Raw genomic sequence first — 72,089 nt, 5'->3', positions numbered from 1 at the left:
ATTCATACATTACAAACAATATATTTATCCCAAAGTTGCACAAAAATATGTCACAAATAAATATAAACATACAATACATACAAGCAAAAAGTAGGATAAACCCACTAGGAAAGATGGTCCCCAGCAGAGTCGCCACTTTTCTGTAGCGGGGTTTTCGTTACCTTTAGGTTTATTGACTAAACCAAAAGTCAACATACAATTCGAGTCGCCACCACACTTTTATTTGTCCAAAGGAAAGGCTAAAAAGCGAACAAAAGCCAAGTAAGAAGTTTTTCAAATCAAAAACTAATAAAAATGTCAGAGATCTAGGTAAGGGGGTTGGTTATGGAATGGGAAAGTTTTACGCACCCAAAACATCCTTAGTACTCTAAGGGAACCCTTTTTGCAAATATGTGTTGTAGGTTGGTATTTGTGAAAATATTTGTACAAAAGATTGGGGGGATGAGAAGAGAATATATTATATTTACAAATATTGTTGTTTGAATGGATGAACCCATTGCCTACGTACCATCACAAAGGAGGATCAAAACCTCGTAGTTCGGGGTAAAAATCTCAAAGATTGGTGAATTGATTTGACCAAAAGCCTTAAGGTCTTTTGTTATCAAAGGGAGAAAACTCAACCTAAACCAACAATCCACCATGTGAGGAAGGCTTCAACATGATAGTGAGGGGTTAACCCTGTAATAAGCATGGAAGACTTATAATCCAACCACTAAGGATGAGGTGAGATATACATCAACCACTATGATAACTCAAACCTATGACTAATGTTTTGAAAAAGTTTTAACAAGTGGCCATTGGAACCACAAAACAACTTGAAATGAGTTATATTTACAAGTTAGATTTATTTACAAAATGAAGTCAAAGTGGGATTAAAGTTTATTCACGATGAGTATTTATGAAAAGAGTTTTGAAAAGTCAAAGGCATAAGGCCTAGGTTTCTAATTTGAAATAAAGTCAAAGTTTTGAAAATGATTTTTGGCTTGGTTAGAGTGGGGAGAAGAAGAGAAGGGCTAGTCCTAAGGCATACAAAGATAAGAGGGGAAAGATAAACCCTTGGAGTTCCTTTTCGTGGAATGATAGAGATGATTCAAGACGCTCCTTTCCTTTGGACTTAGTACACAAGCAAGCAATCAAACAATTTGAATTCAAGCTCCTAGGATCTCCATTTGGCTTGGCTCTTAACTTGGCTATTCATGACAATGGTCCTCTTTTCACAATCTCAAGGTGGAATCCCTATCGCACAAAAGCAAACATCAAAAAGTTCACAACACAATAAAGGGAATGGACAAAGAATAAGTTTGGATGAGAAGTCCTTTGAGGTCAACTTTGAAATTTAGCATTCTAAAGGCATGAGGCCTAGTTGCTCTTCAACAAGTTTTTGCATTCTAAAGGCATAAGGCCTAGTTGCTCTTGAACTCCTTTAAACATAGGTAAGTCCTAATTCTAAGTCCTTTCTCCTTTTGCATTTGGTTCACACAAAACAAACATGATATAGCAATATATTTATATACAATAATGGGCTCAAAATGAGCAAAAGAAAAATGACATAAACATAAAGTATGTGCTCAAGTGAGCAAAGTGAAAATCAATATGAATAATGAGCAAGAAATAAATGGCATTAAAAGTAAATAGCAAGAAATTAAATGCTCAAATTAAAGTTAGTAATTAGTGAGGTTATGTTAGCTTGTCATAAGACAATGTAGCGCTATGTTAAGCAATCGTAAGTGGACTAATATAGTAGTCACGCCTATCTGAGGCCGGTCAATAAAAATATAGGCAAAGAACACAAGTTAGAGATCATGACTAGTAAGCCAAGCTCCATAAACTTGCCATGCCAAAACAAAAGGGGAAGGGCCTTGTATTGACTTTAGGTTATTTTCTTGACCAAGAAGCAACCTATCTTGGACACAAAACAACTCACTTGATCATGGATCAAGTTGAGTTTGGTTTGGATCAAAGAAGGTTAAACTTCTCATTTGTCAATACCAACCATAAGACTTTAACTCATTGGCCATTGATGGAAAGAAAAGGATGAAGATGAAAGGGAGGGGAAAAGAAGACCATAATCAAATCCAATTGATCAAATGTGAATCAAATCATCATCAATCAACACCAAACAGAAAAGAAATGAAGATAACAAGTCAACAAGTCAACAATATTTTTTTGGTATTTTTTGAATTAAAATAAAATGCAAATAAAAAATAAACAAATAAGATTAAACCTTAAATTCAATTGAAATCAACTTCAACAAGTCCAATTAAATTCTCATAGGTCCAACATGGTCAAACAAGCTTTGACTAATTTTCTCACCAATTTTTGAAATCAGAAAGTAAGTAAAAACAATTAAAAACAATTAAAAATAGCACAATATGAATTAAAATCTCAAATAAATCCCAAATCAAATAATAAATTGATGAGACTATTTTTCATTGACTTATCATGATCCATAGATGCTATGAAAATATTTTTGGATTTTTCAAAAGTCAGAAAGTATTTTAAAATGAATTAAAACTATTAAAAATCAAATAATCCATGAAAAATATCAAATGAAGTCACAAAAATAATTAAAACTCAAAATATGAATTTTTGAAAATCAAATGAATTAACTGAAAATAAAAGAAAATAGAATAAATGGAAAAAACCAACGCCACATGATGAAGCTCATTAATTGACGTGCCATGGATAGATGGTTAAGATCGTGAGGAACACGATGCAACCAAGTCAAACGCATAGCAACGTGTATTAAATGAAGTAAACACAATGGAGAATCAAGATTAAAACGTGGTATCCAGATCCAATGGCCAGGAGACAAGACACGTAGTGGTGGTGGTGGAAACCACCGTCTTCTCCGGCGAGTCAACAGAATCCGGCCACCAGTTGTAGAGAAAAAAAGTTTAATAAAAATTAAAAACGAGGCCATGGAAATGAAGCTCGTGTGATGGAGATCATCACTGTATCCATGGATCTTCCTCACTCTTCCTATATTGAGAGAAATGTGAAGGAGAAGATCATGGTGTTCAAACTGAAAGTTCATGAAATGGAAATTTGAAAGCATCACAAGCTTTCCTCAAGTGTGAGGACTTCATAAAACCACACAAACACAAGAATGCTACATTGAAATGAGAGTTCTAGATTCAAAAAGTTTGAATGTATACTGTCGTACCTCATGTAAAAAATGAGAACACGACCTAGCAAAGCGCAATCGCGCGCTCGCAATGATGGACTGAACAGAGTCGCCACCGAACTTTATTTATTCCTAAAAGGAAAGGGGAAATATCGATAAAACCCAAGAAAGAACGACAATGATTATGGTCGTCGCAACCAAATCAGGGTTCGGGAGTCGATTACGCAAGGGGAAGGTATTAGCACCCCTCACGTCCGTTGTACTCAACGGGAACCATTAGGTCGGTTGTGCGCGTTAATGTTAGTTTGAAATGTTAGGTTTTTCAAGTTATTAGGTGGGAAAGAAAGAATAGAAGAGAGGAGAAATGTTTTTGGATTTTTGATGAAGGACTAAACCTAAGTTTTTTATTAGTGGGCCTGACAAGATTTACAAATCCTGCTCATACGTATCTCAATAGAGAAATCAAGGCTTACGTAGTTCTGGGTAGAAAAATGTTTGTTTGTTGGTCGATTTTAGCGAAAACTACTTTATGTCAAATCAACGAAAACATTGTTGGACTACCCAAAACAGGTGGAAAAATATTGCCTTGCATTGTTTTGAAACAAAGTACCTTTCGTTTGAGAAAAGGTTTAAGAGTACATCGCACGGCGGCGAGAAAAAGAAATTGATTGGTTTGATGTGTTTTGAATAATGGCGAGAACTTGGATGAGCGAGATATCCATCTTGAATCCTAGTCTTAGGAGTTCGTGGTATCCACCACGTTCCATTTCCATCTTATTTGCAAAAAGTGTTTAATAAGGATTAGGTGTTTTGAATTTGATTGAGAAAGTGTTTGAAGAAACCGCATTGACAATTTTAAATGACAGCGAGAGCTAAGATAGGCGAGGCATCCACCTCGAATCTTAATCTCAGGAGTGCACGGTATCCACCATGTTCCATTTCCATCTTTATTGAAAGGTGTTTAGATAGGAATTAAGTATTTTGAGTTTTGTTTTGAAAATGACTTGACATTGGATCAAGCATTGATGGACGTTTAAGAGAAATTTTTGAATGAATGTTTGAGAGAAACAGAGTAGATAGATTTGGATGATGGCGAGAGCTAAGATAGGCGAGGCATCCATCTCGAACCCTAGTCTCAGGAGTGTGTGGTATCCACCACGTTCCATTTCTATCTTTATTGAAAAGGTCTTAAATATGAATTAATATTTTTTGAGTTTTTATTATGAAAAATGACTTGACGTTGAATCAAGCGTTTGATGAAAGTTTGAAAGAAATGGAATAGAATGGGAGGGAGAAATGAATTGATTTGTTTATTGAGAAAATACTCGACGTTGGATCGAGTCATTATTTTTTATCTTTTGGAAATGGTTGATTTTATTCTTGTGTTAGTAGCTAACTAAACAGTCAAGCAACCAAAGAAATAAAAAGCGATAAAATTATTACATGCCATGGGAGTGGGGGTACATTTTGTCGAATGGGGATTCAAAGTAATGAAATAATTAAATCGGGCCCAAACAACAAACAATGCGATGTATGAGTGTAAGTGCAAGAGAACTGTGTCATTGTAAGAAGGCCCAAGAGTAAGCCATGTGAAGAAAATATCAATCATAAATTATATTTACAACACATTCAAAAATTAAATTGAAAGAAATAAAATCGGGACGTGCACGGATTAAAAATCGGAATGCGAAGATGCGAATCAAAGTCGCATAACGCAATGACGTGCAAGGCAAATGGAAATTAAAAAAAAGCAATCAAGAAATCTAGATAATGTGCTCAAAGCCGGTTTGCACATATTAACAATAATCGAAATGTCATATGTGATTAATCAAAACGCGGCAAAATACCATCAATGTATCGATAAAAATAATCGTGGATAAACAACATGGGAATTGTTGAATCCATAAATTAAAATCGATGTTAACAAATAAAAATAAAATAACGGCGAAAGAATAAAAGCTAAAGTCGAAAAATGAGAATAAAATAAAACAAAATGATTAATAATAAAATAAACCCTAAATCAATCAAAGATTAAAAGTTGAATAAAGTGAAAAAACTAAGACCAAAGTGCAGCACAGGGGTATCGAACCCACCACCCATGGCTTGTCAAGATTGATGCTTAACCAATTCTCCCACCGGTCTACTGATGACATAGTTAGCATGGGAAAGTAACAAAAGCCATTGGAATCGCGTAAATGCAAGCAAAAATAAAATAAATAAACATACACCAGAACAGTAGGGAGCTTTTTTTTAAAATATACTGTTCATCGTTCCCATCTTTTTTAGAAAGAACATATGCAGGTAAACATTCAAACAAAATCCCACATGAATGGAAATGACAAATAAAAATAGACGAAAAAAAATCAACACGGATCTGAATCGAAACCGTTACCGAAATGCGAAAACAAACTTCAAACAAACAGTTGTCTTGTTGTTGATCTTGCTGTCTTCGAAGCTTTGCAACCTTATTTCCTCAACCGTTCATGAATATGTGCTGAATGGTGTGATGGTTGTTGGGAAAGATGAAGTTTGGAATGGGTGATGATGGATGAAGAACCGGGTAAGGTTCTGTGTGCGTGTTTTGTGTAGAAGAGAGAGATTTCGAAAATGTGTCTTTCTCCTCTCTTTTCTTTTTCTTTTTGAATGGTAGCCGCCTCTCCATGAAGAGAGTGTTCTTGCTTTTATATTCACTTGCTAGGGTTTGGAATTGGTCACTAAGATCAAAAGAGTATTGGAATTGGAAGTGCTTTCTTGTGCTGCTCTAGTGTCTACCCCATTTTGGTGCTTGCTCTGAAAAAGGTAACTTGTACCTTGTACCTCTTCCTGGAAATATTTTGATTCCCTTTTGTTGCTTGTGAATTTTTACCGCCGGTAAAAAGCTATTCACTGCTGCGAATTCACTTGAATATGATATGTATTGTTTGATGCTTGCAGGGAGGAGGTGTGAATTGAGGTGCTGATGACGATAAATCGTGCTGACCAGATGGAAATGAAAGGTGTTGAGCACTTCTAGGACAATATTCAGATGAATTTTGCTGGAACTGATTCTGCATCTCAGACATATGGAACTGTTCAGGAACATGAGAATTGAGCACTTCTTTATGGTGTTCAATTCCAGGCTCCATCTTCACTTGGTTTTCTAGATTGGAAGACAACTGAGACTGATTGAATCCATCGTCATTGACCAAATGCTGAGGCTGCTGACTATGTAGTTTCAACTGAAATTGTTGTTGTGATTGTGAATACTGTTCTAGCTGTTGGAATTGCTGGGGCCTTTGCTGATACTGTTGTTGAGAATGAAGAAAGGCATTTCTTGAAGCCAATGAAGACTGAAACTTTTCCAATTGATTGACTGCTTGGGATTTCATATGAGTAGCCTGCTGCATACCATGCAAATTTGAGTGACTGCTAATCAATGAATTAGTCTTGGGTATCGATGGCAGTTTTACTGAATTTGTGTTTTGAGTGTTCATTATAGACCCAAAAGATGCCATAGATCCATAAAAGTTTCCAGAAGCAAAAAGGGTCAACATTATTCATTCCATATCTATCACCTTGCACTATTGGTTTCTGATTTTGGTCAAAGTGTTGATGTATGTGTTTAGGGGAATTAGCATAAGTTGAGGCATAACCATCAGAAATGCCTGGTTCATTAGCAAGTTGGACATTGTTACCAATAAAGCCCAGCCCACTATTTATAGCACCATTTGAGTTTGTAACTTGTTTTTGCAGCAAACCGGATCTCATTCCACTACTCATTTGGCTGCCAAGGTTCGACAATACATGACTTTGGTCACCAACATGCTGTTTCTGCTGCAGTAGCTGTGACTGTGATACCGTAGTAGACTCTGCACTAGAAAAGATATTACCGTTAGAAGATGAATCTACATTCATATGTGAGTGATTGTTGTTAGCTTGCGTTTCAGAACCATTCTTCTGAGGTGACCCAGATTATGGTTTTTCAGCAGATAGTTCAGAAGTACCATCTATAATGTGCATTGAAATTGCACTTGACTTTACTTTTGGGTATATTGACCTATTACAAACCATATTCCCTGTTTCAGCATCCACGGCAACAAAGTGTGCATCCCTTGTCATAACAAAGACTAGCCCCTTTCCGGAGTTGCCAGAAATATCAAATACAGATTCCTGTGGAATGTTTAAGCTAGAAGTGTCTGAAAATTTTACTTTCAGAGAAACTACTGTTGAAGATGTGTCAGATGCAACACTTGTAAGAAACAGAATTGATGATGTAATGTGTCAAGCATGGCCACCTGCCCATGTTCATATCCAACTGCAAGATTCCCTCCAAGATTTGCAAAATGTAACCCACATACAACCGAGTTTTGAAGGGAAAACACTGCTTTGCAATAAAGTCTGTCTCCTTGATTCACATTATGAACATTAGTTCCATTTTCTGTCACAAACAGGCAGAAATCCAATGCTGACACTGGTGAACTTACACTGCCCATTTTAACATCATTCACCTCCAGTTTTATGTTGTAAACAAGTGAAAGAGCAGAATATGAAGTATCCCATATCCGAACAGATCCATCTTGGTAACTTGCTACGTATATTTGAATGATAAGATGGTTTTTTTAAAAAAGCTGACCTGGAACGACACCAGTCAAAGGCCACTTTATCTTCATGCTTGTCTGATTTGGTAACGAATGCTGCTTTGCGGCTACAAGAATCTCAGACAGGGCCGTAAATGACTTCATATCCTGGCATACAACATCAAGCCTTGTTGTTGTCATTTGCGGTTCAAGAGTGGGAATGATGACGGTATATTGCATTGTTGGAGACAAAACATGCAGGTTGGCGCTACTGCAAGGTTCGCTTGCAGATCAGTTCAGGTTAAAGACTTTTCTTGGCCCATCCCAATATTGAAGTCAACGTCGAACTCAAAATTTTGGAATACTCGGAATCTTTTGTTGTCTTTGCATCTTTTGCAACTTCAGCTAGATGGCCATGAGCATCAGACAGAAACTCCAAATCCATCTGGCCAGTAGCAACGAATCGATGAAATAACACCCAAGTAAAACAAAGATTATGATACGTCTGGTTTAATCCAAGTATTCCTTAGGTCTTCTTAATTTGTTCCATTAGCTCATCAAAATCATCAAAGCAGGACTGTAGAAGCATTTCATAAAGCCTGAGATTCAATGGAATGCCATCTGCCCATGGCATGAATCAGTGAGTGATCCATCATAAGACCTATATGCAAGAGTCGTAACAGCACTACAAAGAACCTGGATGGGCTCATCGTTCTTCCCAGTTTCAGTTTTCCATAGACCAGCCATAGCTCTAAAGAAAGAAGTTTTTCCACTTCCACTCGGTCCTGTTATCAGTAAATTATCCTTTTGCTTGATTGCCAATGATAAGTCTCTAATAAGTGTAGATTCACTTGGTGTCTTGAGAATCAAATTTTCTATCTCCAATAATGTTTCATGTTTCTCTTGTGGAGGATGTATTCCATATAATATGTTACTGAATGAGATTAAGTCTACGGCATCGTTGAAGAGTGTCAAAGAGAAAGAAAGGGTTGTTCCGGTGAAAGAACTTAGATCATCAACAATTCGCCGATCTTGATTATCGATAATTGACTGTGACTGAAGTTTATAGAAAGTATGATTTTTAAAATAGCGATCCATGTAATACCTCGTCATCCAAGACCTCCATCTCAATGAAAGAGTTTCTCTTGTATAATCTCTCAATACAAAAAACTAAGAAAGTGCAGCAATGTGCTCATCGGGATTCCTCCAGCAAAGCCACCCAAGCAGTAAAGTAGTTGCTTCATAAATTGCTCTTGATCTGGCAAGTGCATTATAGAAATCTCTCCCTAGAAAACTGAATCCAACACTAATTCCAGTGGTAGCCAAAGTGAGACTAAAAACACTAGCCAGCTGCAATCTTGCTTGGACCTTATCATCAGAACTCCAATAAGGAGCAGCCACTTTCCAGAACCTTCTAAACAGCGTCTGAAGATCAGGATTCTCCCCCTTTGATTTCTGATTCTGTGATTGTAGAACAGTGGGCAATAACCAAAGCATCCATGATGTTGTTCTTGTTGGAGGTTCGTGCCATCAAATTAGAGAGAGCATCCCAACACATATGAGTCCATAATTGCAACTCTTTGTGAGAGCTTAGACACCTTGGATGATCCCGAAGCCAAAGCATCAATGATTCGGATAATTGATGAATATGCAGAAAGAATTGACAATGCAGTGGGCCCTCAGTTGGCTTCTTAAGGAAAAGTTTGACAGTAGCAGTCAACAATTATAGTTGGACAAGTGCAGGTTCTTCAGGGAAACTTTTCAAGAAACTTTCGAGAAGCTCGTCAGCATAACACATTATTAGAAAAATTGGTAAAAGCTGTTATATTTTATTCATCAGCCTTAGCTGGTTTATATAGTGAAAATACAATAATTACAATTTATTTTATCCTTAATTGAGAATAAAGAAAAATAAAGGTAGTATTAAAGACAATAATAAAATCGGAAATAATATATTTTCCAACACCCCCCCTCAAGTTGGTGCATAGATATCTATCATGCCCAACTTGTCTATCAAATACTCAAAAGTAGGCCTTGCCAAGCTTTTGGTCAGGATATCCGCAGTTTGTTGACTTGAAGTCACGAAGGGTAGACATATGATTCCCGCATCTAACTTCTCCTTTATGAAGTGTCGATCAATCTCGATATGCTTGGTTCTGTCATGTTGAACTGGATTATGAGCTATGCTAATAGCAGCTTTACTGTCAGAGTACAATTTCAATGGAAGCTCAATTTTCATCTTAAGTTCTTCTAGGACTCTAAGGATCCATAATCCTTCACAAATACCTTGAGACATAGCTCTAAACTCGGCCTCTGCACTACTCCTTGCTACAACTCCTTGTTTCTTGCTCCTCCATGTCACAAGATTACCCCAAACATAGGTACAATATCCAGATGTTGATCTTCTATCTGTGACTGAACCTGCCCAATCGGCATCGGTGAAGATAGACACATTTTTTTCACTAGTCTTCTTAAAAAATAATCCTTTTCCAGGATTTCCCTTCAAATATCTCAGTATCCTATATACTGCCTCAAGATGTTCCTCGAAAGGAGAATGCATAAACTGACTCACTACACTAACTGAGAAAGCAATATCAGGTCGGGTGTGTGACAAATAAATCAATTTCCCAACCAATCTCTGATATCTCCCAGTATCAACAGAAACATTACCTTCTCCCCAAAGTTTAGCATTCGGATCCATAGGGGTATCTGCAGGACGACATCCACTCATTCCTGTTTCTTTCAACAAGTCTATAATGTATTTCTGCTGTGAAACCACAATACCATTTTTTGATCGAGCAACCTCCATACCTAGAAAATATCTCATGAATCCCAGATCCTTGATTTCAAAGTCTACTGCCAATTTCTCTTTTACTCTTGCCATTTCCACTGTATCGTCTCCAGTAAGGACAATATCATCAACATAAACAATCAGGACAGCAACTTTCCCATCGTGGGAGAATTTTGTGAACAAGGTGTGGTCAGCCTGTCCTTGGATGTACCCTTGTTTCTTCATGGACTGAGTGAATTTTTCAAACCAAGCTCTAGGGGACTGCTTTAATCCATACAAAGACTTATTTAGTTTGCAGACATTTGATCCAAATTTGTTTTCAAAGCCAGAAGGAATGTCCATATATATTTCTTCTTCAAGATCGCCATTAAGAAAGACATTCTTAACATCTAACTGGTGCAAAGGCCAATCCAGGTTAGCAGCAAGAGACAAAAGAATTCTGACAGTGTTCAATTTTGCAACAGGAGCAAATGTCTCTGAGTAATCTATACCATAGGTCTGAGTAAAGCCTTTAGCCACCAAGCGAGCCTTGTACCTTTCAATTGACCCATCTGAATTATACTTCACAGTAAACACCCATTTGCATCCAACTGTCTTCTTGCTTTCTGGTAGTGGCGTAACACTCCAAGTTTTGTTCTTTTCTAGAGCTTTCATCTCCTCAAGTACAGCTTCCCTCCACTTTGGAATTTCTAGAGCAACCTGTACACTTTTTGGAATTTCTACACTAGACAATTTTGAAGTGAAGGCAGACATAGATGAAGACAAATTTGAATATGATATAAAATTGGACATGGGATGTTTAGTGCAAGATCTGACAGGTTTTCTAATGGCAACAGGATCATCTATATCAGGATACAAAATACGACTCTCAGAAACAGAGATAGACTTACCTTTTCTTTTGTTAGGAAATTGATCATTCCCCGGTTCAGATTCCTGGCAGTGTTGAGATGTGGACTTGTCCTTTCCTTTATGGTGCTTTTTCACAAAAACCTTTCCTTTCCAAGTCCCGTTTCCTAATTCAAATTTGTTTTGTTGAAGTGACTCATTATTTTGTGGCATTTCAATTAGATCATCATTATCATCGTTTTCAGGATTCTCATTATTTTCTACAAGAGAAAATGTAGGCTCGGATTCACAAGGTTCCTTACTCATGACAGGAGTAGGATCAGATAAAGAATCGCGGCCATTTTCTGTTGGTGCAGGTGTAAAAAACTTAGAATTTTGTGATATTGGTAAAGATAAGTTATTTAAAAAACTCATGTCCTCAATTTGAAACGAGTCTTCGTTTATCTCCCCCCCTTGAAGATGAGTGTCATCAAAAAAAGGTTTATTTTCAAAGAATGTAACATCCATAGTGACAAACATTTTCTTATTTTTTGGATCAAAACATTTATATCCTTTTTGGGTTGGGGAGTATCCAACAAAGACACATTTTATAGCACGTGGCTCAAGTTTTCCAACATTTTTATGTTCATGAACAAAGGCTGTGCAACCAAAGATTTTTAAAGTCAAATCAGTTAAAACACGAGTACTAGGAAAACATTCTTTGAAGACGTTAATAGGAGTTTGAAAATTGAGAATTTTGGAGGGCATTCTGTTAATTAAATACGCAGCTGTTAAAACAGCTTCGCCCCACAAATAATTTGGTACTTTATTTGAAAAAAGTAGAGCTCTAGCAACCTCTAGTAAATGTCTATTTTTCCTTTCGGCCACTCCATTTTGTTGAGGAGTATTAGGACATGAACTTTGATGAACAATCCCATTTTTTAGAAAAAAATCACCCAGGATAGTGTTAAAATATTCTTTGCCATTATCACTTCTAAAGATTTGGATATTTGTTTGAAATTGGTTCTGCACCATTAAAACAAAATTCTTTACAGCCTGACAAACATCTGATTTTCCCTTTAACAAGTACACCCAACATACTCTTGTATGGTCGTCTATAAATGTGATAAACCATTTTTTGAGAGAGAGTGTACTTGTACGGTTAGGGCCCCAAACATCACTGTGTATAATAGAAAAAGGCTTTGATGGTTTATAAGGTTGTATTGAAAACTGGGAACGATGATGCTTTGCAAATTCACATGCTTCACATTTAAACGAAGAAAAGTTTTTATTGTGAAATATCTTAGGAAACAAGTGTTTTAAGTAACGAAAACTAGGATGACCTAATCTTAAATGCCATACCATAATGTTGTCATCTTTATTATTCAAAACGGAAAAAGACTCAAAGCAGGAACTTATTGTTTTTGAAGGTAGTTGTGATGCAGATCCAGTTTCAAGGTAGTAGAGTCCTCCACTCTCCTTAGCACTGCCAATCATCTTCCCCGAGTTCAAATCCTGAAAGACACAGTGAGATCGGAAAAAATTAGTTTGACAATTTATATCTTGGGCTAATTTACTCACGGATATTAAATTACAAGATAAATTTGGAACATGAAGGACATTTTTAAGAGTTAACATTTGAGACAACACAACTGACCCTTTACCTGCAATGGCTGAAAAAGAGCCATCTGCAATTTTTATTTTTTGATTACCTGCACATGGACTATATGAAGAGAACAAAGTAGATTCACCTGTCATGTGATCGGAGGCTCCTGAATCTACTATCCAAGTATGACTGGGACTGACACTAAGAAATGCAGAATTACCTTTTGTTGCTATAGAGCAAGAAGGGGTTGGAGACTCAAGGAGTTTGTACAGTCTGTCTAGTTGCTCCGTAGTGAATGGGAACTGAGATGGAAGAGATTGCTGCCCTTGATCAGAATTACTAGCCTGAAATGCACGACCACTTTTCTTCTTCCAGTTAGGAGGTTTGCCTTTGAGCTTCCAACAAGTTTCACGTGTATGCCATTCGCGCTTGCAGTGATCACACCAAGGAACTTTGTCTGACCTTCTTCCTTCGTCAAGGTTTCTAGTAGCCAGAGCTGAGCCTTCAGATTCAGAATTTCGTTGTGTCTTACCCATCATAATTCCTTGTCGTGCCTCTTCCCTTCTTATTTCTGCAAAAATTTCACGAAGAGTTGGCAATGGTACTTTTCCTAAAACTCTACCTCTTACCTCATCAAGGTCTTTATTGAGCCCAGCGAGAAACATGAATACACGGTCATTTTCTTGCCTCTTGAGAAACAAAACACTGTCTTCTGTACACCTCCACTTGTCATCATAACAGAGATCTAACTCTTGCCACAGTGTTAACAGTTCATTGTAATAAGCAGTTACACTCCTGTCACCTTGTTTCGCATGCCATAACTTTGATTTTAAACCAAAAATTTGAGAGGAGTTTTGAATATCAGAGTATGTTTCCTTAACAGCTTCCCAAACATCCTTTGCAGACGGTAAAAACATGTAAGGCTTACCTATTCCAGTTTCCATAGAGCTTACCAGCCACGCAATAATCAAGGAGTTTTCCGACTTCCATTGTTTGTAACGAGGGTCTCCTGTTGCCGGTTCAGCTACTGCTCCTGTTAAGAAATCAATTTTTCCTTTGCTATCCAATACCAATCGAACGGTTTGAGCCCATTCATTGTAGTTATTCCCATTCATTTTAGGGATATTGACCTTGAGGGAGTATGAGGAACCCTCTCGATCATTACCGCCTATGTTGGAATCACCGTCACCAAAAACAATGTTGTTCCTGTTTCCATTGTTGCCGTCATTACTGCCACTGTTTATGACCACCGACGGTTCCTCATGTACACCGTTTCCGCGGCCACCGCCGTTTCCATGGCCACCGTCCGAATCAGATTGTGGTTGGTCGCCATGGTTGGATCCAGTGTAGGCTTGTGATAGGGGAGGCCACATGTTGTTGTCATTCGCCATAGGAGGTTAATAGAGTATGTGAATTGGGTCAAAAAATACGTACAGGGAAATTTTATGGTAACCCCTAACCCAACAAAAATAGGTTGAGGAAAGCTTTTACGGTAACCCCTAACCCAGTGCTCTTGATACCATATTAGAAAAATTGGTAAAAGCTGTTATATTTTATTCATCAGCCTTAGCTGGTTTATATAGTGAAAATACAATAATTACAATTTATTTTATCCTTAATTGAGAATAAAGAAAAATAAAGGTAGTATTAAAGACAATAATAAAATCGGAAATAATATATTTTCCAACACACATGTTTCTTCCTCAAGCTTCAGATCAAGCTTCATATATTCTTGCATGATTCTATGACTCTGATCATTACAAGAAGAACTCGTATCAATCTGTTTCTCTCCACCTGAAGCTGGCTTTGAAACAGGAGCAATATGATTTTGATCCTCATTTGAAATCTCACAACATTGTGATGGAATGCCTGTATCTGTATCTGTTGTTCCCGCCGAAGTGATTTCATTGAATACCTTGGTTACAAACATATAGAAAACAACCACAAAAACTACCAAGTCGTTTGCACTTCCTTTTGCAACTCTCTTTCGTATAACATTTGGCGGTTTGGCGCGGTATACGATTACCAACGATAGCATGGATGAAGCACTTTGGCATTCATGGACTTATGTATCCGACGTAGGAAATCATGCCGAAACGGAAGGAATGGGCCAGAGAATCGTCTTTGTCTCAGTTAGCGCAGATGGCATGCTGCTATCAGCAGGTACAGGCAGTGTGTCACTAACGTCTCAGGTGTGAAGTCAATATTCATTGCCATCTCCCACTGAGTCCACTTCAATTGGAATTGCTGTCATAGGATGATCTCTAGAGTGTGGTGGAGGAAGTCGGTTTGTATCTAGTACTTCAAAGCAAGCCTCGCACAAATCAAAATCAGGACAAATAGTGCAAGGCCACCTTCGCCTAAGTATAGGTACAGTAGAACAACCATCACAACAATATTGAACAGATGACGTGATAATGTCTTCTTCAACCATGACTTGGTTATTTCTAGCACTTGTGTCAGCTGAGCCAGGAACTGGAACTACACCCTCAACACCATCATCTGCAGCTAACAATGTCTGCTTTGGAAAAGGGACCTGAAGCAATCTCGAAGATATGGCCAAACTGCTAGCAGTCTGAACAGCTTCATCGGACGAAAAAAAAGCTTCTTGAGTAATTCAACAGCAGGTGCTACACTATGAACTCCTGAATCTTTTCCCTGCAGAGCCAAGCATTCAGCATAACAATAAATAAGTTCAACTGCAGACATAACAATGTTGTTCATGGTTCAGGTCCACCAACAAGTAATAAGTCTAAATTTGTCCTAGGGGCAAGATATAGCTCCTCCAAGTTATGCCATTGCTTATTATTTTCGGCCTGAGCCAAATCAAGCCAGTAACCACCAAAGTGGTTTCCATCACCTGCCTGGCTTACGATAAAGGGTAGATATGCCGCAATACATAGATAAGCTTTTAAGACAGTAGGACCATTACTGAATTGGTGATATTCCTTAGAAAGTATGGAATGGATTAAAGCTTGACCAGTATTAAAAAGTCACTACTGTGGGAAGTGCAATACAAGATCCCAATGCCAAAACAATATCAGATTTCCCCCCTTGCAAATCAGAGCTTTGAAATAGGGAATTCATGTATGGAAGCCATGATATTATCAATTTTTTTATCTGGATAACAGTCTCTATTTCTCCAGCTCAGTATAATGCACTTATAGAGGTAGCCAAACCAAGAACAAGTCCAGCAACACCCCATATATCCTCTTCCAAGTCTTCATTGTCCTCGGAGGACGATTGAAATATGTCAGCATTCACATCATAACCAAGTGGAAAGGTTGAACATAAACTATCCAAAGCATCTAAGGAGCATTTGGTTCTCTGTTGTATCATTGTAGCTAGGGCCCCGACAATTCTTCCTAGTAACTTGGATTATGGTACGTTTTCTGTTTCCTTTTTTACAGTAGAGTCATTAGCAGCTTCAACTCTGGTAACAAGATCTTGGCACCAAAACTCCAATCCAACACCACATGCACCTTTAACAAGGGAACTTTGCTAACAAAAAGTACCTCGAGAAGTCCTGTGATGTTATGATATATTTCTTTATGATCGGTTACATGGAGGCAACTTGAGATCAATCCCAGAAAAATTGCAGCAGACCATTGACGATGTTCATGTTCATGTTGGAGCAAACAGTCCAAAAGAAAATTTGAAGCAGCGGATTTAACAGTGTGAACAGATGGAGGCAAAACCGCACAAAGTGCACCAATGGCCAGTGAAGGGAATATTGCATAAGTAGTGACATTCTAGGTTATCTTCCTCAGTTCGACTAATATTGACTATGAAGCAATCAACCCCTCTGGTATGTCCCATGAAAAAAAACAAGTTGCTTATCAAGGAATGAAAGTGCCCATGTCAAGCTTGTACACATGGAGCATGAATGTTGAGTTGCAAGTTTTCCACAGAGTTACCAAGTAGGAACCAACGTTGGACATCCCAAGAGGTCGTTTGATATATTAGAAAGTGACCAGAAAAGAAGAAATCCATTGGAATCAAAAGAAGCAACAACTTGAACTTTGCAAACATAAGGATAAATTGAAACCTTTAATATTTTCCCACTGTGTCCATCTAAGTTTAAAGACCCACCAATCAAATGAGAAGAGATTTCATCTGTGTTACCATTGTCAGGGGAATTCTCAGTAGCATCGCATATTTCTTGAATATGAAATAGAATTTTGAATGTGATATGGATAATTGGAACGCGGATGAAAAAAATATGTAGGGAATTTCTTTGAATCATGCATGAATGGGAAAATGAATATGAATGACGACCAAAAACAAAACCTCTTTGCACTTGACACATAATTTCTTTGAAAGAAATTGAGAACTAGTAATGTGATAAGACGAGATGAATAATCACTTCGATGAAACTGGAACGAAAGATGAGACATGAGGTTCACTTGATTCCGACAAATGAAAGAGGTTTCGAATCTCGCATGGCTAAAGAGACTAGTCATTTTAAAAATAAAAAGCAAGGCCTAAAAGACAAACATGGACTGGTCGTGAAAAGGAAAGAATGCAAACGAATGATTGACGGGAAAAATTTTCAGGGCCAAAATCAGGGTATGACAGTTGCCCCTATATAAACATCCTCCACCAGAGGAAAATGAAACGGTACTTTTCATCGGATCGTAGTGGGGGATGGTTAAATACCATGGAGACCCAGATTTTGAACCTGAAAAAAAAAATGAAAATGCTATGATATGATATGCATGGATGCATGATTCTTTATTTTTTTGAATTTATCTGTTAGGGACACAGGGAATCCTTAACAAGAGATGCTACTGGACAGACCGATCTGTGGGGAATGTTGATGGTCCACAGGGAGACAGACGAATGGTAAAAACCAAACCGCCGGGGAAAACCATCCTGCTGGAGAATCAGACACACATTAGAGAGTACTCAAAGTGAAATTCGATGAACGACACTTAGAATACAAGAGATTTCGACAGTAAGTTCACACATGACTTACTCAATCCGAATAAGAAAAATTTCTACAACAGATTCATACATGACCTGATAACACTGAAACAATCATAGAGAAAAATTCTTCAAAAGAGGTTCATACATGACCTGGTAATACTGGAATGAAAGTTCAACAGCAGGTTCATACATGACCTGACAATGCTGGGGAATATCAAGAAGTTCTGACAGCAGGCTCAGACATGACCTAACAAACTCAAAAAAAATTCAAAAAGAGTATATCAACAGGTTCATACATGACCTGATGACAAACTTGAACATTTTGAGAAAATTTCCACAACAAGTTCATACATGACTTGATGACACTGGAATAATCAAAGAGAATAATTCTCAAAACAGGTTCATACATGACCTGGTAATACTGGAATGAAAGCTCAACAGCAGGTTCATACATGACTTGACAATGCTGGCGAATACCAAGAAGTTCCGACAGCAGGTTCAAACATGACCTAACAAACTCAGAAAAATTCAAAAAGAGTATATCAACAGGTTCATACATGACCTGATGACGAACTTGAACATTTTGAGAAAATTTCCACAACAAGTTCATACATGACTTGATGACACTGGAACAAAAGGTTCAACAACAGGTTCATACATGACCTGACAATACTGGAATAATCAAAGAAAAAGGTTCTTCAAAACAGGTTCAGACATGACCTGGTAATATTGGAATAAAAGCTCAACAACAGGTTCATACATGACCTGACAAAATAGGAACATTCAGAGAATTTTCAATAACAGGTTCATACATGACCTGACAACACTTGACCATTCAAAGAGTGCTCAATTAACAGGTTCATACATGACCTGACGTTACTTGGGAAAAATCAAAGGGAGTTTTATCAATAGATTCATACATGACCTGAGAATATTGGAAAACATACAAAGCAAGTTTCATCAATAGGTTCATACATGACCTGACACTTTAGAATACATCTGATAGTTCTGGAGATTTCTCACAAGAAATTCATCCAATCACAGATTTTGGAGATTCCTAACAGGGAATTTATGCAAAACAAAGATAAACGAGAGTCTTCTTATAAGTAGATCATCCACGCAACAGGCTACGATGATTCTTTACAGAGAAATCAAACAAAACCAACATCATTGGAGTTTTATAACACGAAAAACCTCCAAGCTTCTAGGAACTCCTCAAGATGATGAGTCATACATGACTTTCACGGAACCATCAGGTAAGGCAGGGTACTCAAACTCCCTGTACGTGCCAACAACAATTGGACTTGATGAAAGTCATTAGTAAACAATTACCGGCTACAATGGAGTTTGCCAGCAACAACTGGACTTGAAATGATGTTGGCGACAACCAAACTTCAGCTATCAATCACAAATGTATTTACAAACAGACTGACAGTGATGCCAACGACAATTGGGTTTAAAATAAATGTTACCAGACCTTAAAGGATACCAGTTACGACTGGATTTGGTCAAAGACACTGGTGACAACCAGACTTAACAGACGATGCCAGTAATAACTGGTCTCAGAGGTCAAGGGATACAATCAACAACGAGACCTGAGATTATGCAAATGAGCGTGAAGCACTTCGGGCTATGCATGATTTGGATTTTGCTTATATGCATGATGTATGAATGATCATGAAATGCAAATGCTGATAATATACAGACTGGAAATTAGGGAAAGCTTTATGGAGGTACTGAATCCTCAACACCAATAACTCAACCGAAGGAGTGAACAAATGCATCAAAGGAGGATCTATCAAACGGAATAGTTACAACTGGCCCAATAATCCTTCCAGAGAATGATAAATTTGTGCTCTCTGGAGATAGATGTTGATCATCCAAGGGAAGTCTTGCAACTTGAGACTTGCGGGGAAAGACGAAAGATTTCCTTTCAATATTTCCACATGTCAAAGCAAAATTGTGTTTCTCAACATGTTGAAAAATTCTTTTTGAGTTCAAAATTCATTATTAACAAATAAATGACATTTTGTATAACAAAGAAAACCAGAGAAAAATAGCAAATGATAGAATTTGATAGGCAAACTTGTATTTATTCAAGAATGGTAGCACACAAATGCCGTAGCTCCATGGAATGTTACAAATTTGAAAATGGCAATAGGGAAAGGTTTACATTGAATCACAATGACTACTACTATCCCTAATAACAATGACTCCACGAGACCTCGCTTCTGAAGGGAGTAACTAGATTGATCTTCCATTTTTAGCTCTTCTGTGTTGATCAGTGACGAACCGATGCAGTCTATGCCTTTTGTCCCTAATTTTTGCCTGGATCGCCATTTCGGGTTTTCAATCCACCGGGACGCTCCTTTTTGCCTAAGTCGCCATTTCAGGTTTTCAACTTAGTGAGCTACCATTTTTTTTATCCCTAACTTTTTTCTGGACCGCCCTTTCGGGTTTTCAGTCCACCGGGATTTGTTAGGCATAGTATCTTTTGACTGCATCAGAGTTCACAGGGTGAATGAGCTCTTCGCCATCCATAGTTGTGAGAAATAGAGCACCTCCAAAGTATGATCTCTTTACAACGTATCGGCCTTCATAGTTGGGAGTCCACTTCCCACGTGAATCTTTGTGTACTGGCCAGATCTTCTTGAGCACGAGATCTCCTTCCTTGAACTCTCGAGGACGGACCTTTTTGTCAAACACCTTCTTGATTCGTTGATGGTACAATTGTCCATAGCAGAGTGCGGTCATCCGTTTCTCATCAATGAGATTAAGTTGATCATAGTTGTTTTGGATCCATTCAGCTTCGTCCAGCTTGGCTTCCATCAATATTCTCGTTGAAGGTATCTCTACTTCGACTGGGAGAACTGCGTCCATCCCATACACTAAGGAGAATGGGGTTGCCCCTGTTGAAGTGCGGACTGAGGTCCGGTATCCATGCAAAGCAAAGGGTAGCATCTCGTGACAATCCTTATAAGTTTTCACCATCTTTTGCAGGATCTTCTTGATATTTTTGTTGGCAGCTTCAACAACACCGTTCATCTTTGGACGATATGGAGAAGAATTATGGTGGTCAATCTTGAAACTCTCACATAATTCTGTCATTGTCTTGTTGTTCAAGTTTGAACCGTTGTCGGTGATGATCTTGCTTGGGATTCCATAGCGGCAGATAATCTCCTTCTTGATAAAGCGAGCAACCACATGTCTCGTCACATTGGTGTAGGAAGCAACCTCTACCCATTTAGTAAAGTAATCAATGGCAACCAGGATGAAGCGGTGACCATTGGAAGCCTTAGGCTCTATAGCACCAATCATGTCGATGCCCCACATTGAGAAAGGCCAAGGTGACGTTTATACATTCAAAAGTGTTGGCGGTACATGCACCTTATCAGCATAAATTTGGCATTTATGACATTTTCTAGCATAGCTGAAACAATCGGATTCCATGGTCAACTAGTAATAGCCAGCTCTCAAAATCTTTTTGGCCATGGCATGTCCATTGGCATGGGTCCCAAAGGATCCTTCATGAATCTCCTTGATTAACATGTCTGCTTCGTTTCTATCCACGCATCTGAGCAGAACCATGTCATGGTTTCTCTTGTAAAGCACATCATTACTCAAAAAGAATTTGGACGATAACCTCCTCAGAGTTTTCTTATCCAACAATGTAGCGTCTTCTGGATACTCTTGACTTAAAAGATATCGCTTGATGTCATGAAACCATGGTTTACCATCAGTTTCTTCTTCAATCAGCTGACAGTAGGCAGGCTCATCTCTTCGCTCGATTCGAATAAGTGGAGCTTCATTATGGAATCTGACTTGGTAGATTGATGCTAATGTTGCCAAAGCGCCAGCCACTTGATTTTCTATTCTTGGGATGTGATGGAAAGTGATATTGTCGAAGTATTATATCATCTTTACAACATGAGCGCGATACGGGATCAACTTCGCATCGCGAGTTTCCCATTCACCTTTGACTTGATAGATCACCAAGGCTGAATCTCCATACACCTCAAGGATCTTGATTCGGAGATCAATTGCAGCTTCAAGACCAAGGATACAAGCTTCATATTCAGCAACATTATTCGTACAATCAAAGCACAACCTTGCTGTGAAAGGGGTAAAGCCACCATTTGGATTCATCAGAACAGCTCCCACACCATGACCACTGTAATTGGAGGAACCATCGAACGCGAGCTTCCATCGAGATCCTAGTTCTGGTCCTTCATCTGGGCCTAGGATCTCACAATCCTTTAAAACCATTATATCCTCATCGGGGAAATCAAACTTCAATGGTTGATAGTCTTCAACTGGTTGATGAGCCAGATACTCTGCTAACACACTTCCCTTGATTGCCTTCTGGGTTACGTATTGGATGTCGTACTCTGACAGAAGCATCTGCCAACGGGCAAGTCTTCTAGTCAAGGCAGGTTTCTCAAAGATATACTTTATTGGATCCATTTTTGAGATCAACAAAGTAGTATGGAAAATCACGTACTGCCTCAAACGACGAGCGGCCCATGCTAGCGCGCAACACGTTTTCTCCAAAAGCGAATATCGACTTTCACAATCGGTAAACTTTTTACTCAGATAGTAAATAACATGTTCTTTCCGACCAGTTTCTTCGTGTTACCCCAACACGCATCCCATTGACCCTTCAAGCACAGTCATATACATGATTAATGGCTTTCCTGGGACAGGTGGAATTAAAATAGGAGGCTCTTGCAAGTATTGATGAATCTTCTCGAAAGCACTTTGACAATCAGGATTCCATTCAACAGCTTGATCCTTTCGAAGCAATTTGAAGATAGGTTCACACGTGGCCGTCATATGTGAGATAAACCTTGAGATATAATTCAAACGTCCCAGGAAGCCTCTAACCTCTCGCTCGGTGCGTGGAGCAGGCATTTCTTGTATAACTCGGACCTTGTCAGGGTCTACCTCAATTCCTCGTTGACTAACAATGAAACCAAGCAACTTTCCTGAATGGACACCAAATGTGCATTTTGTAGGGTTTAATCGTAATCTAAACTTTCTGAGGCGTTCAAACAGCTTCTTCAAATGGTTCATATGATCTTCTTCATTCTGAGACTTAGCGATCATGTCGTCAACATAGACCTCTATCTCCTTGTGCATCATATCATGGAAAAGAGTGACCATAGCTCTTTGGTAAGTTGCCCCAGCGTTTTTGAGACCGAAAGGCATTACCTTATAGCAAAAAGTGCCCTAAGGGGTAATAAAAATGGTCTTCTCCATGTCATCTGGAGCCATCTTGATTTGATTGTATCCCGAAAAACCATCCATAAAGGAGAAGACAGCAAATCTTGCAGTATTGTCTACCAGAGTATCAATGTGTGGTAGAGGGAAATCGTCCTTTGGACTAGCTCTGTTCAGATTCCTATAGTCAACGCACATCCTCACCTTGCCATCCTTTTTAGGTACAGGTACAATATTAGCTACCCATTGTGGGTACTTCGCCACTACGAGAAAACCAACGTCAAATTGTCGTTTGACTTCTTCACGAATCTTCAGAGCCATATCTGGTCTTGTTCTTCGGAGTTTCTGCTTTATTGGAGGGCAGTCTGGCTGAAGCGGCAGCTTGTGCTCAACGATGTCCGTATCTAGACCTGGCATATCCTGGTATGACCATGCAAATACATCCACATACTCTTGTAACAGCTTAACTAATCTCTCTTTGACGCTTGCTTCAAGTGTGGTGCCGATTTTGACTTCTTTCTTCTCTTCCTATGTGCCAAGGTTGATTATTTCCACTGGTTCTTCATGTGGCTGAAGGGCTTTGGACTCGTGCTCGAGCAGCCTTGCCAATTCGTCGGGGATGTAACAATCTTCTTCACCCTCTTCTTTGGCTTGGTAGATAGGGGAGTCAAAGTTATGAGAGGTAGTAAACTCATTGGATTCAACAGGGTTATCATTTATTCTGCATGTTTGAATGATTGATTTCTTTTAGAAAAGTGTAAATAAAAGATGCATAAATGAAAAGTTTATTTTTTTGTTTTTGACAAGATTGCCATTTTCTTAAGAGAAAGCAAAATAAATGAATAAGAAGAATTTAACAAAATGCCTTTCATTCATTGATAATGATTATTTGAAAATGAAAAGGGTCCCTACAACATGATCCATTAGCCTTGGGCAGAGCTAAGGATTTGAAAGGAAAAATACAACAATTATTACTTTGACAAAGGAAAAATTTCGGGGATCTCAACCGCCTTCCAGTTGTTCAAAGCTGTCTCACACCGGTAAACCAAACATGGCTCATCTTCACTTTCGCTGCTATCTTCGATTGCATTGACCTGATCTCCATGGATGAATCCTGTGCTAAGGAACACTTCTTGGATGCTTCGGGTGTTGTCCTTTGTAGGGACTCAGGCTCTTTTCGCAGCGGAAGACACATATCCCAGACCAAAGCTATCATGCTTCTCACGAATATCAATAAGTTGACCCCAACCTTCAGGGTTTCCTCCTTCGATGCTAGACTTTGCGCTTTTCAGAGACGCGAAAGATGAACAAGCTTTCCCAACAGGGTCCTTCATCTCCACAAAAGTGGCGTTGGCTATTTCAAGAGCTTGGAAAGAAGTTTCCAAAGCGTCCTCATCAGCCTCAATATACCTGAAGGATGAAAGGTGACTAACCACAAAGTCCTCTTCCCCAGAAATAATAATCAGTTGGTTGTCCACCACAAACTTCATCTTTTGGTGTAAAGTGGAGGTGACTTCCCCTGCAGCATGAATCCAGGGACGCCCCAATAAGCAGCTATATGCTGGATTAATATCCATGACTTGGAAATTAATCGGGAATACATGAGGGCCAATCAATATGGGCAACTCAACCTCTCCAATCACGGTTCTCCTGGAACCATCAAAAGCTTTCACTACCAAGGCACTAGGCTTCATAGCTGGTCCTTGATAAGATAACTTAACGAGTGTTCTCTTTGGCATAACATTCAGAGAAGATCCGGTATCAACCAACACTCTTGCCAAAGCATCATCTTTGCATTTTACCGAGATATGGAGAGCACGATTATGATTTTGTCCATCCTCAGGTAATTCCTCTCCACTGAAGCTCAAAGTATTGCAAGCTATGATATTTGCCACTACTCCATCAAATTGGTCAACTGTTATGCTTTGTGTTACATGAGCTTAAGCAAGCACCTTCAACAAAGCCTCCCTATGGGCTTGGGAGTTCAGTAGCAGAGAAAGAATAGAGATCTTAGATGGTATTTGATGCAACTGGTCCACAACCTTGTAGTCACTTTTCTTGATCAACTTCAAGAATTCAACAGCATCTTCGGATTGAACCACTTCGGGTTCTTTAGTGGGAGCTACAACTGTTGATTCCTTGGCCGGCCCTTGAGGAGTCACGTTGAATTCGGGCATATAGATTCGACCACTACAGGTCATTTTGCTCATTCCTGCAATATTGGTGACGTCCTCACTTACAGCTTCTGTCACTTCAGTGTCTGAACTTCCTTCAACTACCTTGTCTATAGCGGTAATCTCATATTTCTAAGGTACGACCTTGGTGCTCTCATATGGGAAAGGCATGGGCATACATATCTCAACAGGCGACAACTTACTATTTGCCGGAACCACTCCACCACTGTAATATGGGATCTTGACTGGTTCGGGTAGATTGAAGCAAGGTTCAATTACCAACACGTCTTCGCTCTTTGCGATGCTGGAGATCTGAAGCACTCCTTTATCCATCAAGTTTTGGATATTGTCTCGTACCACCTGACATCCTTTTGGGTGTGTGGCACACTCTTCACAGTTGTCATGATCAACACTAACCAGGCCAGCTTCCACCAACCGGGCATGGATTGCTGCCAAAGGAGTCTTAACATCCTCCGCCTTATCAACTGTAACACCAACAGAGGCGTCTTCAATGGAATTTACCGTAGGATTTCCATGGGGAGGAAGAGGATTGTTCTTCACATTCGGTCCCATGTCCTTAAAAGACAAGATCTTTCTTTCGATCAGTTCGCGAACCCTATGCTTTAGAGCGTAACAACCCTCTAAGTCATGCCCGGGGGCACCTTCATGAAAAGGACAGTGTGCATTAGGGTTGTACCATGGAGGCAGACGATCAGGTGGAGGTCCCATAGGTCTGGGAACCACCAACCCCTTTTGCAATAGGGAGGGATACAACTCAGTGTACGACATTGGGATTGGATTGAAGGTCACCCTCTCCCCTTGCCTCCTGTTCTGGTTCTGAGCATTTTGCCTCGGAGCTTGAGCTCTCGGTTGTTGATAAACAGGAGCTGCTGGTGTTTGTTGATAAGCTGGAGGAGCCGCAACACGTTGTTGAACTGGAGCTGGTCGATAGACTGGAGGCGCTTGATAAGCCTGAGCAGGAAGTTGATTGAATGCAGGCGTCATAGCAACTACGTATGGTTACGGAGCATACTGAACGGGATACATGGGTTGTTGATAGGGAATTGGTTGTTGAACATATTGCTGAGGTGGATATTGTTGTGGTCTCCTTCTTGGAGGAGCTCTTCCTTGGCCAACGGTCACAACATTTGTTTCCCCTTCCTTCTTTCTGGGAAACCCTCCAGAGAACTTCTTTTGATTGGCATTTGAAGTTCCAGCTACAGCCGCCAGTTTTCCATTTCTTACACCATATTCAACGCGAGCTCCTATAGCCACAAGCTCCGAGAATCCCAAGGAAGCACTTCCAACCATCTTCTCATAGAATTGAGGTTGTGTAGCGGTGTATTCGTCACTTTATGATTTATTGATTAAACCAAAAGCAAAGCATACAAAGAATCGAGTCTCCACCGCACTTTTATTTATCCGAAGGAATGGCTAAAAAGCGAACAAAAGCCTAAGAAGTTTTACACATAGAAAACTAATGAAAAGATCAGAGATCTGGGTAAGGGGTAAATTACGCAATGGGAAGGTGTTAGGCACCTAAAACGTCCTAGGTACTCCTAGGGAGCCCTTTTCACACTTGTTGTACGAAAAATTATTTGTTTATGAAATATTTATTGTGCAAACATGGATGGAAGGGATGAGAAAAGAATATACAAGTTATTATTTTTGTGTTTGAACGGATGAACCCGTTGCCTACGTACCTCTCCATGGAAGGTAAGGATCAAAACATCGTAGTTCGGTTAAAAGATTTCCAAAAATATGGGTGGGTTCATTTTAAACAAAAGCCCTAAGGTCTTTCGTTATCCACGGGAGAACACTCAACCTTATACAAACAACAAGTCCACCATGTGAGAAAAGCTTCAACTTGCTAGTGAGGGGTTAACCCTATAATAAGCAAGGAAGTCTTACAATTCAATCACTAAAGACAAAAGGTGAGATTAACATCAACCAACTAGGATAAATCAAACCTATGGCTAATGTATGAAAACTTATCAAGAATGGACAAAGCCACAAAACAATTGAATGAGTGAAATTAATTGATTATGAGTATTCACAAAATATGGTCAAAGTATGATTAGAATTCAATTCAAAGAAGTATTATGAAAATGAAGTTTGAAAAGTCAAAGGCTTATGGCCTAGGTTTCTAATTTGAAAAGAAATGAAGATCTTTGCACAATATTTTTCAGGTTTGGGTTAACATGTAAATGGAGGTTTAAGGATCAAAAGGTGTGAGGGTGAGGGATGTAAAACTTCTTAGATGTTCACCTCTTGAGATCATATGTAGATGATCCAAGTGATCCCTTTGGAATAGGCAATGAGCAAATAACAGATAAACAAAGCAAATGGATACCGGATGCCAATCAATGGACTTACACCAATCTCACAAAACAAAGGTGGATACCGGATACCAATCAATGGACTTATACCAATCTCCCAAAGCAAAACCAAACATGGATATCAGATGCCAATCAATGGACTTATACTAATCTCCTAAAACAGAAAACAAAAGATGGATACCGGATGCCAATCAACTGGACTTATACCAATCTCCAAAGAATGATCATAGGAAACAACTGCCAATAAATGGACTTATAATTGACTCCTCACAAGCAAAACAATATCCAATAAGCAAGAGGAAACAAGTTGCCAATAAATGGTCTTACACATGACTCCTTCCAGATCATAGGAAACAACTGCCAATAAATGGACTTACAACTGAATCCTCAATGGACAAACAAAGATGTCACAAAGATATGAACAATGATCATGCAATGATGTACAATTAATGATGATAAATGCACAAAGGCACACATAAGCAGATATGCACAAATGAATCAAGTAAACAAACAAACAAGTCAATTAGCACACACTATATACAATCAGTTAGGCTCAAACAAGGTTAGGCTTTACAGCAAACTGGAATGGGGTATTTTAAGCTCTTAACCCTAACATTGAGAGTTAGGGTGAAGCAGATGAAATGGAGATGAGGGGTGTGCCTCATAGCTTTTATCCCTGGCCTGGGAGAGCTTTAAACAATAGAAGATGCGGGAGTTCAGAAAGTAGGAACTCTTCTCCACAATTGATTGACTCTATAAGATCTTGGGTTATTATCCACAATGCACCAACACATGGTGTGAGCAAGGTGGATGACACACTGAATAGCAGGAGATGGATTACACATCACTTTTATCTGCCAATTGCCTCATAAGAGGACTTTTCCTGCTTAGCACTAAAATTAAACACACAAGAACATGACCTCTTAAGGAGGGCTTCAGACAGGTGCCTACCAATAACAGTAGGTCTTCTAGACTACATGAAGAAGAGGGATTATACCTAAGTGGTTAAGAAACCAAGCAAAAGCAAGTTCAAAATGAACTTAGAGCAACTTATGTACCTGTGGAAACATCAAACAAATCAGCACAATGCTCAGACAATCAAACAACAGTCAATAAGCAACAAACAATCCCAATGTACAAAATGTGTAAGCCAAAGGTCAAACTCAAATGAGTTAACATCAACCTACAAAGCACACAAATGTTAGTAATCAAAGGCAAACATCAATGCTCAAATGATGGAGCATCATCAACTAGGGAACTTGAATGCTCAACCTGAAATCAAAGCTCAAAGATAAGCAACAAACCACTAGGTCAAGCCTAGGGTCAAAGATGGAGAAAAAATTCAAAACAGAAGCTGAAATTTAACATGAATCAACTTCAAACACATCTTGAAACATTCCAAAAGGTCTCACATCAGTATCATTAACAAAAAGCATTTCATGATCAATTGAAGTTCAAGGCAATTTTAAAGCTCAAATGTGACCAACCAGAATGAAAAATCTCAATTAAATCAGAAATGATTCAAATAATTCCAACAAAATTCATGAGTAATCACAACATCCCTAATATGCATCATACAAAAAATCAGGACAATTGGAGATCATTTAGCATGGCAAACACATCATATAAGTTGAACATCAAAAGGTGTGACACAAATTGTCACACCAACTTAACATGATCATAAAACATAAATGACAATTGATAAAAATACCAAATCAACACCAAAATGTCAAGCAATGTGTATAGTTTCATCATGCAAATTTTCAGAATCATTGGATCAAAGACCAGCATTTCACAAATGTATAAGCATGGCAAGGTCAAATAAGCATACATGTTCAAACATTCTAGCACCAAAAAATATCCAGCCAAGCACAACTTATAAAAATATGATTATAAAAAACTAGAGAGAATCAGGATCATCATGTAAAAAACCTGGCAATTTTTGGATGAATTTTCAATTAGATATGATTTTTTAAAGATGAGAAAAAAAATTGAAAAATGCATGTGAAGCATGTATGGAATATATGAGAAAATGAATGAAGCATATGAAATAACTACACTGGCCAGGAATCGAACTAGGAGCGAATTCAAAAGCTGGTGCCAAACAAATGAAACGCAGCGTTTCATTAATACAGTTGGCACGGTCAAAGCTGAGTGTGCAAGGTCAAACAAATACCAACCAATCAATAAGCCAAACAAGCAACACATGGACGAATCAGACTAAAGCCCTAGGACAACTTGGCATGGCAACAGAAAAGCGTGCTAAAACACTAGAAAGCGTGGCCTAAAGGAATTCGCAGCAAACATATGAACATTGCAACAAAATCCGCAGGAATTTTGGAAATTATGAAGAACACATGAAGGTTGAAGATGAAGATCATGAAGATCTTCATCTGGAATTTCCAGAAAATCTCAACATGTCCAGAAATCAAAATTGAGCATAGCATCGTGTAGATCTTTCATCATACATCAATAATCCACAAACATTTCATGCAAAAACATCCAAACAGGCACGGATCGAAGGAAATAATATTCAACATCAAAAAATCAAACAGTCATATCTCACTCAAAACAACACCAAAATTCATGATTCAAAGCTCAGCATGATCAGTACACTTAGATCTACAACATTATTGCAAGAAAAATAAAAAATAAGAGAGTTGATTTGTAACCTCTTGAAGAGCAGCAACTGGAATTCATGTGGTTCAAGGCTTCAGATGATCAACAGCTTCTCTATGACACTTGTATGGATGATTGGAGGAAGAATTGGAGCTTAATTGTGCTCGAATCCACCAAAATTTGGAATCACCATTGTTGCTTCAAGCTTTGTGTATGCTTCAATCTTGCACTGCTTCTCTTGGTTCCACGTGCAAAGTTGCTCAATAATACCTCAGGATCAAGAATCAAGCAATGGAAATGGCTTTGATGTGAAGAATTTGCAAGAAAAATTTGAGAGAATTTTTTTGAGAGTTTTGGATCTAGATCTGAAAGTTGTTGCTAATGCTGAAAACAGTTAGGTTTTAGTTTATATATGCCATGCTAAACCTGTTTAGATCATGCTTAAGCCAATGTTAATTGTAATTAGCAAGTTATGGAGTGTAAGTGCAAATTGATCTTTCACCCTTATGCATGAAATGCATGCATGAACAGTGCACGAAAATCCTTTCAATTCCACTTAAAATTCCATTTTGGAGCCAATGCTGATAGCAAAATGTTCAAATAATGCACCAAATTTGAATTTCATGATTTCCCTCCAAAAAACCAATGAATTACCAAATGCTCATGTGATGATAATTCATGTAATGTGATGCATGATTTGGAAATTAGAGGTCAAGAGAAGAACATTGCCAAAAGAACCACTCATTTTGGAGCTTTGGTTGAGAAGTTATGCTCATTTGAAGTTCCATGCATACTTTGCCATGTTTTGATCATATCTCCTTAACCACACATGAGAAATTGATGATCTTGGACTTTTTAGAAATGGGAGAGAAAGATCTACAACTTTCATGTTCAGCAAAATTTAATTTGAAGCTTTGTTGATGATGTAATTTGAAGTTGAAGTTAGGTTAAAACCTTTCCATTTTTGGCAAATTTGAATTATAGGTCACTTTCTATTTTTGGAAAGTTTTGACTTGACTTTAAATTCTTCAATGCTGATGTTTGAAATGTCAAATGAGACTTGTTTGAACATGAATGAAGTATTTCTAATCACTTCCCACCTCCAAATCCACTGTTGACTTGGCAGTTGACTTTCTAGGTCTTCAGATGACCTGGCAATGTTCTGATGAGATTCAAGCCTCTACCACTTGGGATTTTGCTTCAACATGACATCATAGCTCATATGAACTCTTGAGAATGATTGTGGGGTCCAAATCTCAAGAATGACCATCATCTATTGCTCAATGACTGCCTTGACTGCTTTGACCTGTGATTGCTTCATCTGCAAGACAAGGGTTAGATGACATATTTTGGTACTTTTGGTTAGTGATTAAAGGAAATGCAATGATACACAAATGCAAAACATGCTTGGTGATCAAGAATCACTCTCAAAAAGATAACCCACCCATAGGGAAGGAAGCAAGGTGCACAATGATCCTTGAGGCAATGAATGGTATGATATGATGCCATGAGGGATCTTAGGGACAAAATTGGGGTCTTACAGATGCCCCTATTTAAGGTCATTCTAGCCGGAGAAGTGAAGTTTAGAAATCTTCATCTCGACGCGGTAGAATGGGGTTAAATAACAGTAATGAGACAAATTTTGGTCCCTAAGAGACCTCATGATGCAAATGTATGCATGCAAAAGAAATCACCTCTGTGGGGATATGGGTCCACAAAGAAGAAAAGACAATCCACCGGAGTAATACACTTACCAGGAATAGAGACTCTAACAAGACTCTAATGGGGATAAGAAAAGGAATGCGTGAGCAGGACACGACTCTGAATTAGGGAAAACAACAACTAGACACTGCGTGAACAAGACACGAATGGACTGGAGACCTTACTAGGGAATAAAGGACTCACACTGGGGACAAACGAATTCTAAAGGACAACACACCCGTTGGAAAGACTCAAGCTGACTCAAACTATCCACAAAGGATACTTCGGATGAAAATCCGGACTCGGACTGGGGAAAAGATTCACACAGAACCTCCCTGCCAGGGAAAATTGCATATATTGGGGAAAACGCCAATACAGCAAAAGGGTAAAATCACAACAGGAAACTCCACTGGAAAAATGTCTAACAAAGAGACTCTCCTGGGGAAAAACTGCAAGATGAGGTGTTACCGGTACAAGGGTAACAAACTCAGGAAGAATGAATATCTAAGACCGGTATAAGGGTGAGAGATATCAATCAACCAAACATCTGAGAAAGACCTGAAAAAGGTACATCAACTCAGGAAAATCTGACTCCACAAGGGACCAAGGTCATAATAGGGAGCAGAAAGGAAGGAACACCAGGGATACCGGTTACTGGTTATATAATAGGTGACCGACCAAAGCGTGAATTGGTATATATGCCAAAACACTCATCATCCGAAAGGAGGGCTTGAAAAAGCAAATCGACTTACAGGATGGACATTCGACTCTACAACGGGAAAACGAATCTTACTCAGCTGGGAAAAAACCCAAAGAATGCATGAGATATAATATCCATTACCGTCAGAACGTGGATAGTATACTCGCATGAGATATATTATCTATTACCGTCAGAACGTAGACAATATACTCGCATGGAAGGAAACACCAGGGATACCTGTTACTGGGTATATAATAGGTGACCTACCGAAAAGAGAGACAATCGTTACCAACAACAACAGGGTAAACGAAAGACAACTCACAGGGGATAAATTGCAAGCATCCGGCAATTATCCAAGAAACAAACGAATATTCGATTCCATAAAGGAATACGAATCTTACTCGACTGGGGAAACACAACAGGCTTCGACTGAAGAGTGCATGAGATATATTATCCATTACCGTCAGAACGTGGACAGTATACTCGCATGGAAGATTATCCACAACCGGTTACTGGGTTAATAAAGGATAAATCCACCGAAAAGAAAGGCATCGGGATACCAAAACTAGGTATATAAAGATGACCGATCAAAGGGAGCAACAATCATTACCAAGCAAACAGGTAAATGAAAGAGGACTCACTGGCGACTTCAATGGGGATAAAATTGCAAGCATACGGTAATTATCCACAAAAGACTTACTGGGGAATACAAGTGCTTACTCAAGAGCAACTACCCAGAAGAAAGAGGGAATATCAACATCGAATATTGAATGAAGATAACCACAAAGAGTAACCGTCATCGGTTAGGATGAACAACAAGGTTAACTCTGCGAAGGGGAGAAATCAGGATTTACAACTACCGAATACGGGGTAGAAGACCAAAAAATTCTGGCTGAGGATAAAATTGCTAGCATACGGCAATTATCCACAAGAAAGCACATACTCCGTTGGGGAGAAAAACCACAACAACACAGGATTTACAACTACCGAATACTGGGTAGAAGACCACAGGATCCACCATCAACCAGAACGAACCACAAAGGTTACCTCTGCTAGGGGAAAAAGAGATAGGACTTACAACTACCGAATACGGGGTAGTAGCCATCGACTCTGATGAGGATAAAAAGATAGGGTTTACAACTACCGAATACTGGGTAGAAAACCAACAACTCTCTGCGTGGGAAATGAAAGAATCACAATTCCGCACAGGAAACAAAAATAGGGTTTATAACAAACCACAAACTGCTGGAGAGCAAGACAATAACTAGGATTTACGACTACCGAATATTGGGTAGAAAACCAACACCTCTCTTGCTGAGGAATAAAAGGTATATAACCACAAATTCCGCCAAGAGGAAAAGGGAACATAGGACTTACAACTACCGGTATAAGGGTAGAGGCCCAAAAGGTTCCGCTGGGGATAAAAAGAATTATTGCCGGCTACTGGGCAATTTATTCATTTATTCCACAAGGAAGCACAAGAAACAGTTGACAAATAGCCAATTCAGGATTGATCCGAAAAGACAGACTGAATCAAGACTCGTCCTATGAGGATATAACTCAATAGGAAGATCCATCCCAATATATGTGTTGGGAGGAAACGGAAGAAACTGTCATCCACGAGGATATATCTCAGTGGGGAACTGCAGAAGGAAAGACAAACACTTTCTGCTTATGGGGCTGACTCTATATTGAGAGATTAGACACCCGACATCTGCTTGGGGAGATCTACTGGAGAGATCTATATCACCAATAACAGAGAACAACAAACAAAAGATATATGGCAAAAAATGCAACATGAATATCTGAATGTTTAAAATATGCATGAATATGCGTGATTTATGTTTGATGAATGCTGACAAAACAGACATTTCTAACACAAACAGGCCCAGGAATCAAACGCCCGGTACTACACTTCCAGAGGAAAAGCCAAATAAATCCAACTGGAAAGCCAATCTGTTGGAGATATAAATGCTAACAAGCAAAGATCTGCAGGGAGCAAACAAAACCAGAGATATCGCAAAATCTCTGAGTGATGGATCATCAATCAACCCAACTAGGGAGGAACAGAAGTATCACAACAGGCAGAAACTGCCACAAAGACAAATCTGTTGGGGAAATGGAGAAATCCCAAGATTCCTGCAGGAGGATCCTCAGTATCAACTGGGAAACAAGAGTTCACTGCATAAGCAAGAACTGCCGAAGAGAACAGAACACACAAGTAGAATCTAGCCGCACAAGCAACTCTACTAGGGATACTGTCAGCCACTCCACTGGGGATAAACCCACCGAGGGGAAATAGATCACACAAGTAGATTCTGCACACAAGCTACTCTACTGGGGATCAAAAGCATCAGAAAATCAACCAAATCTATGAATGATAGATCACCAACCAATCCAACTCTGCTGAGAATACTGACTCTGGCGGGGATTCTGTAGGGAAATCACACAGATACAATCCACCGTTCCACAAATCTACTGGCGGCTCCACTGGGGAGAAGGAGGAGAACTGGGGATCAACCACCAAATATTGAACCTTCCAAGAGGAAACCAACAACTGTTGAGGAGGAAATAATCACTGCTCTGCTGAAGGGATTGGAGGTGGAAAACCTCAACAAGCGCTCTGATAGGGAGAGATAGCACCAACTCCGCTGGCGACTGCGCTGGGGAGAAAATATTGTTGGAGAGGACTGCGAAGTCCTCAACAAACACTCTGCTTGGGGAACAACCCCAACAAAAGCTCTGCTTGGGGAACAACCCCAACAACAAAACTGGAGAAAGAGGATACAACCATGCCAGGAATATGAACAAATGTCTTACCCTGTTGGAAATCATGCCACACTTAGGAGAGCACTGAGAAATTCTTGAGTATCCTTTCATCATTGTGAATGTTCACTTTGTTTAAAACAACAAATTTTGAAAAAATTTATTTGTTTAAAACAATGACATTTTATCAATTAAAACATGCAAAACATTTGTTGAATTGAAACAAAATAAGAGTGCAAATAATTGGATAAAAGCTCAAATTCATTCGATGGAATGGTAGCCTGCAAATGGCAAGACTCCATAGATCTTGTACAAATTTGAAATCAGTGATATATATTGGAAGAGGGCTACATTGAACATAATGATCCTTTCTCTACCAATTTGAATCTCGATGTATTCGAAGCTTCAGTTGACGACGAATCGAGAATCTCTGACGAACAGACAATTGTGGAACAGAAAGTCTTGTCAGGATGCAGTTACTTACTAAATCCCTAATTTTTGCCTAGATTGCCCCAGGGTGAGGTACTCAATCTAGTGGGATACAAATATATTTTTTCATGTCTCTAACTTTTGCCTGGATTGCCCTTTCGGGTTCTCCACCGAGACGCTCATTTTTTCCTAAGCCGCCCTTTCGGGTTTTCAACTTAGCGAGCTATTCTGTTTTTCTTTTATATACTTTTTTTTAGGCAAAGTATTTCTTGATTGCATCTAAATTCACAGGACGAGTGAAATCCTCCCCATCCATTGTTGTAAGCATCAAAGCACCGCCTGAAAAGGCTCTCTTAACAACATATGGACCCTCGTAGTTTGGAGTCCACTTGCCCCTGGAATCGGGCACGAAAGACAAGACTTTCTTGAGCACGAGGTCACCTTCTCGGAACACACGAGGCTTGACCTTCTTATCGAATGCTTTCTTCATTCTCTGCTGATATACCTGACCATGGCACATGGCAGTCAATCGCTTCTCTTCAATCAAATTCAATTGGTCATAACGACTCTGAACCCATTCAGCATCAGTCAACTTGGCTTCCATCAAGACTCGCATTGATGGGATCTCCACCTCTACTGGGAGAACAGCCTCAATGCCATAAACAAGAGAGAAAGGGGTTGCCCTTGTTGAAGTGCGGACAGATGTACGATATCCATGCAAAGCGAATGGCAGCATCTCATGCCAATCTTTGTACGTAACTGTCATCTTCTGGATAATCTTCTTGATATTCTTATTAGCAGCTTCAACAGCCCTATTCATCTTAGGTCTGTAAGGAGAAGAATTATGGTGTGCAATCTTGAACTCGGCGCACAACTCATCCATCATCTTATTATTCAAATTAGATCCATTATCAGTAATGATCTTATCTGGCACACCATAACGGCAAATCAGCTGATTCTTGATAAACTTCACAACCACCTGCCTGGTCACATTCACATACGAAGCGGCTTCAACCCATTTGGTGAAGTAATCAATTGCTACGAGAATAAATCTGTGTTCGTTGGACGCCTTCGGTTCAATCATGCCAATCATGTCAATTCCCCACATAGAGAAAGGCCATGGTGATGAAATCACATTCAGAAGTGTCGGAGGAATATGAATCTTATCCGCGTAAATCTGACACTTGTGGCATTTCTTCACATATTTGCAGCAGTCAGACTCCATTGTCAGCCAATAGTAGCCTGCTCTCAACATCTTTCTAGCCATGGCATGTCCATTGGAATGAGTACCAAATGAACCCTCATGGACCTCAGTCATCAACAGGTTTGCTTCGTGTCTATCCACGCATCTGAGCAAAACCATGTCAAAATTTCTCTTATACATCACTTCACCACTGAGGTAGAAACGGCCTGACAACCTTCTCAAAGTTTTCCTATCTTTCACAGATGCCCCAGGCGGGTAGACCTGGTTCTGGAGGAAATTCTTGATATCAAACTACCAAGGCTTATCATCATTCACTTCTTCAACTGCAAATACGTGAGCCGGTCTATCCAAACGCATCACGGCAATATTGGGAACTTCATTCCAATACTTGACCACAATCATTGAGGCAAGCGTAGCAAGCGCATCTGCCATCCGATTATCTTCTCGAGGAATATGATGAAAGTCAACTTCAGTAAAGAACGTTGAAATCCTCCTTGCATAATCTCTATACGGAATGAGACCAGGCTGATTCGTCTCCCACCCACCCTTGATCTGATTGACAACTAGGGCCGAATCACCATACACATCAAGATGCTTGATTCTCAAATCAATGCATTCTTCCAATCCCATAATACAGGCCTCATACTCAGCCATATTATTCGTGCATTTGAAAGTTAGCCTTGCTGTTAACGGAATATGCGTGCCATGAGGAGTAATGATTACTGCCCCAATTCCATTTCCGTACTGATTTACGGCGCCATCAAACACCATCGTCCATCTAGAACCAGGTTCTGGACCTTCATCAAGTGTAGGCTCATCACAATCTTTCATTTTCAAATACAGAATCTCCTCATCTGAGAAGTCGTACTGAACAGACTGATGATCTTCAATAGGCTGGTGCGCTAAATGGTCAGCCAAGATACTACCTTTGATAGCTTTCTGAGTTCGATACTCGATATCATACTCAGACAACAACATCTGCCAACGGGCAATCCTCCCGGTTAAAGCAGGCTTCTCGAAGATATACTTGATTGGATCCATTCTGGATATCAACCAAGTTGTATGATTTATCATGTACTGGCGCAAACGCTTAGCAGCCCAAGCCAAAGCACAACACGTCTTCTCAAGCATTGAGTACCGAGACTCATAATCAGTAAACTTCTTATTGAGATAGTAGATAGCAGATTCTTTCTTCCCTGATTCATCTTGCTGGCCGAGTACACAACCCATCGAGTCCTCAAGAACAGTCAAATACATAATCAGAGGTCTTCCTTCTATAGGCGGAGACAAGATCGGAGGTTCAGACAGATACTCTTTGATACTGTCGAAAGCTTTCTGGCAATCCTCGGTCCAATCATGGGACTGATCTTTCCGGAGGAGCTTGAATATCGGCGCACATGTGGCAGTCATGTGGGATATAAATCTGGAAATGTAGTTCAAGCGGCCAAGAAAACCTCGGACTTGCTTCTCAGTTTTGGGTGCAGGCATTTCTTGTATTGCTTTGACCTTTGCAGGATCAACCTCAATACCCCTCTCGCTGACAATAAAACCCAACAACTTTCCGGAACGGACCCCAAATGTACATTTGTTCGGATTCAGGCGAAGTTTAAACTTCCTCAAATGCTGAAAAAGCTTCAACAAATGCTCAACATGTTCAACTTCCGTTCGAGATTTAGCGATCATATCATCAACATAGACCTCTATCTCCTTGTGCATCATATCATGAAACAAGGTAGTCATAGCTCGTTGATACGTGGCTCCGACGTTCTTCAAACTGAAGGGCATCACTCGATAACAGAATGTTCCCCAAGGTGTGATGAATGTTGTCTTCTCCATATCTTCGGGTGCCATCTTGATCTGATTATATCCAGAAAATCCGTCCATAAACGAAAAGACTTTGAATTTAGCTGTATTGTCTACCAACATATCAATGTGTGGTAGAGGAAAATCATCTTTCGGACTAGCTTTGTTCAAATCTCTGTAATCAACACACATACGGACTTTTCCGTCTTTCTTAGGCACAGGCACAATATTGGCCACCCATTGAGGATATGTAGAAGTCACCAGAAACCCCGCATCGATTTGCTTCTGAACTTCCTCTTTGATCTTCACTGCCATATCTGGATGAGTTCTTCTGAGCTTCTGCTTCACAGGCACGCACTCGGGCTTCAAAGGCAGGAAATGTTGCACAATATCTGTATCAAGACCCGGCATGTCTTCATACGACCAAGCAAAGATATCGAAATATTCTCGTAGCAGACTGACCAATCCCTTCTTCACAGACTCTTCAAGAAGTGCCCCAATCTTCACCATACGAACACAATCTTCAGACCCCAAGTTGACTGTTTCCAGATCTTCGAGATGCGACTGAATGATCTTCTTCTCGTGCTCAAGGAGACGGGTAATCTCATCAGGAATTTCTTCAACATCATCTTCCTCTGCCTCGAATACAGGAAATTCAAAATTGGGAGATGGCGTTGGATCATTATGTTCAATGGGTTTTAGAATCAACCTGCAGAATGATTTTGGATAATAAAAAACTTTAGAATTTAAACAAGCAAACCATTATGCAGATGAAAAAGATTGCTTTTATTCTTGTTTTTTAGTTTTTTTTTGTGATCACTGATTTCATGCAAAAAAGCAAAAAGTGAAAACAAATGGAAAAACAAATGTTTAACAATGCATTAATTGAATGAAATATCATTGTATAAATGCTACCAACAATGTCATCACTTCTCCTTTTGGCATGGGAAAAGGGTTTTGAACAAAGTGAACAAATTACGCTGACTTATGAATGACCGCAGGAACATCCACAGCGACCCAATTATGGAAGACACCACCAGGGATGACAAAGTTGCTCAAGTCCTCTGTATCCTCTTCCAAGATAGCAGCAGCTTCCTCAGCTTGATCAGCATGGATGAAACCTCCACTCTTGAACAGCCCTTGCTCGTTGAATGCCCCAGAAGAATAGCCAATGCCAGCCCGGGATTTATTGTCTTCAAGCTCAATCATCTTCCCCAAACCAGCAACTGCACCACATTCAATGGCCAGTTTCGCATCACGATAGGAAGCAAATGAAGGAGACTTCTTCTCAATCGGCTCAGCAATAGACAAAGCTTGGAAAGGCGTTCCAACTTCATCCTCAGCATCAATATATGAGAAAGAAGACAAGTGGCTAACCAGGAGAGCCTTTTCTCCCCCTACCACAACCAGTTTCTTGTTCTTAACGAATTTCAGCTTCTGGTGTAGGGTGGATGTCACGGCGCCAACCTCGTGAATCCATGGTCTACCAAGGAGACAGCTATAAGATGGGTGGATGTCCATAACCTGGAAGGTAACTTGGAAATCACTTGGTCCAATCTTGATTGGGAGATCAACTTCCCCAATCACAGTCTTACGCGACCCATCGAAGGCTTTCACAACAACACCACTCTGCCTCATCGGAGGCCCTTGATATGACAATCTCGAAAGAGTGGTCGTTGGCAATACATTCAAAGATGATCCAATGTCCACCAGTATGTTGGACATGGCGTCGGTCTTGCAGTTCATGGGAATATGTAAAGCCCTATTGTGGTCTCTTCCCTCCTCAGGGAGATCAGTGTCACAGAAACTCAAAGTGTTGCAAGCAGTGATGTTTGCAACTATACTGTCAAACTGTTCAATCGTGACATCATGATCAACATAAGCCACGTCCAATACTTTCTGCAGAGCCTCCCTATGGGGTTCTGAATTCAGAAGCAATGATAACACGGAAATCTTGGACGGCGTTTGTAGAAGCTGGTCTACAACGTTATACTCACTCTTCTTGATGAGCCTCAGCATCTCATCACAGTCTTCATTCACAATGCCACTCGGGCCAACAGAAGAAGTAGGAGTCTTTTGTACAGAGGAGGGTTTGGCAACAGGTGCCGGATTCTGAACATTCACCGTAGTCCCAACCGGACGCTCAACAGAATCAGAAACAACATGAGTCTTCGGGGGTGCAGAAAACACACGACCACTGCGGGTCAACCCGCTCACATCAACAATATTGACAATGGAAGTTGAAGGCAACGACACTTCTTTCCCATCTTCGACAGCAACAGCACTGTAACGAAAGGGAATTGCCCTATCTGAAGCATAAGGGACAGGGCCTGCAGGCTTGATTACCAATGAAGGAGAGACCTTTGGCTTGCTACCATCATAACGGATGATAACAGGCTCGGGCAATTTGAACACAGGAGAAATCACATTTACTTCTGGTTCATCTTCATCAACATTTCTGTTCTGAATAATTTCAATGGTACCTTTATCCAACAGCTCTTGCAGCTCCCTTCGCACCTGGCGGCAACCTAATCTATTGACGGAGCAGATACGGAATTTGTCATGGTCGTGCTCCATATGACTGTAATCACACAGCAGACGATGCAACTCAACCAATGACTGTCGAATATGGCTTACATATTTGACTTTATATTTGCCAGGGCACCCCTGGACCATGTTAACCGACTTCCCATGCTCGGGCAATGGGTTCTTCGTAACATTGGGGCCTGAGTCCTCAAAGCTCAGAATGCCGCATCGCATAAGGTCTTGAACCTTGGTTTTCAACGGATAGCAGTTTTCAATATTGTGACCCGGAGCACCGGAATGATAAACACAATGTTGACCGGGCTTGTACCACCATTGCGGGTTAGCAGGCACAGCCAGAGGATCCCTTGGAGTAACCAGTTTCCGCTCTAATAAAGAGGGATACAGCTCAGCGTATGACATAGGAATAGGATCGAAAGTGATCTTTTTCCTATCATAATTCAGATTAGCCTGATTACTGGTGCTGCCACGAGGCTGGTAAGCCTGTTGCTGTGGACGATGTTGCTGTTGATACTGAGGTTGTTGCTGATGCAGATGATTGGGCTGCTGATATTGCTGAGAATTATCTCTGAAAACAAGTGCTATATGAGCCACCTGATGCTGATGACGCACCGGCTTCCTCTTGGCAGAGGGTCTTCTAGGTTTAGCATGGGACTGCACAGCATGTGCCTCCCCATCTTTCTTCTTAAACGCCCCATATCGTTTAGAAGAGCTTTCATCTTTCGACAGACGTCCTTCATGGACTCCTTCCTCCAATCGCATCCCCATGTTCACCATTTCGGTGAAATCAGAGGGAGCACTGGCGACCATTCGCTCATAATAAAACGAACTAAGAGTCTTCAAAAAGATCTTAGTCATCTCCTTCTCTTCCAGTGGAGGAGTAATCTGAGCTGCTAACTCTCGCCACCTCTGGGCGTATTCTTTAAATGTCTCTTTATCCTTCTGAGACATGGCCCTGAGTTGATCACGGTCAGGAGCCATATCTACATTATACTTGTATTGCTTGACGAAGGCCTCGCCAAGATCGTTGAAGGATCGGATGTTTGCGCTATCAAGGCTCATATACCAACGAAGAGCTGCACCATACAAATTATCCTGAAAATAATGAATCAGCAGTTGATCATTATCAGTCTGAGTAGACATTTTCCTGGCATACATAACCAGGTGGCTGAGAGGGCAGGTGTTCCCCTTATACTTCTCAAAGTCAGGGACTTTGAATTTGACCGGAATCTTCACACCGGGAACCAAGCATAATTCAGCAGCAGACTTTCCGAACAAATCTTTCCCTCGGAGGGTCTTCAATTCCTTTCAGAGCTCGAGGAATTGGTCATTCATTGCATCCATCTTCTCATTAACATCTGGGCCCTCAGACGACTCAGAATGATATATGGTGTCGTCTACCCTGGGAATGGTATGCACGACAGGAGGAGGCATTGCAAGGACCGGGCTAGATGCCGGCATGGAAGCAAAGGTCGGTGCTGGAAGATCAGGCATAAAACCAGGAGGCATACCCCAAGGAAACCCGGGCGGCATGGCATTCGGCACGAAATGGGCACTGGCAGCTGGCACAGTTGACGAAGCAACCTCTGATATAACAGTCCTCTGGGGAGGAGTTGCAGGAGGTGGAGACGGTTGATTCTGAGCAGCCAAAAATTGCTCCATCAGAGCGCTCAATCTGGTGACCTCTTCCTTCAGCTCATGGTTCTCTTGTTCTAACTGATCCATCACTCTTGCAGAATTGGCTCTGGTATAGTACCGGTGAGTCAGCTTGTCTTCAAAATAAATGAAGAGCACATAGTTAGGCCACAGACAAGAAGACCAGAACAACCTGCTTATGCAAAATGATGCATGCAATGCTCGTGCAAATGCTTTGTTTTTATTTCAAGGAACTTTTAGGGTATTATTTGCAATTTTTGAATATTTAAAGCATTTAATCTCATATGGACAATATCTCATCAAATATATTTGAAACAAAGAAGTACAGCATTGTCAATTATTACAAGAGATAAGGAAAATAAACATCCGATGGATCCCTAGAAGCTCGGGATGCTGGAAGACGGGATGCACACAGCTTCTTGATCTCTCTCTCATAGGCTGCTTCCATATCCTCTTTCTCCTTAGCGAGTCGATCATACTTCCTCTTCCAGAACTTGGAAGACTGAGGAAGCAGAGAAGTCCAAGTATCATTCAGATCATCTATCACCTGATGTTCGAGAAACTCGATCAGAGCGTCCTTCTCCTTAAGCTGTTGAAGCAACTCTTCTCTTTCACGGATCCAGGCACGTGAAAGGTCTTCTTCTCTCAACTCCTCTACGCCTTGGTTAGGGAGGGTTGAAGGCCCAGCCACATCCAATGGTGTAGGTCTCGGATAATCATATGGCATAAGATACTCTGATGCTCTCTGTCTGACCCAAGAAGTATACGGCTCCGAAGCAATGCAGTTCTTCGGACCCAACTCATTTCTACCCTTCTTGTGAATCTTGCGCCAAGCGCGGACTATCCTGGCTTTCAGACCTTGGGGATCTTTACCCTCCTGAAAGAACACACCTTCTAACAGAATGTTATGAGGTTTATCCTTTAGGGGGAACCCAAGCTGACGACGTGCTAAGATAGGATTGTAGCTGATCCCACCACACGTACCAAGAAGAGGCACATTAGGGAATTCACCACAATAACCAATGATCTGAACTGTATCATACACGCGATCATACTAAGAGATATCATCATTAGTGAGAGACATGAGTCTCGTGGACCACCGTAGACATCCCTTGTTCTCCTTGAAAGCGACCGTCTGCGGTAAGTGAGAAATAAACCACTTATACAATAGAGGCAAACAGCACACAATAACTCCTCCACCCTTTGCGTTCCTCAGATGCAAAGAGAAATAGGCATCACCCAATAGAGTAGGAACGGGATTAAGAACAGAGAAGATCCTAATAGCGTTCACATCCACAAATTTGTCGATGTTGGGGAACAATACCAAACCATAGATGAGCAGCACAAATAAAGCCTCAAAGGCATCCTCACTCATGGCCTTCCCATAAACGGTAGCTTGAGCGATGAGGAACTCAGAAGGAAGACCCTGAATTCCACCTTTGGTAGTCATGTGAGCTTTAATCAAAGATTCATCTATGTGCAACAAGTTTGCAATCTCTCGAGCAGTTGGAATACTCTCTAAGCCACTGAACGGCACCTGATCCAGAATAGGAATACCCACAAGATGAGCATACTCCTCCAAGGTAGGCAACAGCTGAAAGTCCGGGAAAGAAAAGCAGTGATACAAAGGATCATAGAACTGCGCCAAAGTACTCATCAACCCTTCGTCCACCTGAGTAGTCAACAGAGGCAGAAGCTTCCCATACCGAGCTTTGAAACCCAAGGGATCTAATACATAAGATGTCAGATTCCTTAACTCTTTCACATCGGGTTGTCTAAAGATGTACTTCTTTGTATGCCTTTTCGGTCTTTCCATGTCTGAAAATTTTGCAAATAAACCCTTTAAGTTCCTTGAAAATTTCCTGATTTTTTCTGATGACATGAATGCAGATGAATGCATGAATGCATGAATGCAGCAATCACACTCAAGGACCAAGCAAATCACACCAGACAAAGGTCATGGGAAAGCTCATAGTATCCTTAATATCAATCATCCATTTTGGTGGATTATGGTTTACACCTTATCAACACCCAAGTTCCATTGATATTAACGGTACATGAACCGGCTCAATCATCCTTAATATCAACCATCCGTTTTGGTGGATTATGGTTTACACCTTATCAACACCCAGGTTCCATTGATATTAAGGATGTCTGAACGACTCAACCATGAATCACGGGTTTGTTGAGAGTCACGAGCATGGAGTCTCGGTTAAGAACCACCCAAAAGGAGTGTACTAGGGTTTAAACCTGCCAGACATGTTCTACCAGAGGTTCCCATAATCATCGTCCCATCTTTCGGATATTATCGGAGGAACGAATACTCGTATTCCAAAAATATTCTCAAGAGAGACTCTTATGAGTGTAGTATCGCGTAACAATCGCATCAGATCTGACATCTGAACGACCTCCGCACTACGTCCTAAAAATAGGCCAAGATGGGCTTGGTAAACTAAGGTCCTTGGCTTCTAAGGCACATGATTGGAAGAATAATGCCTAACCACAAATAACTTGTGTGACATTATTAATCCAACATGACCTCCACCAAGTGAATGGACTCGCAAGTCAACTTGATAAGGAATACTCCACACAAGTCGACAAGGCTACGCCATTCTCCTATCCTAAGGTGCACTCGAGTTCGGGTACAGAACTCATCTCACGGAGATCACCAAGCAAACATCAATTGTATATCAAGCAATTCAAACATTACAATCAATACAGTAATCCCAAATTGTACAAAAATATGTCATATAACAAATAAACAATATCATACAACAAGGGTGAAAAGTAGGCAATACCACCAAGGATACTTTTGATCCCCAGCAGAGTCGCCACTTTTCTGTAGCGGTGTATTCGTCACTTTATGATTTATTGATTAAACCAAAAGCAAAGCATACAAAGAATCGAGTCGCCACCACACTTTTATTTATCCGAAGGAATGGCTAAAAAGCGAACAAAAGCCTAAGAAGTTTTACACATAGAAAACTAATGAAAAGATCAGAGATCTGGGTAAGGGGTAAATTACGCAATGGGAAGGTGTTAGGCACCCAAAACGTCCTAGGTACTCCTAGGGAGCCCTTTTCACACTTGTTGTACGAAAAATTATTTGTTTATGAAATATTTATTGTGCAAACATGGATGGAAGGGATGAGAAAAGAATATACAAGTTATTATTTTTGTGTTTGAATGGATGAACCCGTTGCCTACGTACCTCTCCATGGAAGGTAAGGATCAAAACGCCGTAGTTCGGCTAAAAGATTTCCAAAAATATGGGTGGGTTCATTTTAAACAAAAGCCCTAAGGTCTTTCGTTATCCACGGGAGAACACTCAACCTTATACAAACAACAAGTCCACCATGTGAGAAAAGCTTCAACTTGCTAGTGAGGGGTTAACCCTATAATAAGCAAGGAAGTCTTACAATTCAATCACTAAAGACAAAAGGTGAGATTAACATCAACCAACTAGGATAAATCAAACCTATGGCTAATGTATGAAAACTTATCAAGAATGGACAAAGCCACAAAACAATTGAATGAGTGAAATTAATTGATTATGAGTATTCACAAAATATGGTCAAAGTATGATTAGAATTCAATTCAAAGAAGTATTATGAAAATGAAGTTTGAAAAGTCAAAGGCTTATGGCCTTGGTTTCTAATTTGAAAAGAAATGAAGATGTTTGCACAATATTTTTCAGGTTTGGGTTAACATGTAAATGGAGGTTTAAGGATCAAAAGGTGTGAGGGTGAGGGATGTAAAACTTCTTAGATGTTCACCTCTTGAGATCATATGTATATGATCCAAGTGATTCCTTTGGAATAGGCAATGAGCAAATAACAGATAAACAAAGCAAATGGATATCGGATGCCAATCAATGGACTTACACCAATCTCACAAAACAAAGGTGGATACCGGATACCAATCAATGGACTTATACCAATCTCCCAAAGCAAAACCAAACATGGATATCAGATGCCAATCAATGGGCTTATACTAATCTCCTAAAACAGAAAACAAAAGATGGATACCGGATGCCAATCAACTGGACTTATACCAATCTCCAAAGAATGATCATAGGAAACAACTGCCAATAAATGGACTTATAATTGACTCCTCACAAGCAAAACAATATGCAATAAGCAAGAGGAAACAAGTTGCCAATAAATGGTCTTACACATGACTCCTTCCAGATCATAGGAAACAACTGCCAATAAATGGACTTACAATTGAATCCTCAATGGACAAACAAAGATGTCACAAAGATATGAACAATGATCATGCAATGATTTACAATTAATGATGATAAATGCACAAAGGCACACATAAGCAGATATGCACAAATGAATCAAGTAAACAAACAAACAAGTCAATTAGCACACACTATATACAATCAGTTAGGCTCAAACAAGGTTAGGCTTTACAACCAACTGGAATGGGGTATTTTAAGCTCTTAACCCTAACATTGAGAGTTAGGGTGAAGCAGATGAAATGGAGATGAGGGGTGTGCCTCATAGCTTTTATCCCTGGCCTGGGAGAGCTTTAAACAATAGAAGATGTGGGAGTTCAGAAAGTAGGAACTCTTCTCCATAATTGATTGACTCTATAAGATTTTGGGTTATTATCCACAATGCATCAACACATGGTGTGAGCAAGGTGGATGACACACTGAATAGCAGGAGATGGATTACACATCTCTTTTATCTGCCAATTGCCTCATAAGAGGACTTTTCCTGCTTAGCACTAAAATTAAACACACAAGAACATGGCCTCTTAAGGAGGGCTTCAGACAGGTGCCTACCAATAACAGTAGGTCTTCCAGACTACATGAAGAAGAGGGATTATACCTAAGTGGTTAAGCAACCAAGCAAAAGCAAGTTCAAAATGAACTTAGAGCAACTTGTGTACCTGTGGAAACATCAAACAAATCAGCACAATGCTCAGACAATCAAACAACAGTCAATAAGCAACAAACAATCCCAATGTACAAAATGTGTAAGCCAAAGGTCAAACTCAAATGAGTTAACATTAACCTACAAAACACACAAATGTTAGTAATCAAAGGCAAACATCAATGCTCAAATGATGGAGCATCATCAACTAGGGAACTTGAATGCTCAACCTGAAATCAAAGCTCAAAGATAAGCAACAAACCACTAGGTCAAAGCCTAGGGTCAAAGATGGAGAAAAAATTCAAAACAGAAGCTGAAATTTAACATGAATCAACTTCAAACACATCTTGAAACGTTCCAAAAGGTCTCACATCAATATCATTAACCAAAAGCATTTCATGATCAATTGAAGTTCAAGGCAATTTTAAAGCTCAAATGTGACCAACCAGAATGAAAAATCTCAATTAAATCAGAAATAATTCAAATAATTCCAACAAAATTCATGATTAATCACAACATCCCTAATATGTATCATACAAAAAATCAGGACAATTGGAGATCATTTAGCATGGCAAACACATCATATAATTTGAACATCAAAAGGTGTGACACAAATTGTCACACCAACTTAACATGATCATAAAACATAAATGACAATTGATAAAAATACCAAATCAACACCAAAATGTCAAGCAATGTGTATAGTTTCATCATGCAAATTTTCAGAATCATTGGATCAAAGACCAGCATTTCACAAATGTATAAGCATGGCAAGGTCAAATAAGCATACATGTTCAAACATTCTAGCACCAAAAAATATCCAGCCAAGCACAACTTATAAAAATATGATGATAAAAAACTAGAGAGAATTAGGATCATCATGCAAAAAACCTGGCAATTTTTGGATGAATTTTCAATTAGATATGATTTTTTAAAGATGAGAAAAAAATTGAAAAATGCATGTGAAGCATGTATGGAATATATGAGAAAATGAATGAAGCATATGAAATAACTACACTGGCCAGGAATCGAACTAGGAGCGAATTCAAAAGCTGGCGCCAAACAAATGAAACGCAGCATTTCATTAATACAGTTGGCACGGTCAAAGTTGAGTGTGCAAGGTCAAACAAATACCAACCAATCAATAAGCCAAACAAGCAATACATGGACGAATCAGACTAAAGCCCTAGGACAGCTTGGCATGGCAACAGAAAAGCGTGCTGAAACACTAGAAAGCGTGGCCTAAAGGAATTCGCAGCAAACATATGAACATTGCAACAAAATCCGCAGGAATTTTGGAAATTATGAAGAACACATGAAGGTTGAAGATGAAGATCATGAAGATCTTCATCTGGAATTTCAAGAAAATCTCAACATGTCCAGAAATCAAAATTGAGCATAACATCGTGTAGATCTTTCATCATACATCAATAATCCACAAACATTTCATGCAAAAACATCCAAACATGAACGGATCGAAGGAAATAATATTCAACATCAAAAAATCAAACAGTCATATCTCACTCAAAACAACACCAAAATTCATGATTCAAAGCTCAGCATGATCAGTACACTTAGATCTACAACATTATTGCAAGAAAAATCAAAAATAAAAGAGTTGATTTGTAACCTCTTGAAGAGCAGCAACTGGAATTCGTGTGGTTCAAGGCTTCAGATGATCAACAGCTTCTCTATGACACTTGTATGGATGATTGGAGGAAGAATTGGAGCTTAATTGTGCTTGAATCCACCAAAATTTGGAATCACCATTGTTGCTTCAAGCTTTGTGTATGCTTCAATCTTGCACTGCTTCTCTTGGTTCCACGTGCAAAGTTGCTCAATAATACCTCAGGATCAAGAATCAAGCAATGGAAATGGCTTTGATGTGAAGAATTTGCAAGAAAAATTTGAGAGAAAATTTTTGAGAGTTTTGGATCTAGATCTGAAAGTTGTTGCTAATGCTGAAAACAGTTAGGTTTTAGTTTATATATGCCATGCTAAACCTGTTTAGATCATGCTTAAGCCAATGTTAATTGTAATTAGCAAGTTATGGAGTGTAAGTGCAAATTGATCTTTCACCCTTATACATGAAATGCATGCATGAACAGTGCACGAAAATCCTTTCAATTCCACTTAAAATTCCATTTTGGAGCCAATGGTGATAGCAAAATGTTCAAATAATGCACCAAATTTGAATTTCATGATTTCCCTCCAAAAAACCAATGAATTACCAAATGCTCATGTGATGATAATTCATGTAATGTGATGCATGATTTGGAAATTAGAGGTCAAGAGAAGAACATTGCCAAAAGAACCACTCATTTTGGAGCTTTGGTTGAGAAGTTATGCTCATTTGAAGTTCCATGCATACTTTGCCATGTTTTGATCATATCTCCTTAACCACACATGAGAAATTGATGATCTTGAACTTTTTGGAAATGGGAGAGAAAGATCGACAACTTTCATGTTCAACAAAATTTCATTTGAAGCTTTCTTGATGATGTAATTTGAAGTTGAAGTTAGGTTTAAACCTTTCCATTTTTGGCAACTTTGAATTATAGGTCACTTTCTATTTTTGGAAAGTTTTGACTTGACTTTAAATTCTTCAATGTTGATGTTTGAAATGTCAAATGAGACTTGTTTGAACATGAATGAAGTATTTCTAATCACTTCCCACTTCCAAATCCATTGTTGACTTGGCAGTTGACTTTCTAGGTCTTCAGATGACCTGACAATGTTCTGATGAGATTCAAGCCTCTACCACTTGGGATTTTGCTTCAACATGACATCATAGCTCATATGAACTCTTGAGAATGATTGTGGGGTCCAAATCTCAAGAATGACCACCATCTATTGCTCAATGACTGCCTTGACTGCTTTGACCTGTGATTGCTTCATCTGCAAGACAAGGGTTAGATGACATATTTTTGTACTTTTGGTTAGTGATTACAGGAAATGCAATGATACACAAATGCAAAACATGCTTGGTGATCAAGAATCACTCTCAAAAAGATAACCCACCCATAGGGAAGGAAGCAAGGTGCACAATGATCCTTGAGGCAATGAATGGTATGATATGATGCCATGAGGGATCTTAGGGACAAAATTGGGGTCTTACAGGTTGGACAGTGTCGATAAACAGTTCCACCAATTCCTTCTCAGCAAGATGTGGTTCGACTTGAGAAGCCAGCTCCCTCCATCTTTGAGCATATTCCTTGAAGGACTCCTTGTCATGCTGGAACATACTCTGCAACTGTCTTCTGTCAGGCGCCATGTCCATATTGTATTTGTAATGTTTTATGAACGCGTCTGACAGGTCTTGGAAACACCGGATCCTATTCTGATCCAGACTTAAATACCATTTGGAGGGAGCCCCACTCAAGCTGTCTTGAAAGCAATGGATCATCAGCTTGTCGTCTTCCACGTGTGCAGCCATTTTTCGATAATACATGTTGAGATGGCTCTTTAAACAAGTGTGCCCCTAGTATTTGTCGAACTCCGGAGTTTTGAATTTGGCCGGAATCACCAACCCGGATACAAGGCACATTTCTTTGGCAGCAGATCCAAAGACGTGGTCTCCTTCTAAATCTCGGAATTTCTTCTCAAGGAGTTGCATGTTCTCCTTTACCTCCCTGAAGTCCTCAAACCTTACTTCGTCACCAACAACGGTTGAGTCAACAGTCTGATACATATGGTTTTGATCTTCATAGTGAGGAATATGCCTAACATAGGCAGCTGGTGCAACCACAGTATGGATGACCGGACGTGCGTCGGTGTAAACCGGTAATGGCACGGCTTGTTGGATAGATTGCCCCATGTCGTGCACCACCTCCGCTCGGGGGATGAAGTCATAGGGTAGCCCGTATGGAGGAAGGGTTGAGGGTAACTTTCTCTGAGGTGGGACTTCCACTGCTGGGCCCGTGGTCTCTGAAATCACGGTCGCTTGCGGAATCTCAAACCTGAAGGTTAAAGCTTGCAGCATCTCTCGCATCTGGGACATGCCTCCCTTGATTTCGTCTAGTTCCGCTCTAACTCGGGCGCTCTCTTGTTCTTGTTCAGCCATTCTCTGTCTTGCTCTGGCGCGAGTATTATACTGGTGTTGAAAATTCAGCGTGAAATTGGAGGAAGAAAGGGCGGAGTGAGACTCTATTTGGGAAAATGTATGAATGCATGTATGGATGCATCTTGTTTGCAAAACTCTTGGTTAGTTTCAATCATTCATTTCAGAAATGCCACAATATTTGTTCGCAAGTATTTAAAGTAATAAGGAAATGAAACACAATAAAATGAATCTCAAAAGCGATTTTTCATTAACCTCATATCAAAGTTCAAATACAAACAACGTGCTCATGGCTTATGGGCTTTCCGAACCGTAGCAAGGTCGGTAGTCAGCCCTTCTAGCATTGCCTTACAAAACTTAATGAAATTAAAGACTTGATGCGGGGTGTTCTCTGGACATATGCACCAATCAACTTCTTGCAGCTTCTCAGGTAGCTCTCGCATGATGGAACTCGCAAATCCGGACAACCTCAGAAATTTGCCCTTCCACTCAGTGTAAAGCCCTTGGAGATCTTGAATGATGCGCAAGTCTTCAGCCTTGGTCACCTCTATGTCCCTATAGAGGTTTCTCCAATATCTGCATTCACCTAGCAACACCATATAGGAAGCATCCTGATCCCCACCTTCAAGTGCCTGGATTTTAGCATCGACTCGTTCCAAATGATATTTCAGCCTTGTGCAAACTCTTTCTGATTCTTCAGTCTTCAGCTTCTCGCGTTCCAGAGTATCCTTGTATTTCTGAATGGTATTCTCCAGTTCACGAGTACGAATCTCAGAAATCAGTTGTGCTTCCCTTTTCATCTCAAGGGTCAATTCCAGAGTCTTGTTGAGTTTTTGAATCTGGAGTAAAGCTCTATCCAACTCTTCCTCCTTTGACTTGAATACAGATTTAGTGTTGTAGAGCGCTTGTCCGAATTTTTCCCTCCTTGCTTCAGATTCTCTAGATCTTTTGTTGGAGATTTCAAGCTCTTTGTCCTTCTTTTGTTGACCGTCTTTCAAGTTCCCATTCTCTATCGAGACTCGGCCGAGCTTAATTCTCAAATCAACATTTTCCAACTCCAACTCCTTGATACGGGCATTGAGCTTCTCTACATCTTTAGGTAATATGGGTTCTGGCTCAGGAACCAATGGATAGATAGAAGGATCAAATGGAAAAGGGAGTTTAACCATCTGCACCCTCTCTCTAACCCAACAAGTGTAAGGCTCTTGAGCAATGACATTTCTCTTACCCAACTCTTTACCTTTTCTGATAACTGCTTGCCAAGACCTCTTGATCTTCTTCACCATGGGATGATCTGCTTCAGCACTATGTAAGATGAAAGGCTCTAAAGCTTCAGTTTTTGGAGGGCCATTCATAGCGTACCCATGCTGCCTCAGAGATAACATGGGGTTATAGTTGATGCAACCCTTGGTTCCTTATCAAAGGTACATTGGGGAAGTCTCCAATGCTGACAATCACATTCTCGGTTTCCCAATCCCTGATATACCACTTAACATGAATGGAGGTGAGGGAAGCTAACTTCTGGGAAGGCTTGAGTTCCCTTGAGACAAAAGGACCTTCTTCGGGCATATGGGATCTAAACCAGGCATGCAATAACTGCGCACAACATAAGATGATTCCTCCCTTCTTCTCATGATGATCGTGGAGGGTGTAGTAGAGATCTGCCAAGAGGAACGGTACAGGGTTACCAGAGAGGAAAATTCTCACCGCCAGGTGATCCACAAAATGGTCAATATTTGGGAAGAGAACTATCCCATATACCAACATGGCTAACACAGCATAGAAGGCTTCCCAATTCCCTTCCTTTTCCATCTTCTTAGCTTGATCTTCCAAGAACTTCCTAGAAAAACCATTGAAAGTCCCCTTCACATCCCAATTGTCCACGACTTTAGAAACTTTCAGACCCAAAGCTAAAGCTATCCTCTTGGGAGGAATATCTTCATCGAACTTAGGAAATGGATTATGATCCTTCAAATTCCGGCCTACGATCCTCTCAAATTCTTCCAAGGTAGGAGCCAATTGGAAGTCAGAAAACGTGAAACAACGTAGAGGTGGATCATAGAACTGAGCAATAGTCACTGTGGTCATCATGTCCATCTTCTCATTTAGGATGTCCAGAATTCTTCCATAGTTTTGCATGAAGTTGTTGAGTTTGATTGGTGTTACTTTGGCACTTAACTTCTGCAGGCTGGTAAGGTCCACGTTCTTGTATTTGAACTGAAAAGTGCTTCTTCTCTCAGGTTTCATTTTGCTAACAAATCTTGGATTCCTGAAATAATGCGAAACAAACTAAGAGTTTTGCTTTTTATGCGTATGCAATGAATGGATGGATGCAATGTTTTTTTTTGGATAGGTTCAAAGGTCCGAGGTATGGATAAATTTGATTGCTTTCCAAAACGGGGTTCTCACCGAGTATGATCTAGGGCTTTGTTACAACGGATCCCCAGAGTCATTGATTCATAAGAATGTTTGACGCTTACGGGAAATACTTTCCGGTTGTCAACTTCATCAAGGGAATCTATTCTGGGTGAGGTTCTCGTACCGACTCTTATGAAGTATTCACCTCGGGAGTCCGCACTATGCAACCATCGACTTGGTTCTAGACAGGGTACTCAGAGTCATGGATTCAAAAGACTGTTTGACGCTTACGGAAAATACTTTCCGATCATCAACTCCATCTAGAGAATCTATTCTGAGCGAGGTTCTCGTATCGATTCTTACGAAGTATTCACCTCGGGAATCCATACTACGCAACCATCATTTCTAGTTGGCCAAAGGTTCAATGTTCTAAAAGGTTCTTAGAGTCATGGACCCCTTTGAAACATTGAAGCATACAAGGTATACACCTCGGGCGACAATATTTGCAAAAGGATCTACTCTAAGTGAGGTTCTCGTACCGACTCTTACGAAGTATTCACCTCGGGAGTCTATACTACTCAACCATCGTCCTATCTTATGTTTTTTTGCTTTAGACTCGGGTGTAGAGTCTTTCCCACATGGTTTGCAATCAACTACCCAAGTACCCAACATAGTGGAACCAATATACAACAAGTATATCAATATAATAATAAAGATAATAAAAATCAACAAATAAGGAAAAGCCACACAATTAAACAAACAAAGGCATACAAATGTCTTAACTAGGCTTGACTCACTTAGGGAACGACAGTCCCCAGCAGAGTCGCCATCTGTCGTGCCTCATGGAAAAAATGAGAACACGACCTAGCGAAGCGCAATCGCACGCTCGCAATGATGGACTGAACAGAGTCGCCACCGAACTTTATTTATTCCTAAAAGGAAAGGGGAAATATCGATAAAACCCAAGAAAGAACGACAATGATTATGGTCATCGCAACCAAATCAAGGTTCGGGATTCGATTACACAAGGGGAAGGTATTAGCACCCCCCACGTCTGTTGTACTCAACAGGAACCATTAGGTCGGTTGTGCGCGTGAATGTTAGTTTGAAATGTTAGGCTTTTCAAGTTATTAGGTGGGAAAGAAAGAATAGAAGAGAGGAGAAATGTTTTTGGATTTTTGACGAAGGACTAAACCTAAGTTTTTTATTAGTGGGCCTGACAAGATTTACAAATCCTGCTCCTACGTATCTCAATAGAGAAATCAAGGCTGACGTAGTTCTGGGTAGAAAAATATTTGTTTGTTGGTCGATTTTAGCGAAAGCTACTTTGTGTCAAATCAACTAAAACATTGTTGGACTACCCAAAACAGGTGGAAAAATATTGCCTTGCATTGTTTTGAAACAAAGTACCTTTCGTTTGAGAAAAGGTTTAAGAGTCAATCGCACGGCGGCGAGAAAAAGAAATTGATTGGTTTGATGTGTTTTGAATAATGGCGAGAACTTGGATGAGCGAGATATCCATCTCGAATCCTAGTCTTAGGAGTTCGTGGTATCCACCACGTTCCATTTCCATCTTATTTGCAAAAAGTGTTTAATAAGGATTAGGTGTTTTGAATTTGATTGAGAAAGGGTTTAAAGAAACCGCATTGACAATTTTAAATGACAGCGAGAGCTAAGATAGGCGAGGCATCCACCTCGAATCTTAATCTCAGGAGTGCACGGTATCCACCATGTTCCATTTCCATCTTTATTGAAAGGTGTTTAGATAGGAATTAAGTATTTTGAGTTTTGTTGTGAAAATGACTTGACATTGGATCAAGCATTGATGGACGTTTAAGAGAAATTTTTGAATGAATGTTTGAGAGAAACAGAGTAGATAGATTTGGATGATGGCGAGATCTAGGATAGGCGAGGCATCCATCTCGAACCCTAGTCTCAGGAGTGCGTGGTATCCACCACGTTCCATTTCCATCTTTATTGAAAAGGTCTTAAATATGAATTAATATTTTTTGAGTTTTTATTATGAAAAATGGCTTGACGTTGAATCAAGCGTTTGATGAAAGTTTGAAAGAAATGGAATAGAATGGAAGGGAGAAATGGATTGATTTCTTTATTGAGAAAATACTCGACGTTGGATCGAGTCATTATTTTTGATCTTTTGGAAATGGTTGATTTTATTCTTGTGTTAGTAGCTAACTAAACAGTCAAGCAACCAAAGAAATAAAAAGCGATAAAATTATTACATGCCATGGGAGTGTGGGTACATTTTGTCGAATGGGGATTCAAAGTAATGAAATAATTAAATCGGGCCTAAACAACAAACAATGCGACGTATGAGTGTAAGTGCAAGAGAACTGTCTCATTGTAAGAAGGCCCAAGAGTAAGCCATGTGAAGAAAATATCAATCATAAATTATATTTACAACACATTCAAAAATTAAATTGAAATAAATAAAATCGGGACGTGCACGGATTAAAAATCGGAATGCGAGGATGCAAATCAAAGTCGCATAATGCAATGACGTGCAAGGCAAATGGAAATTGAAAAAAAGCAAACAAGAAATCTAGATAATGTGCTCAAAGCCGGTTTGCACATATTAACAATAATCGAAATGTCATATGTGATTAATCAAAATGCGGCGAAATACCATCAATGTATCGATAAAATTAATCATGGATAAACAACATGGGAATTGTTGAATCCATAAATTAAAATCGATGTTTAACAAATAAAAATAAAATAACGGCGAAAGAATAAAAGCTAAAGTCGAAAAATGAGAATAAAATAAAACAAAATGATTAATAATAAAATAAATCCTAAATCAATCAAAGATTAAAAGTTGAATAAAGTGAAAAAACTAAGACCAAAGTGCAACACAGGGGTATCGAACCCACCACCCATGACTCGTCAAGACTGATGCTTAACCAATTCTCCCACTGGTCCACTGGTGACATAGTTAGCATGGGAAAGTAACAAAAGCCATTGGAAACGCGTAAATGCAAGCAAAAATAAAATAAATAAACATACACCAGAACAGTAGGGAGCTTTTTTTTAAAATATATTGTTCATCATTCCCATCTTTTTTAGAAAGAACATATGCAGGTAAGCATTCAAACAAAATCCCACATGAATGGAAATGACAAATAAAAATAGACGGAAAAAAAATCAACACGGACCTGAATCGAAACCGTTATTGAAATACGAAAACAAACTTCAAACAAACAGTTGTCTTGTTGTTGATCTTGCTGTCTTCGAAGCTTTGCAAGCTTATTTCCTCAACCGTTCATGAGTCTGTGCTGAATGGTGTGATGGTTGTTGGGAAAGATGAAGTTTGGAATGGGTGATGATGGATGAAGAACCGGGTAAGGTTTTGTGTGTGTTTTTTGTGTAGAAGAGAGAGATTTCGAAAATGTGTCTTTCTCCTCTCTTTTCTTTTCTTTTTGAATGGTAGCCGCCTCTCCATGAAAAGAGTGTTCTTGCTTTTATATTCACCTGCTAGGGTTTGGAATTGGTCACTGAGGTCAAAAGAGTATTGGAATTGGAAGTGCTTTCTTGTGCTACTCTGTTGTCTACCCCATTTTGGTGCTTGCTCTAAAAAAGGTAACTTGTACCTTGTACCTCTTCCTGGAAATATTTTGATTCCCTTTTGTTGCTTGTGAATTTTTACCGCCGGTAAAAAGCTATTCACTACTGCGAATTCACTTGAATATGATATGTATTGTTTGATGCTTGCAGGGAGGAGGTGTGAATTGAGGTGCTGATGACGATAAATCGTGCTGACCAGATGGAAATGAAAGGTGTTGAGCACTCCTAGGACAATCTTCAGATGAATTTTGCTGGAACTGATTCTGCATCTCAGACATATGGAACTGTTCAGGAACATGAGAATTGAGCACTTCTTTATGGTGTTCAATTCCAGGCTCCATCTTCACTTGGTTTTCTAGATTGGAAGACAACGGATACTGATTGAATCCATCGTCATCGACCAAATGCTAAGGCTGCTGACTATGTAGTTTCAACTGAAATTGTTGCTGTGATTGTGAATACTGTTATAGCTGTTGCAATTGTTGGGGCCTTTGCTGATACTGTTGTTGAGAATGCAGAAAGGCATCTCTTGAAGTCGATGAAGACTGAAACTTTTCCAATTGATTGACTGCTTGGGATTTCATATGAGTAGCCTGCTGCATACCATGCAAATTTGAGTGACTGCTAATAAATGAATTAGTCTTGGGTATCGATGGCAGTTTTACTGAATTTGTGTTTTGAGTGTTCATCATAGACCCAAAAGATGCCATAGATCCATAAAAGTTTCCAGAAGAAAAAAGGGTCAACATTATTCATTCCATATCTATCACCCTGCACTATTGGTTTCTGATTTTGGTCAAAGTGTTGATGTATGTGTTTAGGGGAATTAGCATAAGTTGAGGCATAACCATCAGAAATGCCTGGTTCATTAGCAAGTTGGACATTGTTACCAATCAAGCCCAGCCCACTATTTATATCACCATTTGAGTTTGTAACTTGTTTTTGCAGCAAACCGGGTCTCATTCCACTACTCATTTGGCTGCCAAGGTTCGACAATACATGACTTTGGTCACCAACATGATGTTTCTGCTGCAGTAGCTGTGACTGTGATACCGTAGTAGACTCTGCACTAGAAAATATATTACCGTTAGAAGATGAATCTACATTCATATGTGAGTGATTGTTGTTAGCTTGCGTTTCAGAACCATTCTTCTGAGGTGACCCAGATTACGGTTTTTCAGCAGATAGTTCAGAAGTACCATCTATAATGTGCATTGAAATTGCACTTGACTTTACTTTTGGGTATATTGACCTATTACAAACCATATTCCCTGTTTCAGCATCCACGGCAACAAAGTGTGTATCCCTTGTCATAACAAAGACTAGCCCCTTTCCGGAGTTGCTAGAAATATCAGATACAAATTCCTATGGAATGTTTAAGCTAGAAGTGTCTAAAAATTTTACTTTCAGAGAAACTACTGTTGAAGATGTGTCAGATGCAACACTTGTAAGAAACAGAATTGATGATGTAATGTGTCAAGCATGGCCACCTGCCCATGTTCATATCCAACTGCAAGATTCCCTCCAAGATTTGCAAAATGTAACCCACATACAACCGAGTTTTGAAGGGAAAACACTGCTTTGCAATAATGTCCGTCTCCTTGATTCACATTATGAACATTAGTTCCATTTTCTGTCACAAACAGTCAGAAATCCAATGCTGACACTAGTGAACTTGCACTGCCCATTTTAACATCATTCACCTCCAATTTTATGTTGTAAACCAGTGACAGAGCAGGATATGAAGCATCCCATATCCGAACAGATCCATCTTGGTAACCTGCTATGTATATTTGAATGATAAGATGGTTTTTTTTAAAAAGCTGACCTGGAACGACACCAGTCAAAGGCCACTTCATCTTCATACTTGTCTGATTTGGTAACGAATGCTGCTTTGCGGCTACAAGAATCTCAGACATGGCCGTAAATGACTTCATATCCTGGCCTACAACATCAAGCCTTGTTGTTGTCATTTGCGGTTCAAGAGTGGGAATGATGACGGTATATTGCATTGTTGGAGACAAAACATGCAGGTTGGCGCTACTGCAAGGTTCGCTTGTAGATCGGTTCAGGTTAAATACTTTTCTTGGCCCATCCCAATATTGAAGTCAATGTCGAACTCAAAATTTTGGAATACTCGGAATCTTTTGTTGTCTTTTCATCTTTTGCAACTTCAGCTAGATGGCCATCAGCATTAGACAGAAACTCCAAATCCATCTGGCCAGTAGCAACGAATCGATGAAATAACACCCAAGTAAAACAAAGATTATGATACGTCTGGTTTAATCCAAGTATACCATAGGTCTTCTTAATTTGTTCCATTAGCTCATCAAAATCATCAAAGCAGGACTGTAGAAGCATTTCATAAAGCCTGAGATTCAATGGAATGCCATCTGCCCATGGCATGAATCAGTGAGAGATCCATCATAAGACCTATTTGCAAGAGTCATAATAGCACTACAAAGAACCTGCATGGGCTCATAGTTCTTCCCAGTTTCAGTTTTCCATAGACCAGCCATAGCTTTTAACAAAGAAGTTTTTCCACTTCCATTCGGTCCTGTTATCAGTAAATTATCCTTTTGCTTGATTGTCAATGATAAGTCTCTAATAAGTGTAGATTCACTTGGTGTCTTGAGAATCAAATTTTCTATCTCCAATAATGTTTCATGTTTCTCTTGTGGAGGATATATTCCATATAAGATGTTACTGAATGAGATTAAGTCTACGGCAACGTTGAAGAGTGTCAAGGAGAAAGAAAGGGTTGTTCCGGTGAAAGAACTTAGATAATCAACAATTTGCTGATCTGCATTATCGATAATTGACTGCGACTAAAGTTTATAGAAAGTATGATTTTTAAAATAGCGATCCATGTAATACCTCGTCATCCAAGACCTCCATCTCAATGAAAGAGTTTCTCTTGTATAATCTCTCAATACAAAAAAACTAAGAAAGTGCAGCAATGTGCTCACCGGGATTCCCCCAGCAAAGCCACCCAAGCAGTAACGTAGTTGCTTCGTAAATTGCTCTTGATCTGGCAAGTGCATTATAGAAATCTCTCCCTAGAAAACTGAATCCAACACTAATTCCAGTGGTAGCCAAAGTGAGAATAAAAACACTAGCCAGCTGCAATCTTGCTTGGACCTTATCATCAGAACTCCAATAAGGAGCAACCACTTTCAAGAACCTTCTAAACAGCGTCTGAAGATCAGGATTCTCCCCCTTTGATTTCTGATTCTGTGATTGTAGAACAGTGGGCAATAACCGAAGCATCCATGATGTTGTTCTTGTTGGAGGTTCGTGCCATCAAATTAGAGAGAGCAGTCCAACACATATGAGTCCATAATTGCAACTCTTTGTGAGAGCTTAGACACCTTGGATGATCCCGAAGCCAAAGCATCAATGATTCGGATAATTGATGAATATGCGGAAAGAATTGACAATGTAGTGGGCCCTCAGTTGGCTTCTTAAGGAAACATTTGACAGTAGCAGTCAACAATTATAGTTGGACAAGTGCAGGTTCTTCAGGGAAACTTTCCAAGAAACTTTCGAGAAGCTCGTCAGCATAACACATGTTTCTTCCTCAAGCTTCAGATCAAGCTTCATATCTTCTTGCATGATTCTATGACTCTGATCATTACAAGAAGAACTCGTATCAATCTGTTTCTCTCCACCTGAAGCTGGCTTTGAAATAGGAGCAATATGATTTTGATCCTCATTTGAAATCTCACAACATTGTGATAGAATGCCTGTATCTGTATCTGTTGTTTCCGCCGAAGTGATTTCATTGAATACCTTGGTTGCAAACATATAGAAACCAACCACAAAAACTACCAAGTCGCTTGCACTTCCTTTTGCAACTCTCTTTCGTATAACATTTGGCGATTTGGCGCGGTATACGGTAACCAGCGGTAGCATGGATGAAGCACTTTGGTATTCATGGACTTATGTATCCGACGTAGGAAATCATGCCAAAACGGAAGGAATGGGCCAGAGAATCGTCTTTGTCTCAGTTAGCGCAGATGGCATGCTGCTATCAGCCGGTACAGGCAGTGTGTCACTAATGTCTCAGGTGTGAAGTCAAAATTCATTGCCATCTCCCACTGAGTCCACTTCAATTGGAATTTCTGTCATAGGATGATCTCTAGAGTGTGGTGGAGGAAGTTGGTTTGTATCTAGTACTTCAAAGCAAGCCTCACACAAATCAAAATCAGGACAAATAGTGCAATGCCACCTTCGCCTAAGTATAGGTACAGTAGAACAACCATCACAACAATATTGAACAGATGAAGTGATAATGTCTTCTTTAACCATGACTTGGTTATTTCTAGCACTTGTGTCAGCTGAGCCAGGAACTGGAACTACACCCTCAACACCATCATCTGCAGCTAACAATGCCTGCTTTGGAAAAGGGACCTGAAGCAATCTCGAAGATATGGCCAAACTACTAGCAGTCTGAACAGCTTCATCGGACGAAAAAAAAAAGCTTCTTGAGTAATTCAACAGCAGGTGTTACACTATGAACTCCTGAATCTTTTCCCTGCAGAGCCAAGCATTCACCATAACAATAAATAAGTTCAACTGCAGACATAACAATGTTGTTCATGGTTCAGGTCCACCAACAAGTAATAAGTCTAAATTTGTCCCAGGGGCAAGATATAGCTCCTCCAAGTTATGCCATTGCTTATTATTTTCGGCCTGAGCCAAATCAAGCCAGTAACCACCAAAGTGGTTTCCATCACCTGCCTGGCTTACGATAAAGGGTAGATGTGTCGCAATACGTAAATAAGCTCTTAAGACAGTAGGACCATTACTGAATTCGTGATATTCCTTAGAAAGTATGGAATGGATTAAAGCTTGACCAGTATTAAAAAGTCACTACTGTGGGAAGTGCAATACAAGATCCCAATGCCAAAACAATATCAGATTTCCCCCTTGCAAATCAGAGCTTTGAAATAGGGAATTCATGTACGGAAGCCATGATATTATCAATTTTTTTATCTGGATAACAGTCTCTATGTCTCCAACTCAGTATAATGCACTTATAGAGGTAGCCAAACCAAGAACAAGTCCAACAACACCCCATATATCTTCTTCCAAGTCTTCATTGTCCTCGGAGGACGATTGAAATATGTCAGCATTCACATAAAAACCAAGTGGAAAGGTTGAACATAAACTATCCAAAGCATCTAAGGAGCATTTGGTTCTCTGTTGTATCATTGTAGCTAGGGCCCCGACAATTCTTCCTAGTAACTTGGATTATGGTACCTTTTCTGTTTCCTTTTTTACAGTAGAGTCATCAGCAGCTTCAACTCTGGTAACAAGATCTTGGCACCAAAACTCCAATCCAACACCACATGCACCTTTAACAAGGGAACTTTGCTAACAAAAAGTACCTCGAGAAGTCCTGTGATGTTATGATATATTTCTATATGATCGGTTACATGGAGGCAACTTGAGATCAATCCTAGAAAAATTGCAGAAGACCATTGACGATGTTCATGTTCATGTTGGAGCAAACACTCCAAAAGAAAATTTGAAGCAGCGGATTTAACAGTGTGAACAGATGGAGGCAAAACCGCACAAAGTGCACCAATGGCTAGTGAAGGGAATATTGCATAAGTAGTGACATTCTAGGTTATCTTCCTCAGTTCGACTAATATTGACTATGAAGCAATCAACCCCTCTGGTATGTCCCATGAAAAAAAATAAGTTGCTTATCAAGCAATGAAAGTGCCCATGTCAAGCTTGTATACATGGAGCATGAATGTTGAGTTGTAAGTTTTCCACAGAGTTACCAAGTAGGAACCAACGTTGGACATCCTAAGATGTCGTTTGATATATTAGAAAGTGACCAGAAAAGAAGCAATCCATTGGAATCAAAAGAAGCAGCAACTTGAACTTTGCAAACATAAGGATAAATTGAAACCTTTAATATTTTCCCATTGTGTCCATCTAAGTTTAAAGACCCACCAGTCAAATGAGAAAGGATTTCATCTGTGTTACCATTGTCAGGGGAATTCTCAGTAGCATCGCGTATTTCTTGAATATGAAATAGAATTTTGAATGTGATATGGATAATTGGAACGCGGATGAAAAAATATGTAGGGAATTTCTTTGAATCATGCATGAATGGGAAAATGAATATGAATGACGACCAAAAACAAAACCTCTTTGCACTTGACACATAATTTCTTTGAAAGAAATTGAGAACTAGTAATGTGATAAGACGAGATGAATAATCACTTCGATGAAACTGGAATGAAAGATGAGACATGAGGTTCACTTGATTTCGACAAATGAAAGAGGTTTCGAATCTCGCATGGCTAAAGAGACTAATCATTTTAAAAATAAAAAGCAAGGCCTAAAAGACAAACATGGACTGGTCGTGAAAAGGAAAGAATGCAAACGAATGATTGACGGGGAAAAATTTCAGGACCAAAATCAGGGTATGACATATACCTCTGAAATGAAGCACTTCAGGCCACGAATCCTTCAAGGTCTTGGCGCCTCTTTGCTCTAGGGATGCAGTGGAAGTGAAAGGTTAAGGAATTAAGCTTTGAAGATCAGCTTATGATGCTGAATTTCATCATAAAATGCCAAAATGCACATAAATGAAGATAATTTCGAAACTCACAAATGGTAAGTCCAAAAGAGTAATGTTAGTAATGGTTGGAAAGCCCTTGAAATAAGTAACAAAAGTAATATTGGGAAAAAATTCATTTGGCATGTGAAAATTAATGAAAACTGGCTTGGAAAATCCAAGTACAAAACATGTTTAAGTCACATTTAAAAATTTTCACCAAAAGCAAGCCTAATCAAACCCCTCTGTTTTCATGATGCAAGCTTCAAATGGAAAAAACTCCAACAAAAAAGGTGTAGATATTTTCAATACAACAAATTTAGAATCAAAGTTTGCATAATTTGGACTTTCTATGACAAAGTTATGGGAATTTGAAGTTGGGTACTTTTTCAAATTCAATGAATTAGGTCCAATATGACCTATAATGTTTTGTATTATCACATGTATTTCTTTTAGGATTATGAAATTTTGTACAACATAACATATGAATTAGACATATCAATATTTCCAATTCATTTGGTCTCACCTCAAAATCATAAAAATTAAGGAAGTTATGCCCTTGGTAAGTTGACCAAAAATTAGGGTTTTAGTCAAAATGACCTATAATGTTTTGAAATTAATGATGACCTTACAAGTTTCAAATGGATTTTTTATGAACATGAAAGTTGTTCGTATGGTTATTAAGAACATGTTTTCTCTTGGGGTCATCTTGATTTGACAAACACATCAAAAGTTGTATCTCAATGGACCTCAGTTTAGTCAGATGACTTGACTGGTCAACTTTTCAAGGCAAAACTTCCAATCTTGATGAATAAATGATTGAGGATTCTCAAATAGGCTCATATGTGCATAAAATGATAAATTAAAGAACTTTCCTTGATTAAATTTGATCAGAGGTTGAGATTGCTTCATGGGCAAGGCACAGTCAAAGCATAGTGAAATTAGGGTTTCCTTGGGAAACAATCTTCAAGTCGTTTGGGTTATCTTGATCAATTGGAAAATTGAGATACTTGGGAGACATATATAATGATTAGGATATTTGTGGACCATTGTCATGCTTTTTCTCATCTTCATCTAGCCATTTCATTGGGCTTAGGAGCCTCCTAGGAGCATTGGAGCACATGATCACTTGAGCTTCAAAACAAAAAGAGTTAGTGACATATTTTTGTGCTTTTGGTTAGTAATCAAAATTAAGAAAAGCAATAGTATACAATACAAGCATGATTGGTGGTCTGAAAACACTCAAACAAGTCCCAACCCTAGGGTTAAGGAGCCAAACAAGCTTTGATCCTTGAGGCAATGCACTTGTGCAATAACATGATGCCACGAGGGATCTTAGGGTCAAAATTAGGGTCCTACAGTCATGTGTGAAATAAATCTGGAAATATAATTCAAGCGACCAACAAAACCTCTAACTTGCTTCTCAGTTTTGGGCGCATGCATCTCTTGTATTGCTTTGACCTTGGCAGGGTCAACCTCAATACCCTTCTCGTTGACAATAAAACCCAACAACTTACCAGAACGAACACCAAAAGTACACTTATTGGGATTCAAACAGAGTTTATACTTCCTCAAACGCTGGAATAGCTTCATCAAATGCTCAACATGTTCCTCTTCATCAATTGATTTAGCAATCATGTCATCGACATAAACTTCAATCTCTTTATGCATCATATCATGAAAAAGAGTAGTCATTGCTCTTTGATAAGTTGCACCAGCATTCTTTAAACCGAAAGGCATCACTCTATAACAAAATGTACCGCAAGGTGTAATGAACATGGTCTTCTCCATATCTTCGGGTGCCATTTGATCTGATTATATCCGGAAAATCCATCCATAAACGAAAAGACTTTGAATTTAGCAGTATTGTCTACCAACATATCAATGTGTGGCAGACGGAAATCATCTTTCGGACTGGCTTTATTCAAATCTCTATAATCGACACACATACAGACTTTTCCATCTTTCTTCGGCACAGGCACAATATTGGCCACCCATTGCGGGTACTCAGCGGTCACAAGGAAACCGGCGTCAATCTGCTTTTGCACTTCTTCTTTGATCTTCACGGGTATATCAGGATGCGTTCTTCTCAACTTCTGCTTGACTTGCGGGCATTCTGGCTTCAACGGCAATCGATGCTCCACAATCTCATAATCCAAACCAAGCATGTCTTGATAGGACAAAGCAAACACATATGAATACTCTCGAAGAAGATCAATCAACCCCTTCTTGACATATGGACACAGGCGAGACCCAATCTTGACTTCCTTCACATCATCCTCGGAACCCAAGTTGACTAGCTCAATCTGCTCTTTGAACGACTGAATGATTCTTTCATCATGCTCAAGAAGACGAGATAATTCATCACTCACTTCTTCATCACTTTCCTCCTCGATCTCAAACACAGGGAATTCAAAATTTGGAGAAGGAAAAGGATCATTGTATTCAATGGGGTTAGAAACCAACCTGCATAATGATTTGATATTTTGATTTTAGAGAGGTGAATTTGTGACCAAATATTATGCAGATGGACAATTATACTGTTTATTTATGTTTTTTGGTGATTACCATTTTCAGAATAAAGCAAAAAGTAAAAACAAAACATCATAGATGTAGATGAATAGAATTAATTTTATTAATGATCAATTTGAAAATGCCCAAACAATGTTCACTCCTCCCTTAGGCAATAGGAGAAGGATTTTAAAAACATATAAAAGCAATTACTTAGATTGATGCAAAATAACAGGAATATCAACAGTAGTCCAATTGTTGCAAGCCTTTCCATGCGTCACAAAATTGGTGCAGTCTTCCTCTTCGTCATCCTCTAATGCAGCAGCTAAGTGTTGTTCATTGCCATGAATGAACCCTCCGCTATGGAAGCTAAGTTGCATATTCTCAGACCTTGCAGTTGATGGACCTCGCTGGAATCCCAAACCGGTTCTACCTTTGTTGTCGGAGACCTCTTCCATGCGCCCCCATTGGTCAACATTGCCTTCTTCTACAATCTTCTTTGCATATTTCAATGAGGACATAGGTGCCCCAACTCTCTTTTTAGCAACAATAGATAAGGCTTGGAACGGAGTCCCAACCTCATCCTCAGCTTCAACATAAGAGAAAGATGACAGGTGGCTAACCAACATCGCCTTCTCCCCGCCAACAATCACAAGCTTTCCATTCTTCACAAACTTGAGCTTCTGATGCAAAGTGGAGGTAACAGCTCCCGCCTCATGGATCCATGGCCTTCCCAACAAGCAACTGTAGGCCGGGTGGATATCCATTACTTGAAAAGTAATCTGGAAGTCACTCGTACCTATCTTAACTGGAAGGTCCACTTCACCTATAACCGTTTTGCGCGAACCGTCAAAAGCTTTGACGATTATACCTCTATACCTCATAGGCGCTCCTTGATATGATAACTTTGACAATGTTAACTTTGGCAGTATGTTCAACAAAGACCCGTGTCAATAAACACATTTGACAAAGCATCATCTTTGCAATTCATAGAGATATGCAAAGCCAAGTTATGATTTTTGCCCTCCTCGGGGAGTTCCTCATCACAAAAGTTGAGATTGTTGCAGGAAGTGATGTTAGCCACAATATGATCAAACTGATCCACCGTAACATCATGTTCCGTAAAATCTTGCTCAAGAACTCTCTGCAGTGGTTCTCTGTGCGCTTCTGAATTCATGAGTAGAGACAACACTGAAATTTTTTAGGGGGTTTAGAGCAGCTGCTCCACCACATTAAACTCGCTCCTTTTGATCAATCGAAGTACCTCATCATCATCATTAGCCTTCAAGTCGCTGGATTCAGCAGACTTACCCTTTGAAGCACTAACTGGATCCACATCAAGCACTTCTACCTTCTTACCCACTTATAGGTTAGTAGTTAATAAGTTAGAAGTTAGTATTGTTTTGTTTTTGCTTTTCATTCTTAGACATTCTTTGGAGAACACTCAACCCACTTATCACAAGCATGGATCCTTGAACCAAGACATCTTCCAAAGGAAGGAAAAAAGGCCAAGTTTCCACACAATACCATGAAAGAGGGGAGACTTACAATCTCACTAACTAGAATGTTATGCCTTTTATTTCACAAATTTAGCGCTATGTTAAGCAATCGTAATTGGACTTATGTAGAAGTCACAACTATTTAAGGTCGGACAATAGAATTTTGGTGTTAATGCATGTTAGAGACATAGTATTATGAACTATGCTCATGAAACATACCACACACAAAAATAATATGCAAAAGGTGTGGCCTAATCTCATCCATACTCATGTTAATTTTTCAATCAACTAGCTTTAGGACTTTGAGATATCATATGCCAAATGAGATAAATGCATAAAGAAGGGGAATGAGATAAAGAGGGAGGGGAATAGATGAAATCTCAAATTGGTCAAAAGAGGACTTTTACCAAATTAATATCATTCATTCATTTTGGGAGATGAAATGTACATTCCATCAATCCCCTAAATCCAATGATATTAATTTGACAAAGTCAAATCAACCTTGACCAAGGCCCAACAACAAGAGTCAAACACCAACAAGTCATCACAATTGGTCAACAAAATTATTTGGCATTTATTCTAATTAAAAATACTAAAATAATACATTTAAATTAAATATAGTTTTTCAAATTCCTAAAACCTCATCAAAACACCAAATAAATGGTCATGAGATTTATCATAGGTCAAACAAGGTCAAAGGACCTTGGAGAAAAAATTTCAGAATTTTTAAGGACTTAAAAGTATTTTTAAACAATTAAAAACAAATGAAAAATCAATTAAATCATGAAAAATATTAATAATGATCCAAAAAATAATTTTAATTTAGAATATGAAAGAGGAAAATATTTGAAATTTTTTGGTGAAACTCTCATATTTTTTGGATCAATATTAAAATTAATATGAATTAATGAAAATCAAAGGAATAAAAATTAAAATCAAAAAATAAAAAAAAACGTGGACCACTTGGTCTGCCTCATTAATTGAGGTGGCAGATCAAGTGGTGTGAAACGCGCGTTCCATGGTACACGCTAGTCAGCGCGCCACACACTTGGTCATCACAAGCAACTTTCCTGATTAAAACAATTTGAACCAATCTGATGGCTCAGGACCGTGCCACATCATTGCCGGAGCAAAGCGTCGGTCGTCTTCTCAGGCGACCTTGGCCGGACTGGTCCATTCATCACCACATCATAAATGAAAAAGGAGGACATGATCTGAAAGGAAAAATGGTGTAGATCACGAATATCACCTCAATTTTAACTAACTCCTCACATATAGAAAGATATGAGGAGTTGAATTTTGAGGTATGTCAACTGAGTTGCTTCGGTTTGACCTCTAAGCAACTCAATCTTCTTGCCTACATTGGTAGGACTTCAGACAACCAAAGAATCAAGAGAATTGAGCAAGATTGAGAGAGAATCGAAGATATGAAATTTTCTGGAAAATACCTTCAATGTAGGTCTGGATTCAACTGCTCTTGACTTGGCTCGTGCTTGATCTCACTCAGAATGCTTGCAGAAGTAGAATGAAATGCACAAAAATTCTTGGATCCCTGGAGTTTTGAATCTCAAAACAGTGAGATTCAAACTTAATTTCAAGATGAAATTCTCAGGATTATCCTCTCAAATGGAAGGGTTAGGGGTTTAGGATCAAAGCTAACGCGAAGGTCTCTTGAATTCTGATGCTAGAGGTCTCTATTTATAGCTATAGCTCATGATATTTGCACCTTCCAAATCACTTTCCAGAATTGGCAATTGATGATGCATGATTGCATGGGTGTGTACAGGCCCATGATATCATTGCTTTAGGTCCACAAATGAGTGTAAGAGAGTCTGAAATCAACTTGGATTGCAAGGCAAGTGTGTGCGAAGATTTGAAGTTTGATCTTTGCCAAATGATGATACAATGTTCATGCCATGCACAACCCTAGCAATTCTTGTCCAAAATGGATGAACTTAAACTTTTTGGAAAGGTTATATCAAGAGAAACAACTTTAATGTTCAACACTTTTCCAATTGAAGCTTGTATCATGATGGATTTTGAGGTGGAAGTTTGGAAATTTCAACATGTTGAAAATTTTTCTATGTGTCAAGTCATATATCTCAATATTCCACCTTGCTTAACTTTTTATGTGAGCTTCAAATGAGAAAAATGTATTCATCAAAGTTGTAGACATTTCAAAGACCTTAAAAATGGCCACTAATTTCATGTCATTTGGATTTGAAATGATAGAGTTATGCATTTTTGAAGTTTGGAAAAATCACTTGTTCAATGGTATAGGTCAAAAGTGACCTATAATGTAGCCTCATATCACATGCTCATAAAAGTTGAATTAGCTATCACTACAAACATCAAAGTTGAAGTAGACATCTCGAATTTGATTTTGCAACTTGGAAATATTTCATCTCATATAAATTGAGCAAGTTATGGCTTTGGGAAGTTGACTTTTAAATTAGGGTTTAGACAAAATGACCTATAATGTTTCAACATAGAAAATGATTTTCCAAGCAAAACTAGCTCTAGGTCTCAACATGAAAGTTGTTTGGAATGTCATTTATAGTAAGTTTTCTCTTGGAATCATTTTCATATAGTGAAAATTGTAAGATATAGGGTCTAGGGAGACCCAGTTTTGATCAGATGAATTCATCTGGCCAACCACCATCAACCAATTTGCTAATCTTCAATTCTCTTGACTTTCTAGGCTCATGGTGGATCATATATGCATAAGATGATGAATTTTGAAGTGTCCCTTGATAAATTTGATCAATTGGTGAGATAGCTTGTTAGAGAAGTTACTCAAGATACCCAATTAAACTAAGGTTTCCAAGGCAAATCACCCTCAAACTCTTGAAGAAAACTTGACCAATATAACATGTAGAAATAATTGGGACTCATATATGATGCTTATAACCATTCTTGTATCAATTCATGTTGTGCTCTTTGTCATGAGGGTCTCAAACCCTAGATATTGACTTGATAGATCAATGGAGATCATGCCCTACGTACAAAAGAGTTAGGCAAATGCAAAGGCATATTTTTGGTAATTTGGTTAGTAAAATGATAAAATACAAGTATGATACAATCACAAAGTGCTTGGTGATCTCTCCCAAAACAAACCCTATGAAGGAGGGGTAAGGAGGATGCCAAGGTATGATCCCAATGCTAATGCTTATGATAAAATTGCATGAGGGATCTTAGGGCCAAAATTGGGGTCTTACACAAAAACATAGGTCTTTCACAAGCATACGACATCTTCAACTCTAAATCTCTCTTCTTTACCCAAATAGTGTAAGCTTCCAAAGCTACACAGTTGCACAGACCAAGGTAGGATCTTCCTTTACTATGCATGTTATGCCAAGCATGTATCATCCTCTGCTTCAAATGTTGGGGATATTTACCCTCTTGATAGAAAAGACCTTCTAGCTGAGTGTTATTAGGTTTGTCTCTAAAGGGGAACCCAAGTTGACGACGAGCCAAAGCAGGGTTGTAGTTGATTCCTCCTTATGCACCAATGAGAGGCACATTAGAGAACTCACCACAACTATCAATAATGTCCATAGTACTCAATGCAGAATCCTACCAAACAATATCATCATTAGTGAGAGACATAAGTCTCTG

The 72,089-nt window shown here is 39.4% G+C and overlaps 1 protein-coding gene across 1 annotated transcript; it reads right to left on the bottom strand.

The window, feature by feature from the left end:
• Positions 1 to 14,458: 14,458 nt before the first annotated feature.
• LOC127130858 (uncharacterized) lies at positions 14,459 to 61,804 on the bottom strand. Its single transcript, XM_051059820.1, has 3 exons — positions 61,674 to 61,804; positions 14,598 to 14,820; positions 14,459 to 14,475 (listed from the first exon to the last, which is right to left on the bottom strand). The coding sequence occupies exons 1-3, from the start codon at positions 61,794 to 61,796 to the stop codon at positions 14,459 to 14,461; spliced, it is 363 nt and encodes a 120-aa protein (XP_050915777.1). The 5' UTR covers positions 61,797 to 61,804.
• Between the last annotated feature and the right edge of the window lie 10,285 nt (positions 61,805 to 72,089).

Source organism: Lathyrus oleraceus, chromosome 3, assembly GCF_024323335.1.
Source record: "Lathyrus oleraceus cultivar Zhongwan6 chromosome 3, CAAS_Psat_ZW6_1.0, whole genome shotgun sequence".
In the NCBI taxonomy this organism is placed as follows: Eukaryota; Viridiplantae; Streptophyta; class Magnoliopsida; order Fabales; family Fabaceae; genus Lathyrus; species Lathyrus oleraceus.
This window is presented reverse-complemented; position numbering and strand designations above follow the sequence as displayed.

Excerpts from the sequence above, each read along its gene's own strand:
- LOC127130858 (XM_051059820.1), bottom strand. The coding sequence starts at position 61,796 with ATGCTACCGCTGGTTACCGTATACCGCGCCAAATCGCCAAATGTTATA. Across the intron at positions 14,821-61,673 it reads TCTATATGTTTGCAACCAAG|GTATTCAATGAAATCACTTC; the intron begins GTATTCAATGAA and ends TTTGTAACCAAG.